At 46.7% G+C, this 72,089-nt stretch overlaps 2 protein-coding genes across 6 annotated transcripts; one reads left to right on the forward strand and one right to left on the reverse strand.

Moving 5' to 3' along the window:
• Window positions 1-8,374: 8,374 nt before the first annotated feature.
• Window positions 8,375-13,835, reverse strand: NAIF1 (nuclear apoptosis inducing factor 1). Its single transcript, XM_075322889.1, has 2 exons — window positions 13,304-13,835; window positions 8,375-9,333 (listed from the first exon to the last, which is right to left on the reverse strand). Exons 1-2 carry the CDS (start codon window positions 13,743-13,745, stop codon window positions 8,867-8,869), a joined length of 909 nt encoding a protein of 302 aa, XP_075179004.1. The 5' UTR covers window positions 13,746-13,835; the 3' UTR covers window positions 8,375-8,866.
• Window positions 13,836-14,373: 538 nt separating this feature from the next.
• On the forward strand, window positions 14,374-39,065 carry SLC25A25 (solute carrier family 25 member 25). 5 transcript variants are annotated; one of them, XM_075324288.1, is made up of 11 exons: window positions 14,375-14,757; window positions 31,329-31,455; window positions 32,350-32,437; window positions 32,714-32,749; window positions 32,863-32,974; window positions 33,275-33,433; window positions 34,198-34,350; window positions 34,697-34,804; window positions 34,919-35,086; window positions 35,175-35,325; window positions 35,688-39,065. In XM_075324288.1, exons 1-11 carry the CDS (start codon window positions 14,404-14,406, stop codon window positions 35,870-35,872), a joined length of 1,641 nt encoding a protein of 546 aa, XP_075180403.1. In that variant the 5' UTR covers window positions 14,375-14,403; the 3' UTR covers window positions 35,873-39,065. The 5 variants fall into 5 exon arrangements, with proteins under 5 accessions (XP_075180404.1, XP_075180403.1, XP_075180405.1 ...); XM_075324290.1 differs by lacking the exon at window positions 14,375-14,757 and adding an exon at window positions 28,432-28,829; XM_075324292.1 differs by lacking the exon at window positions 14,375-14,757 and adding an exon at window positions 30,222-30,557.
• Window positions 39,066-72,089: the final 33,024 nt, after the last annotated feature.

Here is a 72,089-nt window from a genome sequence, read left to right on the forward strand (position 1 = left end):
TCTGATCCTTCTCCATCACTGTGACATTCCCTTAAAAACCTACAGGCATTCGATATTAAGACATCTAATCACGACTGCAAGAGTGTGCATTCCCCTACTTTAGAAGAAGAAAGATACTGTTCCGACAATCTCCCTCTGGTTTACTAGAGTAAAAGAGGTGATGTAAATGGAAGAATTCACTTCTACGATTAATAACTCTTATGATTGTTTCCGCAAAACCTGGTGTTATTCGGATGGCTATCTGGCCTTTATGGGGGAGAACTAATCTGCGCTCTTTGGGCCTCATCCGAGAACACTTTTTCATATTGTCTTCCCTGCCTTCTCCCACCCTCCCCTTATCCTCCCTTCTTCTTTTCGTGACTCTTCTTTGGCTGTTCCTTTTAGCTTTTCTTTTTTCCTCTTTCTTTACTTTTATGTCTGGTTTCCTACAACTGGCTTAAGCAATTTTGGCTATGTACTTCCATATTAATTGCTACTGCTAGGTGTGACCGGGACACATTTGAGAAGGACGGCAACCAACTAGAAGTTGTAAAAGAGATGAACCTACTCCGATCGATGATCACTCAAAATACAGTGGCAACACTGGAAGGCAATAGGAGAATAGCTATGGGCATATCAACAGTGAAGTCACTGAAAAAGGTCCTCAAATAAAGGAACATTTCACTGGTGATGAAGACACGGCTTGTACATAGTCTAGTCTCGGCTTGTACATAGTCTGGTCTTTTTTGTAGTAACATATGGATGTTAATCCTGGACGATAAAGAAACAAGACAGAAGAAGACTAAACACCCTCAAAATGTGGTGCTGGAGAAGGATATTATCAATATCATGGATGGCAACAAGAATAAACAAATCAATTTTTGACCAAATCAAGCCAAACATGTCACTCGAAGAAAAAATCACCAAGCTACGACTTGTCTACTTTGGACACATCATACGAAGAGAGAAATCACTGGAGAAGAACATCATGGTCGGAAGACTAGAAGGAGAAAAGCGAAGAGGAAGACCAGAAACCTGATGGCTCGATACTATCAGGATAATGGTGAAGAACACCCTGGTGGACCGATTGTCACGCTAGGTACGGGGAAGTGCCAAGTGAATGGCGAAAGGAAAGGGAAACCCAGTGTCTAGGGAAGGGGGAGATGGTGACCCTTGGCCCTGGCTTCCCTCACCACCCTATATAGGTTCCGGACCTATGCACCGAGCCGGATACCTGTACCTGGGTGACCCACAAGTAGGCCCTAGGTAGGGAGAGGATGGGATGAGCGCTTAGTCAACTCCACTAAGCTCTAAGGAAGACACAGGGATAACAATCAGGTGGAAGTAAACAAATAACTTTTCTCCAGATGACTCAGGGAGAGGAACTGCAACAACAACAAAGTTTCTCCAGATGTATACAAGCCGACTTCTTGCACTGAAAACTTGTTAAGGGTATTAGACCTACCACCAGCACATAGTAGAGGGGAATGAGGGTATATAAAGACACCAAGGGAAATGTTGATGAAAAACAGCTGAAAGGGTGAGGAACTCCGCAGGGACCTAAAGGGAAAGGGATGAAAACCGAGCAGAGGAAATACATAGCAAACCAAATATACCAAGCAGGAATAATGGAAGGTCAGAGAGCAGTTTGCACATCGAAATGCTGTGACTTTCTATAGCCAGATACCTTTTGACTGTCTTTCACCCATGACACCTATCTAGGCTGCACAAGATCCATCTTTCTACAGTGTGTTCATCCAACAAGTCACCATGGCCTGAGATCGAGCTCAAAGCCGCTGAAAGAAAACAATTTCAATATCCTGCTCTTTAATGCTCAAATGGTGTTTTTATTTTGTTTAATTGTCAAAGGTTACAGTCATGTGGTGTCTGGCCATAGAAGGTCACAGCACTTGGCTGCGCAGAATGCTCCCTGACTTTCAATGTTCCTGCTTTTAATATTAGCTTTCCTGTTGTATAATCTCTCCCCCTTTTGGACCCACCAGGAGCTCGCCTTCCACCCAGCTGCTGATCATCAGCATTATCTTGGTGTTTAAATACCCCTTCCCTCCTTGGAATGGTGCTGATGATATTTTCAGTTCCTTCAAACCTTGGTTGCAAGCTGGTGGCTTGTACTCCTCTGTGGTATCATTGCTGAAAACTTTGCTGAACTTCTACATCTTGGCCATGTTTTCCATACACGGGAACGCAAGTTTGGCTGAATCCTGTCTTCTTTCAGGAAGGTCAAAGTGATGGCCAGTCCAAAATTGTGCATGTCCAATCGTGATATTCCTTGACAATTAGTTGTCTGGGGTTCTTCCTAGACATTAGATTGTCTGTCAAATCTGTTGATATCCGTGGGTTTGGATGACATTAGTCTAACATGTATGGGGGTCTTTTGGCACGGAGGTTCCAATAGCACCAATGCCTCAATAAGTGCCAGAACTAGAAAAAAAATGTCTTCAGCATGAATGCTTCTACTTGTAAGGTCAACTTACCAGTCCAGAATTTGATGTGGCTATTGGGAATTGTGGAACCATTTGTCGAAATAAGTTTCAGAGGTGTCCGTAAATAAATTTAAAAAAAGCGTTTCATTCTTATGTTGACCACTTTGAAAGAAGCTAGTCTCTAAAAGAAGCTGAGGTGTTGTGACTATTGCAGCCATGGTGTTTTGCTGCACTGAAGAAACTTGAAGAAACTTAAAGTGTTTTTGTCACGCTGTACAAAGGGTTGGTAGGACGTAGTACAGCGTATTCCCCACTAGGTGGCAGCAGAGTAGTGAAGGAGAGACAAAGTAACACAGTAACAGAAAGGCAGCTGAAGTACAGCAGAGTAACTTCAGCAGGCAGTGAACAGGTGAACCACGAGGGGGCAAAAGAGTAGTCAAACAGTCAGAGTCTTAAGCCAGGAAAGTCGAGTCACTGCAAAGGGAGGAGCAAAACCAAGTTAGAAAACAGAACCGATTTGGAAGCCAGGAGATCAGCTATGCAGAGGGAAACACAAACAACAGACAGGAGAGGGAAGTCAGGGACCGGGACAGGCAGACGAATGGGGAAGGGTACAAGTCAGGGCACAGTAACAAGGAGTCAGATCAAACAGGAATTCTCACCAGAGCTAGTCACAGGCTGCAGGGCAAAACTATAACCAGCACCAGGATGCAATTGCAGAGGCCAGATATAGTGTCTTCTGAAACCAGAACAAGGCTGATTGAAGTTAACCCCTGACATGACCAGACCAGGTCTGGGAAACTCTGAAGCGGAGAATCCCGGCCCTGGATCATGACAGTTTTCTTTTTTGTGTCTTTTTCAATCTGTCTGTCTTCTTTACCTTGTGATGTATTACTGTAGTGGTGAGACTAGTGACCTTGCCAGCCTTCCCACTAGCCAAGATGAGTTCAGGGCAAGCGAGGGCCTAGGCACATGACGGCGATGGAGCAAGGACCCATTTAGGGACATTCGGGAGCTTAGGGTACAGACTCAGATGAGTTGCAGGAGGTGCCTCCTCTCCCTATCGGCAGGGTCTTTCTTTTATACCATTTCCATTGTCACCCTTGCATTGCACTGCATGGTGAGCGTCTGTATGCTCTGGCATGACATAAGCTTCTGCTCTTTCAGAATCGATGAAAGCTTGTCCTGAATGTGTGATGCCCTGGCCTATCAGGTCATCACAGGGTATTGTGCAACCTGCCCTTCTGTGCAATACCCATCTCCTCCTTGGTTATGGGTTCCCAACTGCATGGTGTTGCCAACATCAGCCAATTAAAGTCCTAGGTATACTCTGCACCACACCCACCAGACACACCAGTGGATGGCCTGAGTGGAATAGGGTCGCCCACTTGGGGGGTTGGTTAAGGGGAGGTCAGGAGTGTCAGGAGCATGTCAGTAGAGAGTAGGAGGTGAAGGAGAAAGGAGGTCAGGAGTCCGGCTCCATGGAAGTAACTAGGTAGCAGACGGTGGTCTGGGCCTAGTAGGAGTGGACCCCCGGTCGCAGGGGATCGTGGCAAGGGGCACGATACTGTTGAGGACAGCCAGCAGCCTTGTTCCATCACCGGGTCGAGACCAAGGCACGACGGGGTACATGGACCCTAGGTCAGGGAGTAGCTTCAGGCAACCTGACAATTAGCTCGACAAGAATGGAGCCTTCAAGATCCGCTGTCCACCCGCTCCAAAATCGGGGTACTAGCGCAACGAGAGGGATAGGACTTTCCACAAAACGGTCCAGAAGATCCCAAGCGTGAACCCTGAGAGCAAGCTCCCACAGTTAGCCAAACTGGGGAGCGGGACCCGGCTAGTTCCATTCTACCGGGACCAACAGAAAAGTGAACTAGGTGCCGGATCACCAGGCAACACCATTGGAAACGGGACCCAAACTAGCTCCCCTCAGCGGCAGTGGTGTACAGAACTTTGGTTTATCCAGTTGTCGGTGTCAGCTTTATGGACTGAGTGAGTACTCAAGGGACCTCCTTCACTCCCCACAGAACTCCCCGAATACCATCACCGAGTCTCAGGGCATCTCCCCTAACCATGGAGGGTACTAACACCTGCCTGCCCCCCTCCATCACCCCCGGGTACTCCCAACGGCAGCGGTGATATTTCAAGATACCACATACCACGGGTGGCGTCACAAACTATTTCATCCTCACCTGTAAATACCCCCCTTTATTTGAATGGGTCCGGATGCCCCTCGAGCCACCATGGGTCAGGATCCGAGCAGCCCGGCTGAATACAGAGAATAACGTTAACCTCAAGAAGATCCTTCCTATTTCACCAATCTGGGGTTTCCATGTTTGGACCTTCAGTAAGGTGACCAAATCTGTTGGTCAAAGGTAATTTTTGGAACGGAAAGATCTTGATCTTTCTCCCTTGACCTTTCCTTAAACCGTACATCCAGATACTTTATCCGAGGAGACAAATCAGTGAAGAAAATAGCCAGGAGTGGTTTGTTGTTCAAGGTCAAGGGTTTGGAACGTAATATAATATCCCACGGAATTAGTCGGAATATGTAGAACAAGTGGTAGAGTTACCTCAACCCAGTTTATCAAACACTACAGAAACGAAGGATTGAGGGAGTGCATCATAGGATCTTCTAGTTCCCATAAAGGTGCGGCCAAGGTCAAGACAAGGAATAAATATAGGCCACTTTTGAATAATGAGGCAAAGTTGAAAATATGACCTCCAACAGGAATCTCTCACCTAAGAATGTAATTGAGGGAGATGTTATATAACCAGAGGTGAAACAAAAGGTGCCTATGGCAATGTGTACATTTAGGCTGAGTTGTCACGCACTGCCTGTATGACTCAGCAAGTTGCAAAACCAGTACAGGTAAATCCTCGGTATCCAGCGACAATGGTGTTAATGCTATTGCACTTTTGGAATCTATGACCTGAGCATTCTGATATGGCTCATTTGGGGAAATGGATTTGCTAAAGCAATGGTCAGGATGAGCAGCACGGACCAGAGGCATTGATGCAGCGGAGTTGCATAGGCCAATGGGAGGGAGAGCAGCATAGCTTTACATGCTGGTTGGCATGTGGACAGGTACCTTGTTGTTTGCAGACAGCTTCTTGGAACAGCAAAGTTGAGGCACCAGGTGCCTTGAAATAGCAGAGAAATATTCCTCCAGAAGGAGCAAAGCTCAGCAGGGCTGGGTTAGCAGTCTGGCACAGCTCAATACCCTTCAGTAGTGGTCTGCGCTGCAACTAGAATACTCAGGTGGCATGCAGCAGCCTGAATGGGTCTTAGGACACCCGAGCAGATGACCAAGTGTGCACGCTGGGTTACCATAATAACCAACGCACACGAGAGCAAAAATGGGCAATAGGGAAGATGCCTGGACCAGCCTGGAAGCCAAGACAGTGTGACGAATGTGTCACGTCTGCAGGTTACATCTTGTATTGGAGTAGATTTACTTTCTTTTTGATGCTGAAAGGGTTAAGGACCTTTTTCCTGCTGGCAGAGATTACTCAGCCTTAATCACAGCTGTAGCATTTGTCATCATGTCCTTCCTCTGTGTATACCCTCTCCTGGCTTTTCTCCATGCCAGTGATAAGATATTCGCTATACTAACCACGTTGAAGGAGCTAATCTCTGCATAGCTGTGGTTTTGTTTCAGTTGCAGCCGCAAAGTTTCCTGATGAAGAAAACAAGGAGTACTTTTTCTTGTGTCTTTCCTCACCTGTTTGTCTTACCTTCCTTGTGTTGTTTTATTGTAGTAGTGGTACTAGTGTCCCACTGGCCAACAGCCTAGTTAGGGTAAGGTCAGGGTCAGTGAGGGCCTAGACACGTTACGGCGCATGGGGGAAGGACCCATCTAGGAACGTTAGGGAGTGCAGCCACAGTTGAGTGTGTGAATGTGACCCCTCTATCTCTAGAGCCTTTCTTTACATCTTCCCTTGTTTCCCTCTGTGTTTTGCCTCAGGCCTGGAGTTCATTCGCCACAGCGTGACAGTCAGGTAATTGTAGATACCTTTCTCGTGCTTTTGTATCAGGCATGGAGACCTTCAGCAATTTAGCATGCACGTTATTGTCACGGGTGTCAGACTGTCATGTGATTTCTGGCCATAGAAGGTCACAGCGTTTGGCTGTGCAAAATGTTCCCTGACTTTCATTGTTCCTGCAGTCAGTATTCATTGGTATAGGTAGCTTTCCTTATGGATTCATCTCTTCCCCTTTTGGACCCAGCAGGAGCTCGCCTTCCACCCAGTTGCTGATCATCAGCATTCTCTTGGTACGTATATACCCCTTCCTTTCTGGGACTGGTGCAGGTGATATTTTTCAGTTCTTTCAAGCCTTGGTTGCAAGCAGGTGGCTTGTACTCCTCTGTGGTATTGTAGCTGTAAATTTTGCTGAACTTCTACCAGTGTCATCTGTGGATAACTAGTGCATGCATTTTCCCCCTTGCGTGTCCTCCTTGTGTCGTCTATAGTGTTTGGTGGGGTTGACAAAGAGCTCATTCCATCCGTTCCCTATTTAGGGCCCAGCAGTAGGGATACCTAGGGTCAGGTATCCGGCTCAGCACATAGGTGCGGAACCTATCGTGGGTGGTGAGGGACACCAGGTCCCAGCACTAGGGATATCTTGGGTCAAGTATCTGGCTCAGCGCATGGGTGCGGAACCTATCTAAGGTGGTGAGGGATACCCAGGGACCAGCAGTAGGGATACCTAGGGTCAGTATCCGGCTCGGCGTATAGGTGCAGAACCTATCTAGGGTGGTGAGTGACCCCAGGGCCCAGCACTAGGGATATCTTGGGTCAGGTACTCAGCGCATGGGTGTGGAACCTATCTAAGGTGGTGAGGGACCCCAGGGCCCAGCAGTAAGGATACCTAGGGTCAGGTATCCAGCTCTGCGTTTAGGTGCACAACCTATCTAGGGTGGTGAGTGACTTCAGGGCCCAGCACTAGGGATATCTTGGGTCAGGTACTCAGCGCATGGGTGTGGAACCTATCTAAGGTGGTGAAGGACCCCAGGGACCAGCAGTAGGGATACCTAGGGTCAGGTATCCGGCTCAGCGCATAAGTGCGGAACCTATCTAGGGTGGTGAGGGACCCCAGGGACCAGCAGTAGGGATACCTAGGGTCAGGTATTCGGCTCCGCGTATAGGTGCAGAACCTATCTAGGGTGGTGAGGGACGCCAGGGACCAGCAGTAGGTTTGGTCAGGGGTCACCATCTTCCCTTTCCTTAGACATGGGGTTTTCCTTCCCTTTCGCTTGGCACTTCCCCATACCTAGCGTGACAGTTATGGTGCAAACTCAAATCTCAGTGCCTGATGTCACCAAAACTTCCTGCAGGTCCGTTGCAGTCATTTGAGGACTTTCACCACCAGCCTTCTCAGAATTTGGTGACCTATTCCTCTTTATGCCTTGTACCAGTAGGGTAGTCGATGTTTCTTTAACTTTAGTGTAAAGTCACCACTAGGGGGAGTTGGAACCAGCGGCGTGTAACAGGACTATGGATCCACAAGGTGTCACAGGAATAATCTGCTTCGAGCTGTATCTTTAGGATTGTTCAATCCTTTACATCTCTTCTAGCTTTTTGGACCATTCTTCTGACAACTCAAGTACGTTGGTGACCTGGAGGCCATTAGCCTTGAGGAATGGGCTAAGAATTCATAGGACTGCTGCCAGACACATCCAAATTGCAGCTGGTTATAACAGCTGGGGGTGCCATACTATGTACTAAAGACACTTATCACGAAGGGGGTGACTAATTCTGAATCCTAAAAAGTGGTATTTGGATAACCCACTTGTTACATTTCTTGTGATCAGCCATCTACATTGTTCTTGCTTCAGAGGTTTATAGCAAACATCAGAAAGTTTGGAAACCCAAATTTGTCCAAACCAGGCCCCCGTACCCCGGTTAGAGATTTCTATGTAAATTAAGATACAAATACTACAATAAAAGATCAAATATTTTATTATAAAAACTGCACAGTGATAAAACAGCAAGAAATAGTCGATGGAAGTCTGAAAAAGCGTCTCTTAAGCTACTCATGTCATGAAAACCCCAAACCAACTGACGTTGTCGCCACGTTCTGGACGTGGACTTCTGTATTTTCCCATAATCAGAGTAGACCCCATTTAGCGTCTTAGATACGTCCGCAGGTTCCATGACCAGAACCAACAGCATCATATATCCCGATGATATCTTTAGTAAGGTTTATGAAATGTGCCGTCAGGTCTCGAATGTTGTGGCTTTAGTGATTAGATCCGCCACGTGATCGTAAAAGCCAAGTTCCTACAATTTTACAACGGATCCCTTCTATTTTCAGAACTTCTTAAAATCCTAACATTTTCCTAAAGTGTCTCTTAGTTTTTCCAATCAAACAATCGAGTAGTCTATATCCAAGCTACCATTTCTTGGCGCAACGTGCCATGTTGGTCATTTCCAAATCACTGGCTGATAGAGTTCGACTGTCCATTCGGAGTTCCTCGCTCACCGGCTTCGTTGGTGGCCGCCGGGTCAACGGTTCGGCTTTGTAGGACCTTCCGAACATCTTTGATCATCGGTCGTAGCACTTGGATGAGGGCGCCCAGCGCTGCTTGAGTCCCTTCCATGGCCTGCGCTTGCCTTTCCTGGGCACTGGCCTGGACTTCCTGCGATCTGCGGATCATCTGCAGGATATCGTTCTGCTGCTCCAGGTGTTGCGCGATCTCCTTCACGTGTAGGTTCGTCACTCTCTGTTCTTGCAAAAGCCGTGCAGAGTTTAGAGCAATTCGATTCTTCAGCTCTTGAGGTTTTCCCGTGACTTCTGCAGAAGGTGAGATGATTTCTACCGGGGTCTCCGTACTCGGAGCTTCAGTGGTGCAATACTCCACTACGTTTTCCTCTAAGGTGTGATAGGTCGTTTCTGTAGGAACTGAAAGTGAAAGGAAAAGAATACATAAATGTTATAACTCTTGCACTTAAAACCAGAAGTTTCCCTCTGCTCTCTATAAAGACACATCTGCAGGTTTTTCCCTCCACTCCCTATAAAGACACATCTGCAGGGTTTTCCCTCCGCTCTCTATATAGACTCATCTGCAGGTTTTTCCCTCTGCTCTCTATACAGAAACATCTGCATATTTTTCCCTCTGCTCTCTATACAGACTTATCTGCAGGTTTATCCCTCTGCTCTCTATATAGACACAACTGCAGGTTTTTTGCTCTGCTTTCTATACAGACACATATGCAGGTTTTTCCCTCTGCTCTCTATATAGATACATCTGCAGGTTTTTCTCTCCGCCCTCTATATAGACACAACTGCAGGTTTTTCCCTCCACTTTCTATACAAACAACATCTGCAGGTTTTTCCCTCCACTCTCTATAGACACATCTGCAGGCTTTTCCCTCCGCTCCATAGGGTCTCTAAGGGGTACTTTGCACGTTGCGACATCGCTACAGCGATATCGTCGGGGTCAAATCGAAAGTGACGCACATCCGGCACCAGTAACGACGTTGCAACGTGTAAAGCCTAGAAGCACCGATAAACGATCGCAACAGCGTCGTAAATCGGTGATCTGTGTAGTGTCCGGCATTTTCATAATTTCGATGCAGCGTCAGATACGGTGTTGTTCCTCGTTCCTGCGGCAGCACACATCGCTGTGTATGAAGCCGCAGGAGCGAGGAACATCTCCTTACCTGCGTCCCGCCTGCAATGAGGAAGGAAAGAGGTGGGCGGGATGTTTACGTCCCGCTCATCTCCGCCCCTCCGCTTCTATTGGCCGCCTGTCGTGTGACATCGCACGACCCGCCCCCTTAGGAAGAAGGCGGGTCGCCGGCCAGAGCGACGTCGCAGGGCAGGTGAGTGCGTGTGAAGCTGCCGTAGCGATAATGTTCGCTACGGCAGCTATCACAAGATATCGCATGTGCGACGGGGGCGGGGACTATCGCGCTCGGCATCGCTAGCATCGGCTAGCGATGTCGCAGCGTGCAAAGTGCCCCTTAGGGTGAGTGTTCGGTGAGCGAGGGCGCCATTTATCGTTTTATTTAGGGCGCTGACCTCCGCAGCAAGGCAGGGTGTAAGTTTAGGGGTAACATCAGGGCCTCTTAGGTATATTATACATCTTTACCTTTTTCCCCTGCAGTTACCCTCTAATTCACCCTCTTTTCTGGAGTGTGTTTTTCGTACATGCACTTATAGTGTTTTAATGATCATGATTACAAATTAAAATTTTAAAGGGATTTTTTGATTGTGAATTGGTTTTTGGATCTCTTCTTTATCTGATATTGGTTAGTTGTTTCGAAGAAGAATACCAGCATTTCCTAAAATTAATCTCTACTTTTAGGAAAACTAACAGGTGCTTCTAGAATAAACTACAAGTCCCAGTGCGTTGGAAGAGGTCTCAGGTACCTGTTCATGCAGTGGTTTTTTTGCGCAAATTCAACGAGGTTGAATTTGGAGCTGTTTTTTGGGGGGCTGGATTTGGTAGCTGTTTTCTTGGGGTGGATTTTAGAGCTTTTTTGGGGGGGTGGATTTTGGAGCTGGTTTTTAGGGGGTGGATTTTGAAGCTGTTTTCTTGGGGTGGATTTTAGAGCTTTTTTTGGGGTGGATTTTGGAGCTGGTTTTTAGGGGGTGGATTTTGTAGCTGTTTTCTTGGGGTGGATTTTAGAGCTGTTTTTTGGGGTGGATTTTGGAGCTGGTTTTTAGGGGACGGATTTTAGAGCTGTTATTTTGGGGAGGATTTTGGAGCAGTTTTTTGGGGGTGAATTTTTGAGCTTTTTTGGGGCGGAGGATTTTGGAGCAGTTGCGTTAGGAGGATTTTGAAGCTGTTTTTTGTGTGGATTTTGTAGCTGTTTTTTGACGTGTATTTTGAAGCTGTTTTTTGAGGGGTGGACTTTTGAGATGTCTTGTGTAATTTGGAGCTGTTTTTTGTGGTGGATTTTGAAGCTGTTTATTTTAGGTGGATTTTGGAGCTGTTTTTTTGGGGTGGATTTGGGAGCAGTACAAGATGGCAGGCTATGCTGTGAGTTCTAGTTTTGCAACAGCTGGAGTGCCAATGCCTTGAAAAGATGAACGTCATGGAAGGATCTCAAGCATCACCGAGAGCCCTCATCCGTGATCAATGTTGATCGGAAGCTTCTATAAAGTTTCACTCTGCAGCTACCAATGCGGACAGTTGGGGCATACTGAGACTTTTAGTTCAGCAGCAGCTCTGCTTTTCTATAAGATACTAAACATGGAATTAATTTCCAACAATTGGCTGAAGAAAGCGAAGCTCCTAGGCCTCAATACTGTCTCCAATTGGGCCCCCAATAACCACATGGACCCCTCATGCACCAGAAGCCAAGTACAACTGTTTCCTGTTCATCCCCCATAACTATGCCCCAAGAGGGTGGTCTAATCACCAATGGAAAGATGGGGGTTAAAAAAATAGATCAAGCCCTTGATGACCTGTGAGATCACAAATCGGATAAATAAGGCTAAACAGCTGAGCTTGCACCATACACGGGTGCCAGCAGTGTTATACTGCCATCATCTGCCTCTTTATGCATCGCCTGTCACTAGCTCCCATCAACACTGTCATCCTCTGATATTGGCATTTAAATGTTAAGTACCGAGTGCTGATGTGTTACCATTACAACTGGGGGGGTCCTGAAGACCCCGTTTCACCCATCTTGGTACACCTATAGAGCTCAGCCACAAGACAGAAGCGTTATTTTTCACTATATAGTTTGTGAGAGAATATAATCCATTTTGTTCTTAAAGAAACCATATTGTCTTATATCTGAATGATGACTAACACTGATAGGCTGGAAAGTTTCACATTTCCATTCACGCCCCTAATGCTCTTATTGGAGCATAGTTTGGAGGAGTTATTTCTTTGTTTGAGGTACTATATAGACTGGTCACATGATGTAATAAAGCAGAAACTTTCAGTACACCACAAAGCTTGTGTGCTGTATTGATTTCCAGAGCGCTCATAAAACAAATCTTATTAATTTGGAGGTCAAAAGGCATAGAAGTGTATTTTGCTTACAACTTCAATATCATGGCGTTGCAGTAGAAGTACATGTGATTAAAAAAAATAATACAAAAATAAGTCAATTGCTATAGAAAAAAAGTTTGTAAACATATTAATAAAAATAAAAAAATAAGAAAATAATTAAAAAGAGAAATATATTTGCAGTCCGAGCTAAGAAAATATAAAATTAACCCATAAGGTGAATGGTTGAAGGTAAAAGGAAATCGAAACGGAATTGAGGTTTTTCAGCCCCGCACCCGAAAAAAAATTTGAATAAAAGGGGATAAAATTAACGCATAATGTGAATGGTGTAAGGAAAAAGGAAATCGAAACGGAATTGAGGTTTTTCAGCCCCGCACCCCAAAAATAAATGGAATAAAAGGGGATAAGATTAACTCATAATGTGAATGGTGTAAGGAAAAAGGAAATCGAAACGTAAGAATTGAGGTTTTTCACCCCAAGACCCCCCTCCTGCCCCCTAAAAAAAAATTGAATAAAAATTGATCAAAATGTCTTACTTCCCCCCCAAAAAAAACAAGCCCCCAAAACTTGAATCGCCATATAAACAAACCCCCAAAAATCAATGGCGGAATTGTTTTTTTTCTGGGAGGGGTTTGAAGTACAGTATATGAGATGAAGAATTTGGTTCTCTCTGCCTCCTGCTTGTAACAGCTGTCAGGGAGAAACCTATCACAAGCAGGAGGCCGGGTGAATTCGGCTGAAGCCGGCATTACGTATGAATGGCGTCATTCTAAATTACAATTCGTGCCCCCCCCAAAAAATAAATTGTGCCCTCCAAAAAGGAAAAAGGCAAAAAAAAAAGTGACACCCCCAAAAACGGAAAAGAAGGGGGTCTTTGCAATGTAAGGAATGTTACGCACTCACTTTGCGACAGGTTTACGGTGCCCGGTGAGCTGATGGACACTTGGGTGGGCATTTCGGCCGGGCAGTCTTGGGTGGGTAAGCTGAGGATGACGCTTTCGCCCAATAAGTTGCATATCCGTTGTTGCAGAGGGGTGAGCATCACCGGCGGGGTGCCCACGTCGCCTTCGCCCTCGACCGTGGCGCGCGCCTGCGACATCTTTCTTCGCACCTCGGTCTTCAGGTCCGACCACTTCTTCTTCACCTCCGCCAGCTCGCGGTGGCACGTGCTGATGGCGTTCACCCGCTTCAAGATGTCATACCAGGCGTTGGATTTGGTCAGTAGTGGCACTCCAGCATTGTAATGGTTAATCAAGATGTGCTTCTGCTTCTCCATTTCCTCCAGGATGATTTCCACCTCTTGCTCTGAGAAATTCGTCTTCCTTTTCTTGGCTGGCGTAGCCATTTCCCTCCCCTACTAGCGATGTGGAATAGGCCGCAATACGTAAATTGCGTAAGTGGGGGCGGCAAGAAACCTACGCAGCGTAACGGCTTCGAGAATCTGCCTCTTTATCGCGTCAATTGCGGAGAGAAGTATACGCCCACTTTAGCGATCTGAGCGTTCATTGGTGGCCTTCGCTGTCAATCTAAACCACTGACCAATAAGCGAGACGTTTCATTATCGTTGCTAATTGGTTTAGATTCCTGTCAGTCACCATATCTACATTCCCATTGGTCTTTGCCATTATTAAAAAATGAACGAAACGGTTGATTTATGGGAAGCGGAATAACGTCATTTCTGTATAAAAGAATACAGAGATTAAAAGAAAGCAGAAATAGAAGTTACTGACAAGGCGGACGGTGTTATAAATTTAAAATACGTCATGTACAAGTTCCCTCCTAATCTGCGGAATCTGATTGGTTGATCAGCCTGTCAAACACTTAGTAACATCCAATAGGAGCGCAGTTTTGCTGTTAGGGGTGCACCCTGTAAGCATAGGGATTCTGATTGGTGGTTGGAGTAGGAGGAGTTTTCTGACTGGTTGTGGGCGGGAAGCAGGCGTGTAGCCGACGTCAGGGAGGTGTGAGGTGATGCGCTTCCTGCCGCCATATACCGGCACTGAATGAACGCGGCGGGTTGCGTGGCTGACGTCTCCCTTCCCGGCAGCGGTCCTGCGCCTCCGTCTATGGCCCGTCCTCGCTCGCTGGTGTCGCCGCTGCTGAGCGGAGTGTTCTGTCAGTGTGACACGTTGGGTGGAGCCCCTCACACGCACGAGACCCCGGCCTCCGCTTCCCTGGCGGCGGCTCTGTCTGCGGACCCGTGCGGGGGAGCCTTGTGCGGAGGCCCCGAGCATGAGCGGCGCCTGCAGATCCTCTTCCAGGAGCTGGACGTCAATCAGGACGGCGCCATCTGCATCAATGACCTGGCGGTGGGACTCCGGCGGCTGGGAGTGCACCGGACCGAGCTGGAGCTGCGGGTGAGTGAGCGCCGTGCTGGCACCTATGCTTCATCTCCATCATTACCCTGTACAGACCATATGGCATCGTCTAATCTGGAGACTGACATACTGTAGCGAACCCTCAGCTGTGACATTAAAGGGCCTTTCCCTATTCACAGGTAGATACCCCCCCCCTCCTCCCGTATCACATGGACCCCCACACATCACACGTCTGGGGTCCTTCACACTGTGATCTGGGAAACCCGCCCCCCCCCACACTATTGCTTATCTGCCCCCCCCCCTGTGATCGGGGAGACACTTCCCCCCCCCCCCCCCCTACAATTGCTTATCTGCCCCCCCCTGTGATTGGGGAGAGACCCCCCCCTTCTGCAATTTCTTATCTGCCCCCCCTGTGTTGGGGAGAGACCCCCCCCCTCTGCTACAATTGCTTATCTGCCCCTTGTGATCAGGGAGAACACCCCTCCTCCGCTACAGTTGCTTATCTGCCCCCCTGTTGGGGAGAGACCCCCCTCCTCTGCTACAATTGCTTATCTGCCCCCCTGTTGGGGAGAGCCCCCCCCTCCTGCTACAATTGCTTATCTGCCTCTTGTGATCATGGCGAACCCCCCCCCCCCCCTACAATTGTTTATCTCCTACCTGTGATCGAAAGACCCCCCCCCCTTACAACTGCTGATCTGCCTCCTGTGATGGCAGATACCCCCCACCCCTGCAATTGCTTATCTGACCCACCCTCTACAATTGCTTATTTGCCCCTGTGATTGGAGACCCCCCCTCCCTGACAACTACGCTCATCTGGCCCCTATAATTGGGGAGACCCCCTACAATTACTCCTCTGCCCCCTGTCTTTAGGGTGACTCCCACCAGCTTTCAGGTGCTTATCTACACCCTGCCCCCCACCTCCCTATTGTGATTGCTGAGACCTGACAGTTTATTATCTAACCCCTGCTGTCCCTTATCTGCCTCATCCAGCCCTCCCCCATTATGATCAGTGATGCACCCTGCAGTCAGATACTTATCTACCTCCTCCATTGTGATCTGAGGCAACCTGTGAGACCCCCACAACCCTGCAAGTGATTGGTGAGACCCCCTGCAATCAGGCTTCTCAACCCTCCCTCTTGATTTCCATCTCCATAATGTAATGAGACCCCTGCATTTAGCCATATCTACCCCCTCCTTACTAGTGATCAGTGAGACCTGCGTTATCAGGCACTTACCCCCTGCCCCCTATTGTCATGTGACAATCTGATGCTTATCTACCCCTCTTATGGTACTGACCCCTCTGACTTCCCCCACCTGTATTGAGTCCACTGACAAAAAGCCTCTTCTTATCACCCATCCTGGGATTACTCTTAAGCCACTAATCTCCAGCCTCAGGCTGCCTGGCTGTAGAAAAACTACAACTCCCATCTCGTCCACCACTGCTTGGTGGTTGTAATTTTGTACCATGTTTAGATCTGCCCCTCTCCATGGAGGACTTTGCTCAGGCCCACGCATGGTTTATGGTCTTGTAGAATAATGTATAGGGGGACTGATCAGCTTTCTCTCCTTGGGTCCTTTGAGTGGAGATATTTGGGGCTCTGCTCTGGTGACACATTCACATTAAGTCATAAATTGCCCCAATTTGGGGAATGATAAAATCTAGAAAACAGAATGTAACCCATAAGAGACAATGAACCTTTATCTATATTTTGCCAATGTGTGATGGTACTGGCTATTTACCAGCGGTATAAAATCATGTTTTCTTAACTTCAACCACAGAGACCAGTTAGTCCTGCAGACTTCCTTGGATTGTTCTGTAGACTAATCTTCTGTTGATAAGACGTTCAGTAGCCGAGTGTCTTGACGTATTTTGAGGCACTCTGTCCTTGAAAATGAATTTATATTTTGTTTCTGGATTGTTTCATTATTACTGAGCCACATTCTTTGATTTGGGCATGTGCAGAAACGCCACGGCTGTGCGTCTGAATATTTGCTTCATATAAACGTTTTTTTTGCTGCAATTCAGATCCTCTGATACATAGACATCCGATATTTCTTTTAACGTTTAATTGTAACTCCTAAATAAATTTTCCTTTTATTCAACTCATCTGTGAAGACCGGATCTTTCTGAGAAAATACTGATTTTTCTATATATTTCTATCATTGGTGATGAGTAGGCACTGCCATGCTGGGGTGCTCGCTACTAGAAACAAGCAGTTTGGATGCTAATACGGGCTCAACTAGTGTACCAAGTATAATGAATTTCGTTGGGAAATTTCGCAGAGGGTTCGGGCCGCAGAGGGTTCGGGCCGCAGAGGGTTCGGGCCGCAGAGGGTTCGGGCCGCAGAGGGTTCGGGCCGCAGAGGGTTCGGGCCGCAGAGGGTTCGGGCCGCAGAGGGTTCGGGCCGCAGAGGGTTCGGGCCGCAGAGGGTTCGGGCCGCAGAGGGTTCGGGCCGCAGAGGGTTCGGGCCGCAGAGGGTTCGGGCCGCAGAGGGTTCGGGCCGCAGAGGGTTCGGGTCGCAGAGGGTTCGGGCCGCAGAGGGTTCGGGCCGCAGAGGGTTCGGGCCGCAGAGGGTTCGGGCCGCAGAGGGTTCGGGCCGCAGAGGGTTCGGGCCGCAGAGGGTTCGGGCCGCAGAGGGTTCGGGCCGCAGAGGGTTCGGGCCGCAGAGGGTTCGGGCCGCAGAGGGTTCGGGCCGCAGAGGGTTCGGGCCGCAGAGGGTTCGGGCCGCAGAGGGTTCGGGCCGCAGAGGGTTCGGGCCGCAGAGGGTTCGGGCCGCAGAGGGTTCGGGCCGCAGAGGGTTCGGGCCGCAGAGGGTTCGGGCCGCAGAGGGTTCGGGCCGCAGAGGGTTCGGGCCGCAGAGGGTTCGGGCCGCAGAGGGTTCGGGCCGCAGAGGGTTCGGGCCGCAGAGGGTTCGGGCCGCAGAGGGTTCGGGCCGCAGAGGGTTCGGGCCGCAGAGGGTTCGGGCCGCAGAGGGTTCGGGCCGCAGAGGGTTCGGGCCGCAGAGGGTTCGGGCCGCAGAGGGTTCGGGCCGCGGTAATGTGATTCTTCAGGATTGATAAACATGTGAGCAGCTAACTGCTCTATAGAAATCAATTATCTGGAGAAAGCTGACTGGTATGTTAGGCGTTAATTCCTCTCCTGGAGTGTAACTACTTTGTACATGCTGGGTCTGGTGGCCAAGCTCCATGGAAACCTCCTGTACATCATGAAGGATAAAAGCTCTCATTGCAAGAGAATGACAGCAGTTAGAAAAAGCAAGTCAATTACAAACTTGCTTAATATACTGTCTAATTAAAGCAATTTAACGACTTGAGAACACCCTTTTAAGTCTGGTTGCCCTTTCAGACTATGGTAATCAATGCAGCATGGCACATCCAGTCAATAGTTAAGTGGCTGCAGGAAGGTTTCCAAGGCAAAGTGACTTGACTCCTAATCTATATTATCTAATGACTCAGGGAAGCAGTAAGGTGAATGTTTGCTGAGTAACCATTGTTTTCTATGGTCAGATGTGCATGTAATGTATATGATCTCTGTTTGCACATCACCACCTGGATTTTTTACACAGGCACAGACTTGAGTCTCCTTTATGGATTGTACTATGTAGCAGAAGCCTGTGAACAGTTGACAGGAGGCGGCTCCTCTTACACAAATGCCTGGAATAACTTCAGGATGACTCTTCATTAACACGGAGAATGCTAATGAGGTTCCCATCCCCCGTGTAACACAGGAACAGATCGTCATTCAGGCTTTCTAAGAGCTCTGGCCGGATGTTTAGGATAATGCATGTTTGTATGGAGCCGGGCTCTATGGATACATTCATGCCGCAATGTTTCTGTTCCGTATAGTACGTGCCTGTGATGGGAAATGTCACATTAGAGGAAAGTTAGAAAACGTCTCCCTGTTATCTTACTGTCAAGCAACTATTCCAATTCCCTCCCCCGACTTCCCACCATTTGTCTCGTCAGTGACGCCTGTAGTGTTGTAACATAAATAAATAAATCTAAGTGCACCATTAATTATAGGTGTCTGCAAGGTTGCAGATCATGTAAGGAAATGTTTTCAGAAATAAATCTGCCTGGATTTGGTCACATCTAAAGATTTGACTTTACGCATTGCAAAGTGTGAAATCCGTACAAAAAAAATTACCTGCACAGGATTTTTTTTTTTAATCCACAGAACAATTTTACAAATAAACAATGAGTGAACAAGTCCTTGGAGTTAAGATCTACCAAACAAGTTCCGCCATGAGTCCAAGGTATCCCGTGTTGCTTAAAGGGTGAATACAGAGGTGCTGTGGATTTCACTTAATCCAAAGCGTAATTTCTGCTTAATTGATTTAAAGGGAACCTGTCAGGTGCAATATACACCAAGAAACACGAGCAGTTCTGGGTGCATATTTCTAATCCTTGCCTAACTGTCCCTGTATCTAGTAGCACAGACAAAGGAATCTTTACAAAAATTATATCTAAAGATCCTTTGATATGCTAATGAGCGCAGGGACTAGTGGCAAGAGTGTTATATCCCGAAACTAGTCCAGCCTCTTAGCATGTTAGTATGCCCATGCTACAGGGGCGTGATAACATGCTATTCAATGCCCAGTGTCATCGGCAGACGCGGGTCCCTGTCTTGTGACCGCCTCAGACGCTGGGATTGCACAGTTATATAGGGTGAAAAGACGTTCCATCTAGCGCAACCTTCCTCCTCCAATTATACATCGTCATTTATAACCCACAATGTTGTGTACTGAGGAAATCAGGCCCTTTTTTAAAAGCTGTTATAGTATCTTCCATTACTACCTCTTGTGGTCGGCATTCCACAGTCTGAGTGCTCTAACTGTAAAGAACCTTTTCCTATTTAGCTGTTGGAATCGCTTTTCTTCCACTCGCAGTGAGTGCCCCCTGCTCCTTAGTATTGTCTTCGGAAGGAATAAATCATGTGGCAGTCCTTTATATTGACCACACATGTAGGTAGATATATCTATCTATCTATCTATCTATCTATCTATCTATCTATCTATCATCTCATCTGAGATGTCTTTAAGCTAAACGAATCTAACTCTTCCAACCTGTCATCATACGGGCGGCCTCCATTCTTTGTAGTAGTCTAGTTGCCGGCTTTGAACGGACTTGACTCGAACTTCTGAATGTCCTTTTTAAAATATGGAGCCCAAAACTGGATCCCATATTCCAGATGTGGCCTTACAAGTGATTTATAGAGGGGTAACAATACATTGGGATCAATGGATCTATTCTTTATATACACCCTAAAATCTTGTTTGCTTTAGCAACTGCTGCCTGACATTGAGTGCTGCTGCTCAGCTTATTTGTAATGAGAATACCCAAGTCCTCCTGTTGTGTAGTCCTGAGTTTACTTCCATTTAATGTATACGCAGTTATAGGATTACTCCATCCTAGGTGCATTACTTTACATTTATCAACATTAAATCTCATTTGCCAAGTATCTGCCCATTCTGACATCTTATCCAGATCGTTTTGTAATATTGTACTATCAAGGGACTGTTATATATGCTATGTGTTTGTCTTTGATTAAAAATGGACCCGATTTTAAAAAAATAAATTAATTGTACTATCAAGGTCTGTTTTTAATATCCTACATAGTTTGGTGTCATCAGCAAAGACTGACACTTTACTATCAATCTCATCCACAAGGTCATTAATAGAAATTAAAGACTCAGAAGTCCTAGCATTTCCGGTCATGCATGCTATGAAGCTGGGTATATGTGTCCTGGCTTCAGAGGTCTAGTGCGCATGAGCGGTAGTGCGGTGATAGTGTGCACTGAGCCTGAACCCGGCATCTGAGAGGCTGTGACACAGGTACGCGTGTCACAGCCAATGGCGCTGGGCAAGGGGCATTGAATAGCATGTTAGCACACCCCTATGGGCGTGCTAATGTGCCGCCCCGGCGCAGACCGGGGTGCTCGGATCCGGTGTGGTCGTGGCTCGAGGGGTTCGGACCCGGGCTCAGCACTCACTCCGATCCTTGAAAGGGGATGATTTGCAGGGGAGTAGTTTGTGACGCCACCTGCGGGTTGCGGTAATGGAAGTACCGCCTCTGCTGCAAGGAGTATCGGGGCAGATGGTTCGGAGCAGCAAGGTGTCAGTCCCTCCGCAGGTAGGGAAGGCCCCGACCTCTGGGGTTTTGGTGGATATTTGGGAGTGCAGGGGAACCAGGGTACTCGCTGTGGGTAGTCATGGTGCTGGATGAGGATTATAAAGCAGACACACTGAAGATAAACCAAATACTCTGAATCAGTCGCTACAGGGGAGCCCGTCCAGGTGTCCGCTCCCACCGGTGTCACTGGGTAATCCGGAGCCACCTCCGTGCACAATTTAGTTCTCAGCGGCCCCTTGCCTTGAAGCTGTTGGGGCCCCGCTCACTATTTTAGTGTAGCTGTGCTCTTAATAACTGGCACTTGGGATTTTAGTGGGCCGCTTTACTGGAAAGCCCTATCCCCCGCGGTGTGCTGTCGCCTTAAATCTCTGAGCTCTTAGGGAAGTTCATAAAGATACTCTCCCTCCCAGGTTAATTATCAGGACTTTGAATCGGCTCCTGACCTAGGGTCCTGTACCCGGTCGTGCTCGGTACTGGTCAGTTCTTCTGGGTTTCTGATGCAGACAGTCCTCCTAGACTGTCACACCCTTCCAATGTCACTGCCACCTATCCCCGACTCCTTTGGTCCCGGACCACCGCCTGCGACCCAAACTCGGTCTAGCTCCCTGGGAGCTACAACTCCAGCTCCTCACTCTTTGAGGGCTCTCACTCAACTACTCACTTGTTCCCTCCCACCAGTCTGCCTTACCCCCCTAGGTGGGTGGCCTTATTCCGCTTAACCAACCCACTGGTGTGTCTGACAGGTCATGGTGTGATTCGGATTTGGGCTGATGGTAGTGACACCGGTTTCTTAGGAACCTGGAACCATGGGGGGGTAGGCCCTGCACCCTGGGTAAGGATTGCAATACCCTGTGGCACCCTGATATATTCAGGGGCGCCACACTAACGCCCTTGTAACTAGTCTCTGCGCTTATTAGCATATCATAAAGACTCTTTAGAAAACTCTTTTTCTAAAGATCTCTTTATCTTTGCTACTAGATGCTGGGATTAGAAATATGCACCCAGAGCTGCTCGTGGTTCTGGGCTCATATTGCACATAATAAAAATAAATAAAAATAATTAAAAAATAAAATAAAAAATAATTTTTAATTTTATTCATTTATATAGCGCTATTAATTCCACAGCACTTTACATACATTGGCAACACTGTCCCCATTGGGGCTCACAATCTACAGTCCCTATCTGTATATCTTTGGAGTGTGGGAGGAAACCGGAGAACCCGGAGGAAACCCACGCAAACACGGGGAGAACATACAAACTCCTTGCAGATGGTGTCCTTGGTGGGATTTGAACCCAGGACCCCAGCGCTGCAAGACTGCAGTGCTAACCACTGAGCCACCGTGCCGCCCATGACAGGTTCCCTTTAAATTTCCAGTGCATATTTTTCCTTTTAAAGGTTCTGATGTATCTTTTACACCTGGTTTCCTCTGAGACTAAGGCTCAGTTCTGTAGGAGAGACTTTCCGAAGAGTATTAGTCTGCACCCTTTGTTACAGCTCTAAATTCTGTTGACCTGTATCCTGAACTGTCAGGATTAAAATCGCCAAATGCATTGATATCCATGTAGTGCCTAGCGGTAATTAATCCATAGGTGCAGATATTGGCGGTTTGGAGCCTTGTAGGTTACCGCTACTGCCCTATTGTCTGGTGCATTTCTGCGGTGACTCAGCTCTGGAATTAGTCATTTCTATTACTCACACCAATTGTAGTGGTTATTGCAACATATAGGGTCATGTGAATGTGTCATGTAATTAGTCCACGCTGGGACAGCAGTGCCACCAGGCGGCCCGACCCTTATATACTTGCCACATTTCCTCAATCCGAGCATTTTTATTTATTTTTTTTTAAAGGAAGTAGTCTTCCTAATTCCGACAACGCAGTATAAATGCCTAAAGATTAAAGGTCCTGTAGGTTTTGGTTTTCTTGCTGTAGACTCTTCAACTGTGTAGAAAATGAACGTCATTCGTGCACCAACCTGTGACATGTCCCATATAGATGTAAATTGTGGAAACTTAACTTCTTAAGTTCCTTTCTGAGGTGAAGTGACACATTCACCTTCTAGGAGCAGTATCCTGTATTGCCCAATATTGAGCTCTGTAAATTGCACTGGAGACCTATGGGATATTGAGAGATTTGCATCACCCATTGAACAGGAAACTTGACGGATTGGTGCAAAATGCAACCTGAAATCTGGCTACACTTGGTTGACTCTTTTTTTTTTTTTTTTTTTTTTTTTTTTTTCTTCCTCATCCCTTGGGGAAGAAAAGAATCAAAAAGTTTGATTGGCGGCTATTAAGTTGTATGGAGGCCTCTCTCCCCATAGGCGATGTTGGTGACATGAAGAATTAAGCATCTTTTACAGTGAATTATCCTTTTGTGACCAGATTACCTAAATCAAATCTCTGGATCGGTAGTCTTTTCTGCTGTTCTCTTCCATCTCACGGGGTCATTCTTCACATCCGTTTTACCTCTATATAGAACGCTGCTGTATTTAAGCAGAAGATCACCATGTCTTGTTGACTGAAGATAAGCCCCTGCTTAATGTGCTTTTGTACGTCCATCACCGATTTAATCCAGTTAAGATATTAACACAAAATGATCTATTTCCTGACCAAGTAAAAGCCCTGGTCTCCTTGCACAACTTTCCATTGACTGATAATCTTATTTAGGATGCTCCTATGGTGGCCCCAACTGATGTCATAGCAGAGCGGATGGAAATCTAGGAAATTGGGGTCAGGGAGAGCAGCAGTTAATGGATCACAATCAAAATCCCTCCTCCCTTACATATCTAAAAGTGGGCCGAACCTGCAGTTCTATTGGTATTGTTTGACCACCGTGAATTGTGTATGGGGGGGCTCCTGACTCTTAGCTGACGTTATTTTGGGGCCTCCGTGAGAGCTGACATTATTTTGGGGCCTCCATGAGGCTTGGGAGGTGTGAATTGAATTGCCTAACCCTTTTACTTCTGTAGGCAGATAAGCTGCAGACAGAGGAGTTTGGCATCAGCTTACTCTGCTCTCCCCATATAGAACACATGTTTGTGTATTTGCCTCTTGTGTGTGGAGTAGGTGTTATAGTCCCTTTTTTGGGTAGTAATAATTTTACTGGGAAATGTGTATTGATATGCAACTAAGGGTACCTTCACACTTAGCGATGCAGCAGCGATCCGACCAGCGATCTGACCTGGTCAGGATCGCTGCTGCATCGCTACATGGTCGCTGGTGAGCTGTCAAACAGGCAGATCTCACCAGCGACCAGTGAACAGCCCCCAGCCAGCAGCGACGTGCAAGCGACGCTGCGCTTGCACGGAGCTGCCGTCTGGAAGCTGCGGAGACTGGTAACTAAGGTAAACATCGGGTATGGTTACCCGATGTTTACATTAGTTACCAGCGCACAGCTGTGTGTGCAGGGAGCAGGGAGCCGCGCACACTGAGCGCTGGCTCCTTGCTCTCCTACCATAGCTACAGTACACATCGGGTTAATTAACCCGATGTGTAATGCAGCTACATGTGCAGAGAGCAGGGAGCCGCGCACACTGCTTAGCGCTGGCTCCTTGCTCTCCTAGCTGCTGTACACATCGGGTTAATTAACCCGATGTGTACAGCAGCTACATGTGCAGAGAGCCGGAGCCGGCAGCACAGGCAGCGTGAGAGCTGCAGATGCTGGTAACTAAGGTAAATATCGGGTAACCACCTTGGTTACCCGATGTTTATCTTGGATACAGCTTACCTCAGCTGTCAGATGCCGGCTCCTGCTCGCTTCATTTGTCGCTCTCTTGCTGTCACACACAGCGATCTGTGTGTCACAGCAGGAGAGCGGCTTTGAAGAAAACGAACCAGGGCTGTGTGTAACGAGCAGCGATCTCGCAGCAGGGGCCAGATCGCTGCTCAGTGTCACACACAGCGAGATCGCTAATGAGGTCACTGCTGCGTCACAAAAACCGTGACTCAGCAGCGATCTCGGCAGCGAGCTCGCTGTGTGTGAAGCACCCCTAAGGCAAAGAGCTATTTGTAGATCTGAACCCTCCGTCACTCCAGCTCTATTCCCTTCCCAGCTCAGTCTTCCTGACTGACATCCTTTGCTCTGACATCTGTGTTGAAGCTGTCCGTCAAGCAGGAGGAGGTGGACAATAGAGCTGGAGTGACTAAGGCTTCAGACCTACTAATAGCTCTTCAGCCTCATTTACATATAAATTCCAATGCTGAATTAGGGGGATCGGACTGGTCATGTAAAGGTATTGCAGGACTTGGTATTAAAAGAGCTACATGTGCAAATAGTTTTAGGGTGAAATCTTACTGTCAGAATCTCGTAGTATGGTTGACCTTAGGCTTTGGGCAAATAACTGTTAATCTCTAAAACCTCCAAGTTGCGTAGAAGTGTATGAGGCCGTAGTGTACCAGGTGTGCCTCTCATTTCCCTCTGGTGTTTGCACACGTCTGTACACTAAATGGTTGTGAAGAGTTGACTCAATAATGCTTTGTTCGGTTGCAGGGCTACAGAACCTTTTTTTTGGGCCAAGAGCCACATTGTTTCAGTAGGACAATCCGAAGTGCAGTCAAAGTTTAAAGGGGTACTTAAATTAACTCAAAACTTTGTTCTGTAGATGTATCTGAGAAGGACTTGGAGAGTTTTTGTAACTAAATCTTCCTCAAGTTTTGTGAATTTCAGTTATAGCATTAAGCACATTGATTGCTACATGATCAGAACCGCTGTCGGTACAGGGGTACAGCGCCAGAACCGCTGTCGGTACAGGGGTACAGCGCCAGAACCGCTGTCGGTACAGGGGTACAGCGCCAGAACCGCTGTCGGTACAGGGGTACAGCGCCAGAACCGCTGTCGGTACAGGGGTACAGCGCCAGAACCGCTGTCGGTACAGGGGTACAGCGCCAGAACCGCTGTCGGTACAGGGGTACAGCGCCAGAACCGCTGTCGGTACAGGGGTACAGCGCCAGAACCGCTGTCGGTACAGGGGTACAGCGCCAGAACCGCTGTCGGTACAGGGGTACAGCGCCAGAACCGCTGTCGGTACAGGGGTACAGCGCCAGAACCGCTGTCGGTACAGGGGTACAGCGCCAGAACCGCTGTCGGTACAGGGGTACAGCGCCAGAACCGCTGTCGGTACAGGGGTACAGCGCCAGAACCGCTGTCGGTACAGGGGTACAGCGCCAGAACCGCTGTCGGTACAGGGGTACAGCGCCAGAACCGCTGTCGGTACAGGGGTACAGCGCCAGAACCGCTGTCGGTACAGGGGTACAGCGCCAGAACCGCTGTCGGTACAGGGGTACAGCGCCAGAACCGCTGTCGGTACAGGGGTACAGCGCCAGAACCGCTGTCGGTACAGGGGTACAGCGCCAGAACCGCTGTCGGTACAGGGGTACAGCGCCAGAACCGCTGTCGGTACAGGGGTACAGCGCCAGAACCGCTGTCGGTACAGGGGTACAGCGCCAGAACCGCTGTCGGTACAGGGGTACAGCGCCAGAACCGCTGTCGGTACAGGGGTACAGCGCCAGAACCGCTGTCGGTACAGGGGTACAGCGCCAGAACCGCTGTCGGTACAGGGGTACAGCGCCAGAACCGCTGTCGGTACAGGGGTACAGCGCCAGAACCGCTGTCGGTACAGGGGTACAGCGCCAGAACCGCTGTCGGTACAGGGGTACAGCGCCAGAACCGCTGTCGGTACAGGGGTACAGCGCCAGAACCGCTGTCGGTACAGGGGTACAGCGCCAGAACCGCTGTCGGTACAGGGGTACAGCGCCAGAACCGCTGTCGGTACAGGGGTACAGCGCCAGAACCGCTGTCGGTACAGGGGTACAGCGCCAGAACCGCTGTCGGTACAGGGGTACAGCGCCAGAACCGCTGTCGGTACAGGGGTACAGCGCCAGAACCGCTGTCGGTACAGGGGTACAGCGCCAGAACCGCTGTCGGTACAGGGGTACAGCGCCAGAACCGCTGTCGGTACAGGGGTACAGCGCCAGAACCGCTGTCGGTACAGGGGTACAGCGCCAGAACCGCTGTCGGTACAGGGGTACAGCGCCAGAACCGCTGTCGGTACAGGGGTACAGCGCCAGAACCGCTGTCGGTACAGGGGTACAGCGCCAGAACCGCTGTCGGTACAGGGGTACAGCGCCAGAACCGCTGTCGGTACAGGGGTACAGCGCCAGAACCGCTGTCGGTACAGGGGTACAGCGCCAGAACCGCTGTCGGTACAGGGGTACAGCGCCAGAACCGCTGTCGGTACAGGGGTACAGCGCCAGAACCGCTGTCGGTACAGGGGTACAGCGCCAGAACCGCTGTCGGTACAGGGGTACAGCGCCAGAACCGCTGTCGGTACAGGGGTACAGCGCCAGAACCGCTGTCGGTACAGGGGTACAGCGCCAGAACCGCTGTCGGTACAGGGGTACAGCGCCAGAACCGCTGTCGGTACAGGGGTACAGCGCCAGAACCGCTGTCGGTACAGGGGTACAGCGCCAGAACCGCTGTCGGTACAGGGGTACAGCGCCAGAACCGCTGTCGGTACAGGGGTACAGCGCCAGAACCGCTGTCGGTACAGGGGTACAGCGCCAGAACCGCTGTCGGTACAGGGGTACAGCGCCAGAACCGCTGTCGGTACAGGGGTACAGCGCCAGAACCGCTGTCGGTACAGGGGTACAGCGCCAGAACCGCTGTCGGTACAGGGGTACAGCGCCAGAACCGCTGTCGGTACAGGGGTACAGCGCCAGAACCGCTGTCGGTACAGGGGTACAGCGCCAGAACCGCTGTCGGTACAGGGGTACAGCGCCAGAACCGCTGTCGGTACAGGGGTACAGCGCCAGAACCGCTGTCGGTACAGGGGTACAGCGCCAGAACCGCTGTCGGTACAGGGGTATGTAGCAACACTTTATACAGTGATCAATTGCAGTTACAGGTTAGCACAATACTTGTATCACATGAACCTGCAACTCCCAGTATGTCCATCACAATGCTAAGGAGATACTGGGAGTTCAGTCACCAGACTAACCGGACAGGAACCTCAATAGTGCTGAAAATGTCAGTATCACAAACGTTTACATCCAGGTACCTTTTATAGGTGCCTGGATGTAAACCCCCTCCCCCCATCAAATGCCATATAGAGACCCATTGATGAGTAACCTTCCCACCCCTTCACTCTCCTCCCTGGTTTCACTCACCACCAACCCTCCCCCCCCCCCCCCCTTGTGAAAAGAAATTAAACTAGTAACTGACCCTGATGAAAATCATTCATTGTTTCGCATACTAGGAAAATCAAGTATCCCCACTCATTAATATAACACATGGCAGGCAATGATCTAAACATGGATATCAAGATATCAAGAACAAGATATCTTTTATATTGATGTGACTCTGCAGTAAAGAAACTTTTTCTAAAGATGTGTATATACTGTAAATGTTAGCATTATCCAGTTTTCTGACCCCAGTTGCCATTGCTATATGAGGCACAGATGTGGCAGCCGGCGCTCTGTGGATGTGACGGAGCAGAGGCTTCTGTGGCTGCAGTCTGTGCTGATGCCGGCTCTGATGCAGGAGTTTCCTCCCGGATTGCCTGATGCTCAGGACTTTGGAGAACGTGTTAATGTCGGAGGCTGTGATTGGCTGGACCCTGCTGCAGTGTGAATGCAGAGTCATAGCAGCCGGCTTCTGCTCCTGATGGGGGCGGGTGAGACACCGGGTCCAGGGGATTCTCCAGAAGATGCCAGCCTCATAGCGCCAACCCTGCACAAGCCTTACCTGTTAATAGGCAGCTGCGGAGGATCACCAGGGAGTTCAGGGTGTGATCCAGGTGACACAGCATGATGATTCAGTATATAAAGAAGGCCTTAGGTTTGTATTTTCCCTGGGCCACATGTCAGGGCTCTAGTGGCCACAATAAACATGAGCCTCCGAAATCAGAGGGGTCGGAGGAAAGCGAATCCGAGGGCCAGGTCATCCTGATGGTGGTGGCACCCATGAAGCACCTGCAGCAGGTAATGATGACTGCCTCCACGAGTTACCGAAGTAGTAACGACCCTCAGGCTTCCGCTGATTATGTAAATGACTATATTTTATGCATGTGTTCAGCCATTCTCTGCTTTATCAATGCCACTGTCAGTAATTGGCAGCGTGCCGGTCAGCGGCATCTCGTCTGTGTCCGCATTGAGGTCACTTACTAGGCACGGGCTCACGTGCAGCTCCCTGCCGGCTCCAGTTTTTAGGATTCACTCTCTCGTGAATTTCCACTAATAACTTATTGTGATTATTTATATATCTATATCTATACCTTGGAGGTGCATTCAAGGGAAAGCTATGTGCAATAACGTGCCTATAAGCTTATTAGGAAATGTCATTTTGTTGGCATGATCTGCATCTAACCAGATTGGGGGGTCCCCTGATGCTTCTGCCCCCCCACCCCTCCCCCATTTAACTTTGGGAGACTACAGGAGCACTAACAATCCCATTTACCGTCTGCTTGGTTGCAGTGGCCGGTCCCCTTTTTTTTTGAGATGAGTGTGGAATCTGCGCCGTTTATGACATTGCCTGCCGGGAAGGGTTAAATTGGAAATGCCGCCTTTAACTTCACTGATGAGCCATAATCAGCATTTCTATGGGGGGACTTAAAGGGAACCCCCCCTCCATTCTTACAGGGAATCTGTCACCAGGTTTTTGCCGTAGATAATGTAGGGCCAGAAATCCTGATTCCAGCTGTCACTTACTGGGCTGCTTAGTGTAGCTTTAAAATCGTTGTTTAATCAACAGTAACTATCATTACAGGACTACTTGACATACTGCAGGTAGTCCAGCATATTCCTGAAGTCTGTGCTAGATTTGTAGCAGAGAAAATATTGATTTGATCAAAATGACATCAAACAGCTCAGTAAGTGACACATTGCTGGAATTGGGGTCTCTGTCTCAACATCATGCTGCTTTCAAATGGAGGGGGGGGCAAAAACCTGGTGGCAAATCCCCTTTAAAATGGGCCTTTGAAGTGCCCCGTCTGATTTGCTAAGTTAGGACAATTCCTTTTAATTGTTTGACCTGTTTATAGGATTTTATCTACTTTCATAAAGGGGTTAATTTTACCAAGCACAGACTTATACCAAACCTGACATATTGAGGCGAGGACTAACATGTATACCTCAGTCGTGGGGTTGCCCAACCTTCTGCAGCGTACTGCATGTACTAATATTTTGGTGCTGGGTATGTGAAGCATGTGGGGTCCTGCACCTTGTGATGAGCGCCTATAATTAGTGTCACCGGGGAGTCTGCTTCCCTCCACCGTCACGTAGCTCCTTTCCTCGGATTGTTGCACTACTTGGCTGGAGAATCCCTCGTCACGCCGGGGGACTTGCCTCCGCTGCCATTGGCTGTCTCCAGAAGGCCGGTTACACCAGCTGGAATGACTACAATGGGAGGGGGCATGTATGAGCCATCCAATCCCCGCCTGCTCAGACACCTAGGACTTGGGACCTGCCGGCTTGTACAGTTTCACTAGTGTTAGCGTGCGGCTGCACAGGGACAAGGCTCTTACCTGTGCAGGTGTAGGCAGCACCGTCGCCATGCTTTGTCTCAGCTTGTACGTGCCGGTGCTGGATCAGTCCCCCGCAGAGTTTCAGTACTTTGAATCGGACGGGCTCCCTTCAGAGCTGAAATCTATCTTTAGCCTCAGTGTGCTGATCCCCTCTCAGGAATTCTCTACCTATCGTACATGGAGGCAGGTGAGTCCTTTGCTGACTTCTCGCTCTCTGGCCATTTTTGGGTTTTGCCTTTTCTGACTTTATATAGTGTGCATTGTTCTGCTGTCATTAAAATCGATCTAATAACAATAATATACTATACAGATGGCTTATATTGTGACGTATCAGCGGCGCCGCTGTGCCATGAGGGTCTTGTTTGCAGTCATCTGATGTTAGCACTTGTCAGTATGATTGTCACCTCTGTGCCCGCAGGTCGTAGCCTTCGTCACACCCAACTATCTTTAGATGTCGGCACTCGGTGTCCCCTGGAGAGAGTCGTGTGACTGCAGCTCAGACAGTTTACAAAGGTCACTGTAAATCTCCCTGCTGACCCCGCTCATCTCATCTTGGTGGCACAGCGATGGGCGCCATCTTAACCCTTAGCTTGCTAGTTTACCATAGTGGAGGGGCTGCACTCAATTAGGCGATGTACAATATACATTTTGCATGTGACAACTGTGAAAACTTTTTTTTTTTTTCTTCATGCTGTTGGTTTTAAGTTGTGTGTTTTTTTTTTTTTTTGTTTTTTTTTTTATTTATTCTTTTTTTTTCCCTTATTACTAAAGTCCTTTTCTGTCCCGGGTGTGAGTCAGGTGTTACATAAGCGATAGGTTTGTTAGCTGCATCCAGTTACGTCCTAAGCAGAGCAGATGTAACCTGACGGCGTCTAATCCTGACTTAATGATCCAATGCAGAATGAAGACAGCTTTTATTATGCCATTTAACCCTTACTTTTCTCCTCCGTTCTAACAGAAAATCGTGAAGGCTGGCGACAAGGATCAGGATGGACAGCTGGACTTTGAGGAGTTTGTGCACTACCTGCGTGATCACGAGAAGAAGCTGAGATTAGTCTTCCGTAGTCTGGACAAGAAGAATGATGGTTAGTATTTGCCATATACATCCACTTCTTGTTTTTTTTTTTTTTTTTTTTTTGTTAGAGGTTTATATTTAATTATTTAAATATAATATTATATAATCTCTAAATATATTTTATATAATGTATATAAATATATTTGTCTACTATATAAATAAGTTTTTAAATATATATAAAATATTTTTATATTCTATAAGTAAATATATAATAAATATTATAAAAAAAATTATATCTATACATTATAAAGTAAATCATATATAATTTTTTTTATCATTATATAATATGATTATATAATATCATATATATGATTTACTTTTTATAATGTATATGTGTTAAATTTTTATTTTTAAAAAATATATATATATTTTTTTTTTTATTAAAAAAATTGGCATGTTGCAAGGATATGTGTGGGTCTGATTTACCATTGCATCCACTCTTGAATTTCCATGCCAGGAATTGCAGCATGGACCTTTTCACCTGAATGGGTCTGGCTGTAGTTCTCTGCACAGCGCTCTATGTAAGGAGCAAAGGGAGACAGTGCTAAGGTGCTGTAGCACCTTTATTTTAAGGGTTGGAGGGGGGGTCTCAGGAAAAAGGCCTTGCTTGGGGGTGTACTTCCAGAATAAATGTCTTAAAGAGGTTTTTCATTGCCTTTCACTACCGTATCGGGATGACTGAGTGGCTGCACATACTTGCCATAGTATGTATGATCAGGTATCCTGCGCTGGTGAGCAGGATCATACACTCATCCCGGCAGGTTTGTGTAGGCACAGCGTCATCTCCACTGCGGAAGTGAGCGGCGCTGGACGACCTCTTTAAGTTACATAGTAAGAATACTGCAAATAGGGACCAACTGTATGATCTCTGTTGTTTAAAGCACCCTCCATTTTTGTCCCATAGGAAGAATTGATGCCCAAGAAATAATGCAATCTCTCCGAGACCTGGGAGTGAACATCTCTGAGCAGCAGGCCGAGAAAATCCTGAAGAGGTAAGCAGTCAGTAAATGTCACTGTCAGCCGCCTGTGTCTTGTGGTCCGTGTCTTGTAGCGCGCTGGCTCCATCTTTAGCCGTTTCTCGGGTTTCCCTCCTGATGTGCTCCAGTCATCTAATATCCCATTAATCTTGATAGTTCCCGTACGCCTCCTAATGGCAGGCATGACTTGGCCGCCCTATAAGAAATAATGTTGGGTTTTCAGTGGATTAGGGAGTAACTGTTTTGATTTGTGCTATCTCTTCCCTTTGCTTCTGTCTGTGTGGCTGTCAGAATTAGGACGGGCCACCGCTGGGGTCCGGTCACCCAGTAAGTATGTCGTCTTGTCTCCCTCCTGCCGTGTCTCGTGGTTTGTGCATGTTTGCCGGTATGCAATCTTTGTGACTATACATCGATCTGTAACTTTTAACGTTTTCTTCCAGCATGGACAAGAACGGCACAATGACCATAGACTGGAACGAGTGGCGAGATTATCACCTGCTGCACCCTGCGGAGAACATTCCTGAAATCATCCTATATTGGAAGCATTCGACGGTAAGCAAAGATTCTTCTTAAGATATTCAGGTTTCTAAGATCTGGCACCAAATCGCACCTTGTCAGTGACTGATCCCAGTCAGCCTGTGCTGGTTTTTTCCGCCCGCAGCAGCAACCAGCGTCAGCTTTATTATTATTCTAGCAGCCGGAAGTTCTCGCCTTTTACATATGTACTGGAATGAGAAACTTGCGTTAGCAGTGTGGCAATAGTCCTTCGTGACTGCGTATCTCCAAGCCATGGCTTGCACCTACTGGCTGGACACCACCGATCCTTATGCCGAGTCTCTTCTCCCCCTGCAGATCTTCGACGTTGGAGAAAATCTGATTGTCCCGGATGAATTTACGGTTGAAGAGAAGCAAACCGGGATGTGGTGGAGACATCTGGTCGCCGGAGGTGGCGCAGGCGCAGTGTCCCGAACATGCACCGCTCCCCTTGACCGCTTGAAAGTCCTCATGCAGGTGTGTGGTCTGATGGATCGACGCTTCAATACTCCAACTTTAGCCTCACAAGGTTAAAGCGATTATGCAATTTTTTTTTTCCCCCTTTTTTACAACTCCCTTTTGAAATCCATTGTGTAATTTTTATTTTTTTTAATGACAGAGATAAATGGTAGGAATGTTGTCCTTTGACTTTACCAAGTCAGGTATTACATCAGCGTGTGACCTAGAACAAATAGCTTTTTGGCAAGTGGCCACTTTAGTAGAGAACACTGCGTAACATTCAGCATGTCCAGGCATCACTGCCATTCATTCTGCAACGGGCAACGTAAAATATTCGTACAGAGGTTTTACAACTTGGCACTACACATAGTAAAAAGCCAACACCCACTTCATTTAGGATTAGTTGTTTTGCCCAGCAGGCATACATTGTTGTTTTTTGTTGTTTGTTTTTTGCATAAAGGCAACAAAATAAGGCATAAATAAATGGGTCCTGATTAGCGTTCCTCCTTGCAAAATTGTCCTTTGGTGTTTGATGTAATGACCCTTATCTCAGGTTATAATGAAATACTATTTGGAGCGCTCACAGGTTGTCCAGTCTTGCACTTTTTGGGGGGGTACAAGTATTATAGCAATGACGCACTGGCAGCTCAGTGACACCGGTCTTTAGCTAAAGCCGGTGCTGAACATTCCCGTCGGGATTATAACACCCTCTCACAATCAAGCAGCAGCCATTGTTTTTGGATTAGCATCAGTCTCTCTAAACCTCGTGTTCACTCTTCCAGGTTCACGCTTCCCGTAACAACAACATGTCCATCCTGGGGGGGTTCACACAGATGATCCGCGAGGGAGGCTTTCGCTCACTGTGGCGGGGGAACGGCATCAACGTCATCAAAATTGCCCCAGAATCGGCCATTAAGTTCATGGCTTACGAACAGGTGAGACTTTATTTATTTTTTATTTTATTTTTATTATGTCTATCATTTATATTAACAATATTTATATTAATATTTAAACTATATTTTATTATTAATTATTTATTATTATTATTATTATTATCATTATTTATATTATAATAAATATCATTATTTTATAATATCATTTATATTATAATTATCATATTTATAATTAGCATTATTTATAATAATTATCATTTATATTTACTATCTTTTTTTTTACTTTTATATTTTTATATATTTATACTTTATTATGATATATCAGAATCAAATTTTTATTGTTTTAGTTTTGTGTTGAACTGTCCTATAACATTGTCTCTTTGTGCAGATTAAACGCCTCATCGGCAGCGACCAAGAGATTTTGGGAATCCGTGAACGACTTGTTGCCGGCTCTCTGGCTGGTGTCATTGCTCAAAGCAGTATATATCCAATGGAGGTGCGTCTAGTTTCAGCCTCTTTTCATATACACACACATAGTATTTATTTTTATTATTTTTTTACATATTTTATTTTTATGCTTGTCAGATTAACCCTTTGACTCCCCTTGCAGGTCCTTAAAACTCGAATGGCCCTGCGCAAGACTGGACAATACAATGGCATGGTGGACTGTGGGAAGAAGATCTTGATGAAGGAAGGGATGTCTGCTTTTTACAAAGGCTACGTCCCGAACATGCTGGGGATTATCCCGTACGCCGGCATCGATTTGGCTGTATATGAGGTAAATACATAACTCCTGGCCACTGTCATTATAAAAGTTTCTTGTAACTCTTTAAGTCCTAATTATCCTTTTTTTTCTTGTTTTAAAGACCTTAAAGAACGCCTGGCTGAACAGATATGCTACAAGTAGCGCTGATCCGGGCGTATTTGTGTTGCTGGCTTGTGGCACCATATCTAGCACATGTGGGCAGCTCGCCAGCTACCCCTTAGCGTTGGTCAGGACCCGCATGCAAGCGCAAGGTAAGTCTTAGAGACCTTTTTTGAAGCTTTTTATACCATGGATTGGCAATCGGCGACGCTCCAGCTATTGCGAAACTAAAACTCCTAGCATGCCCTGACAGCTGCAGGTGAATAATGGGAGCTGTAGTATCACAATTTCTTGCGGATTCCTGATCTACACATTTTAGATATTTTGAGATGGGAATGATATCTTTAAGCTGCTTTCATGCAGCTGTGTACAATACAGTATGAATCTGGATTAATTGACTAGCCCGACCAGAACAGTGAATGCCAATGTGGCTTTTGAGTTAGTCTGTATCGGTAAGTGTGAAATCCGCTCTAAAATCTTAACTATTTAGTAATTTGTTTATTTTTCATTTCAGCTTCCGTTGAAGGAGCGCCACAAATGACCATGAGCAAGCTCTTCAAGCAGATCATTCAGACAGAAGGAGCGTTCGGACTGTATCGGGGTCTGGCCCCCAACTTCATGAAGGTGATCCCTGCCGTCAGCATCAGTTACGTGGTGTACGAGAACCTAAAACTCACACTCGGGGTGACCTCTCGGTGATGGGCGATTAGATCCTACACGGTTATTGGACTGTGGTCTTGGGCCCTAACTCCCTGGATGGGTCCCGTCTTCATTCTGTGAATGTGCTTAACACTAAGGCAAAAGCTGTGATGACCCCAGGAACAGAAGGATGTGGAACTTTTTTTGGTCCGTGACCTGATTTGCCGGCTGCTCGCATTCCAACCCCCTTTCCCGTTGGGGCCACTAGTATCTTCCAAGCCGGAGCTGTGTTTACATTGTATTTTTGTTTGACATTTTCCCATTTAATGTCCTTACATAGGACTGCTTGTTTCACTTGAATGTATATAATATGGTCTGACGTGATGATCCTGCAGCACGATGCAATGGATAGTTGCACCTTCACATCAAGCAATAGAATTTTTCCTTTTTTGGGGGGGAAATTAGTGAAACTCCTTTTTTACCCAGTTTTGGAGTTTTACCGTTGGCACTGCCTTTTAACCCCCCCCCCCTTCATAGTACATCTGATATAGGACTCTATATGGCACGTAAACCCAGATGTTAATCATTCCAGTCACCTCGGTCACGTGCCATATAGAATCCCCTTTATCCACAAGCATCGGTCACTTCCATTTTAACACAAGGAACGGATCTAACCCTCCCAGGGCATAACTTGTGACAAAAATGCCTTTAGGGGTTGCCGCTCCTTAGTGAACTGACGACCTCCCACGGAGTCTGGGTGACGTGTACACAAACAATGCAGCCCCCCCAAACTGTGGCACGGGCGCGCCACGGCTGATATGTACCTAGCAGATGTCTTAATTTATGGAAACGCCCCCGATCCGGGACGGCGTATGTCGCACATTCCTCTTTAATTTCATCCCAATTTTACTGCCTCGCTTGTATATTTATTGTACTATTTATTTAAAAGTAACACTTGAGTTATTTTTTAATTCTATTTAGAGTATTATGGCTTTTTTTTTTATTTTTTATTTTATCACTAACTTGATAAGGGTTGTTTTTTTTCCTTCTTGCTGATTATACAAGTGTCAGAGCAGATTGTAGGCAGTAGGTACTTTGGTCAGTTTCGTACGGTAACCTCTGCCCTAATTTAATGGGTTTTTTTGCTTTAAAAAAAAAAAAAAAAAAAGCCTCTCCCTGCTGAAAAGTGGACTCTAATCTGTGGATTGCATTTCACGTCAGCGGCTGTTAACGAGTTTAGGTCATTGGGAGCAAAGAACGTTTCTGGGATTCGCATTGTTCAGACCTCAATAAGAAAACTTTGCACTTTAAATAGGATGTTTGGAGATTTTAGTGTGAATGGTTTGCTGCTTTATATGTTTGTTTTTTTTTTTTCTTCCTATCCAGTTTTGGACTATAAGGAGCAGTTCTGTTCGCTCCATTTAGAAGTATAACTCCCAGCATGGCGTGGGGGATGTAGCAGAAGAGGTGCCGGGCGCTCTAAGACCACTTTACTAGGACATTCAGAGACAAGATCTTAAATCTGCTCATAGGGATGAGCGAGCACTCGGATGCTCGAGTATTTACTAGGACATTCAGAGACTGGAGCTAATCTATGCTAACTAGGGAGGAGAGAGCACTTGGATGCTTGAGTACTAGTCTGACCTTTGGAGACAATCTCATCTATGCTCACTAGTGATGAGCGGAGACTTGGATGCTCGAGTACTAGTCTGACCTTTGGAGACCAAATCTCATCTATGCTCACTAGTGATGAGCGAGTACTCAGATGCTCGAGTATTTACTAGGACATTCGGACACTCAAAGACCAGGTCTAATCTATGTTCACTAGTGATAAGCGAGCACTCGGATGTTTGAGTACTAGTCCTGACACTCGGAGACCAGATCTAATCTACGTTTGCCAGTGATGAGCGAGCACTTAGATGCTCGAGTACTGGTCTGACCCTTGGAGTGGTTTGAATGATTACACAGCATATAATGGAAGTCAATGGCAAACTCGCATTTTTTCCAGAAGACTTTTGGTAAAGGGCTCGTTTCACATTGACTTTCATTATACTTAATTGATCGTAGTCCATGTTGGCATCTGACCCGTTTCGAACACTTTGGTGCTCACTGATTACTATACACTTCCAGTGTGCGGATGACCTCTTGTAAGATCTCATCCACTGTAACACACAGCAAATTTATTTTTTTGGAGGGGAGGGGCTTCACACCTTGCAAAACGGAGAAATGCCTGGTAGATCCACTGCAAAATTCAGTTAAATATATAATATATATTTTTATATTTTTTTTTAACTGTCTTGCAAGAGATCTGCCAAGGCATTTCTCCCATTTGCAAGGTGTGCAGCCCCCACAAAACAAAAAAAATAAAAATATATTAATTTTTTTTTTTTGGAGGGTGGGCTTTACACCTTGCAAAACTGATAAATGCCTGGCAAATCCAGTGCAAAATTCAGTTAAAATATAAAAATATATTTTTTTTTAACTTAATTTTGCAGTGGATCTGCCAGGCATTACCCCTTTTGCAAGGTGTGAAGCCCCACAAAAATAAAATATAAAAACATTTTTTAATAAATATTTTATATTTTTTATACTTTTTTTTTTTTTTTTTTTTGTGTGGGGCTTCACACCTTGCAAAAGGGGTAATGCCTGGCGATCCACTGCAAAATGGAGTTAAATATAATTTTTTCCTTTTGTGAATTTGCACAATTTTTTGCTGTAAAATAAGATACACTTTGCAGCACACAGACCTTTCAGATGGATCCTCCTTGTGTTGCAGATTCTATGAAAAAAGGGAAGTCTTATTTTACATGTTGGGAAACATACGTGCACGTTGGATCGACGGGTCTTGCTTCGCACCACTCGCCCTTTATAAAGTGTCCCTTTAAATGACCACATGGCTCTCATCGCCAATCTGAATGTTCTAGTATTGTCGGTTTTTGGCACCCTGCCGCTTCGCCGGTGGTTGTAGGACAGTACATCCCAGTATGATGTACAGGGTTTGCAGTTCTACACCAGTCCGTGCACCTGATAATGTTTTTAAGCTTAAAGGATTCATTTCCAGCTCCACAGATTCCCTTTTTTGACATCTTAAAAGGAAAATATTGAATGAGTCCACCTAAAAAATGCTAAGCAAGAATCAATGCAAATGAATAAAGTTGTATGTTCATGTTGACCCTGCCTGTTGTAAGCGGAAAGCAGTTCATGCCGAGAGCGCTTGTGCTAGAGTCCGTTAATAAAGATCTTTATATTGTGATACGTTGTTTTTTGTTTATTTACATCAATCGCGCTCTTCCATATCGGTGAATTCCAAGGAGTCCTTTTTTCGCAAGAACAAAACAAGCCTCAAGACTTTTCCTGTCCAGTCCACCCTGCATAAAACCGGATCGTCCAAACCAGAACCAAGAGTCTTCGAGTCACTGATAGACGTAGCTGGAAGGAGCCGTCTGTTAATCGGTAACTTGTAGGGAGCGGCGATTTCATAAGAATAAGCCTTTGGCTGAAGAGGCAAAATGTAATCACTCAGACATTGGGACCTTGTACGTTGCAGAAGCTGAAACATATCATTCTGTTCCTCCATAAAACATACAATGGCTGGTCCTTACATCCACTACACAATGATGATCAGGAGCCTCATCTCTGGCCAAACTGAATATCAAACATATACAGCTGCACTCTAAAATGCGAACAATGAATAATTGAACTCTGGTAGTATTGCATTACTTCTATAGAAATATTTGAAAAAGCTATTTGGCCAATACATAAGCTAATGTGAATTGTCCCATGGTGGTGGGGTCATGATATGGGCAGGACAATGAGCACCTGTGCGATAATCCTGTTGGCTGGCCTAAGGCACACCTGTGCGATAATCCTGTTGGCTGGCCTAAGGCACACCTGTGCGATAATCCTGTTGGCTGGCCTAAGGCACACCTGTGCGATAATCCCGTTGGCTGGCCTAAGGCACACCTGTGCGATAATCCCGTTGGCCGGCCTAAGGCACACCTGTGCGATAATCCCGTTGGCCGGCCTAAGGCACACCTGTGCGATAATCCTGGTGGCTGGCCTAAGGCACACCTGTGCGATAATCCTGGTGGCTGGCCTAAGGCACACCTGTGCGATAATCCTGGTGGCTGGCCTAAGGCACACCTGTGCGATAATCCTGTTGGCTGGCCTAAGGCACACCTGTGCGATAATTCCGTTGGCCAGTGTAAGGCACACCAGTGCAATCATGTTGGCACACCTGTGCAATAATCATGTTGGCCAGCTTAAGGCACCCCTGTGCAATAGTCATGCTGTCTAATCAGCATCTTGATGTCCCACACCTGTGAGGTGAATGGATTATCTCTGCACAGGAGCAGTGCTCACTAACAGATTTACAGAAAAGATACGAGGTAGTCTTCAAGAATATAGATGACATGCAACAGAAGCTGAAACTGGTCACGAAAACAGTCAAATAGTCATTAAAGAACCAAACAAATATTGTTTAATACCCAATAGTAATCATAAGCTAAGGAGGCAGAATAAGGGGTAAGTGGGCTAACAGGTGGCACTGATGGCATGCGTGAAATCGATATGCCCCATCATAGTAGAGCATGTCCGCCTGAGGTTGGGTCGTATAGATCTGCCTCTTCTGGAGAAAAGCAATTCGGTAAACATTTATTGCGCTACATTGCTCATCTTGGTTACAATCGTTTGCTTTTACATTACTGTATTTACAGTGATCAGTTTATCTGTTACATTTCTCTTAGTAGGAGGAAACTAAAGAAAACCGGATATGTTGCTTGTTTTACACGGAGATGACTCACTTTCTGGGAATCGCATGTAAAAGTGGCTGTGATCTCCTGTATTATATAATTTTATAAACCCACGACCAACATTCACTATCTACTTGTATTGTTTGCTTCTTGGTTACATTGTCTAATAGAAATCTGAAATCTTCCTATCTGATCCAGGGGCTTTTTCCCCTTGTACCATGCTTTACACTGCATCTCTGATCATTTAGGTTGGCTGATCTTTCTAAGCATCCCTCCTGTTATATCTCCATGTACAACTTATTACTGTAAGGACAAAAAAGATTAGAAACCACAAGCAACTAATTACCAGTGAGAAGATTATCCTGGTGATTGTGACATCTGAGGTGTAATCCCTTTCTGGCAGGGATATAGCTTGTCAGGGTAGAGAAAAGGTCTAAGGCTCATGCACTCGCAAGCATAACTGCACGTATTCTGGTGTAGCCCACCATAAAGGTGCCCACTTAGAGAGTCGGTAGCTATCCCGGTAGTGAGCCGGTAGGTTTCGATTTTACTTCTTTGTCGCTCCATTGGGAGACCCAGACAATTGGGGTGTATAGCTTCTGCCTCCGGAGGCCACACAAAGTATTACACTTAAGTGTAAAGCCCCTCCCCTTCTGCCTATACACCCCCCCGTGCATCACGGGCTCCTCAGTTTTTATGCTTTGTGCGAAGGAGGCACACATGCACGCATAGCTCCACAATTTAGTCAGCAGCAGCTGCTGACTATTTCGGATGGAAGAAAAGTGGGCCCATATAGGGCCCCCAGCATGCTCCCTTCTCACCCCACTCTGGTCGGCGGTGCGGTTAAGGTTGAGGTACCCATTGCGGGTACATAGGCAGGAGCCAACATGCTGTTTTCCTTCCCCATCCCTGCAGGGCTCTGGGTGAAGTGGGATCCTAATCGGTCTCCAGACACTGGGACAGTGCTCCCTCCGCAGCCCCTGGGGAATCTGCTGGACAGGAGCTGGGTATCGTCAGGGACAAGGCCTTGCTACTGTGAGGTACTCTGTGTCCCCTCGGGGACAGCGCATGGAGCGCTTGTGTCATACACGCTGCAGCACTGCTGGGTGTGTTAGTGCGCCGGGACTACCGCGCTGACCGCGCTTGTTTGCCGGCCGCGCTTATAACTTTAGTCCCCGGCTTTTGCGGCCTAGTACTGCATATTCCCGCCCCCGGGCCTGTCAGTCAGGGGAAGGGAGGGACGCTGCACTGGACGTCAGCGCTGAGGGCTGGAGCATACTTTGTATCCTCCTCCCCCCTCACTGAGCACAGTGGGACACCAGATTCCCGCACTTTCTTGGGCACGCCCACGGCCCCCTCCTCCTCACAGAACGCTGGCAGCCATTCCTGTCAGCACTTCTGAAGCTAGAGAGGAGAGACAAACGGCTCTGGGAGATCCAGGCAGGGAATCTGGTGGTCACACAACCGCTTTGGGCGGTCGGTAAGCCGCACCTGTTTCTAGGTGCTGGCCCCCCTGGGTGCCGAAGTGTATATATATATAGGTGTATATGCTATACATTTACTCTGTACGGTCGCACTGGTTTTTGGCTATATACCCTCCCAGATTGTACTCAGAGGAGACAACAGCATGTCGTCTGCAAATAGCAAGGGTGCCAAAGCACAGGCTTACTTTGCAACCTGTACCTCATGTGCGGCTATGCTACCGGCAGGTTCCACCTACCCTCATTGTGTGCAATGCTCGGCACCTATGGTACTTTCTCAGCCGGAGCCTCAGCCACTAGTGGGACCCTCGGCCCAGGTAGAAACACCGGCTGCCACTGTCCAGGTGACAGGGACGGAGTTTGCAGTATTCGCTGACAAACTTTCTGAGACTATGGATAAATGGTCTGCTAAGATACTAGAAGCTTTGCAGTCCAGACCTGTAACACAGGCCCCGGGCACTGTTGAATCATTGACCCCAGGCCCCCCTCGGTTGGAGCAGCAAAGTGCTACTGGGGTGACTCATAGGTCTCAAGGTGAGGTCTCTGACACGGACCGCAGTCCCAGACCACCTAAGCGGGGTCGCTGGGAGCTTCCCTCGACTTCATCACACTGCTCAGGGTCTCAGCAGGAGGACTCTCTAGAGGATGAAGCGGAGGGGGCAGATCAGGACTCTGATCCTGAAGCCGCTCTCAACCTAGATACACCAGAAGGGGACGCCATAGTGAACGACCTTATAGCGTCCATCAATCAGGTGTTGGATCTTTCTCCCCCAACTCCTCCAATTGAGGAGTCAGCTTCTCAGCAGGAGAAATTCCGTTTTAGGTTTCCCAAACGTACAATGAGTATGTTCCTGGATCACTCCGATTTCAGAGAGGCAGTCCAGAAACACCGAGCTTGTCCAGATAAGCGCTTTTCTAAGCGCCTTAAGGACACACGTTATCCCTTCCCCCCCTGACGTTGTCAAGGGTTGGGCTCAGTGTCCCAAGGCGGATCCTCCAGTCTCCAGACTGGCGGCTAGATCCATAGTTGCAGTGGAAGATGGGGCTTCACTCAAAGATGCCACTGACAGACAGATGGAGCTCTGGTTGAAATCCATCTATGAGGCTATCGGCGCGTCCTTTGCTCCGGCATTTGCAGCCGTATGGGCGCTCCAAGCTATCTCAGCTTGTCACTCGCAGATTAATGCAGTCACACGTGCCTCTGCTCCGCAGGTGGTGTCATTAACCTCTCAGGCGTCGGCGTTTGCGTCCTACGCCATTAATGCTGTCCTGGACTCTACGAGCCGTACGGCGGTAGCATCCGCCAATTCGGTGGCAGTCCGCAGGGCCATGTGGCTACGTGAATGGAAGGCAGACTCTGCTTCCAAAAAGTTCTTAACCGGGTTGCCATTTTCTGGCGACCGCCTGTTTGGTGAGCGATTGGATGAAATCATTAAACAATCCAAGGGAAAGGACTCATCCTTACCCCAGTCCAAACCAAAAAGACCTCAACAACGGAAGGTACAATCGAGGTTTCGGCCCGCGGGCAGGTCTCAATTCTCCTCGTCCAACAGGCCACAGAAGGGTCAGACGAACTCCGATTCATGGCGGTCTAAGTCACGTCCTAAAAAGACCGCCGGAGGAACCGCTCCCAAAGCGGCCTCCTCATGACTTTCGGTCTCTTCACGCCGCATCCTCGGTCGGTGGCAGGCTCTCCCGCTTTTGCGACGCCTGGTTGCCACAGGTACAAGACCGTTGGGTGAGAGACATTCTGTCTCACGGTTACAGGATAGAGTTCAGCTCTCGTCCTCCGACTCGTTTCTTCAGAACATCTCCGCCCCCCGAGCGAGCCGATGCTCTTCTTCAGGCGGTGTGCACTCTGAAGGCAGAAGGAGTGGTGATCCCTGTTCCTCTTCAGCAACAGGGTCACGGTTTTTACTCCAACTTGTTTGTGGTGCCAAAAAAGGACGGATCTTTCCGTCCTGTTCTGGACCTAAAACTGCTCAACAAACACGTGAAAACCAGGCGGTTCCGGATGGAATCGCTCCGCTCCGTCATCGCCTCAATGTCCCAAGGAGATTTCCTAGCATCAATCGACATCAAAGATGCTTATCTCCACGTACCGATTGCACCAGAGCATCAGCGCTTCCTGCGTTTCGCCATAGGGGACGAACACCTTCAGTTCGTGGCACTGCCTTTCGGCCTGGCGACAGCACCACGGGTCTTCATGGCAGCAGTTGTAGCAGTCCTACACTCTCAGGGACACTCGGTGATCCCTTACTTAGACGATCTGCTTGTCAAGGCACCCTCCCGAGTGGCATGCCAACACAGCCTGGACATTGCTCTGGAGACTCTTCAGAGATTCGGGTGGATCATCAATTTCACAAAGTCAAATCTGACACCGGCCCAATCACTGACATATCTTGGCATGGAGTTTCATACTCTTCCAGCGATAGTGAAGCTTCCGCTGGACAAACAGCGTTCACTACAGACAGGGGTGCAATCTCTCCTTCAAGGCCAGTCACACCCCTTGAGGCGCCTCATGCACTTCCTAGGGAAGATGGTGGCAGCAATGGAGGCAGTTCCTTTTGCGCAGTTTCATCTGCGTCCACTTCAATGGGACATTCTCCGCAAGTGGGACAGGAAGTCGACGTCCCTCGACAGGAACGTCTCCCTTTCTCAGGCAGCCAAAGCCTCCCTTCGGTGGTGGCTTCTTCCCACTTCATTGTCGAAGGGGAAATCCTTCCTACCACCATCCTGGGCGGTGGTCACGACGGACGCAAGCCTGTCAGGGTGGGGAGCGGTCTTTCTCCACCACAGGGCCCAGGGTACCTGGACTCAGCCAGAGTCCTCCCTGCAGATCAATGTTCTGGAGATAAGGGCAGTGTATCTTGCCCTAAAAGCGTTCCAGCCGTGGCTGGAAGGCAAACAGATCCGAATTCAGTCGGACAACTCCACAGCGGTGGCATACATCAACCACCAAGGCGGCACACGCAGTCGGCAAGCCTTCCAGGAAGTCCGGCGGATTCTGCTGTGGGCGGAAGCCACAGCATCCGCCATATCCGCAGTTCACATCCCGGGCGTAGAAAACTGGGAAGCAGACTTTCTCAATCGCCAGGGCATGGACGCAGGGGAATGGTCCCTTCACCCGGACGTATTTCAAGAGATCTGTTGCCGCTGGGGGATGCCGGACGTCGACCTAATGGCGTCGCGGCACAACAACAAGGTCCCGGCATTCATGGCACGGTCTCAAGATCACAGAGCTCTGGCGGCAACGCATTAGTTCAGGATTGGTCGCAGTTTCAACTGCCTTATGTGTTTCCCCCTCTGGCACTGTTGCCCAGAGTGTTACGCAAGATCAGGTCAGACTGCCGCCGCGCCATCCTCGTCGCTCCAGACTGGCCGAGGAGGTCGTGGTACCCGGATCTGTGGCATCTCACGGTGGGTCAACCGTGGGCACTACCAGACCGACCAGACTTGCTGTCTCAAGGGCCGTTTTTCCATCTGAATTCTGCGGCCCTCAACCTGACTGTGTGGCCATTGAGTCCTCGATCCTAGCATCTTCAGGGTTATCTCAAGAGGTCATTGCCACTATGAGACAGGCCAGGAAACCAACGTCCGCCAAGATCTACCACAGGACGTGGAGAATATTCTTATCCTGGTGCGCTGATCAGGGTTTTACTCCCTGGCCATTTGCCTTGCCCACTTTTCTTTCCTTCCTTCAATCTGGATTGGAAAAGGGTTTGTCGCTCGGTTCTCTTAAGGGACAAGTCTCAGCGCTCTGTGTTTTTCCAGAAGCGCCTAGCCAGACTTCCAAAGGTGCGCACGTTCCTGCAGGGGGTTTGTCACATAGTTCCTCCTTACAAGCGTCCGTTAGAACCCTGGGATCTGAACACGGTGGTGATGGCTCTTCAGAAACCACCTTTTGAGCCAATGAAGGATATTTCTCTTTCACGCCTTTCGCAGAAAGTGGTCTTCCTGGTAGCAGTCACATCACTTCGGAGAGTGTCTGAACTAGCAGCGCTGTCATGCAAGGCTCCTTTCCTGGTGTTTCACCAGGACAAGGTGGTTCTGCGTCCGGTTCCGGAATTTCTCCCTAAGGTGGTATCCCCTTTTCATCTCAATCAGGATATCTCCTTACCTTCTCTTTGTCCACATCCAGTTCACCAATGTGAAAAGGATTTGCACTTGTTGGATCTGGTGAGAGCACTCAGACTCTACATTTCTCGTACGGCGCCCCTGCGCCGCTCGGATGCACTCTTTGTCCTTGTCGCTGGCCAGCGTAAAGGGTCACAGGCTTCCAAATCAACCCTGGCTCGGTGGATCAAGGAACCAATTCTCGAAGCCTACCGTTCCTCTGGGCTTCCGGTTCCCTCAGGGCTGAAGGCCCATTCTACCAGAGCCGTGGGTGCGTCCTGGGCTTTGCGGCACCAGGCTACGGCTCAGCAGGTGTGTCAGGCGGCTACCTGGTCGAGCCTGCACACTTTCACGAAACACTATCAGGTGCATACCTATGCTTCGGCAGATGCCAGCCTAGGTAGGCGAGTCCTTCAGGCGGCGGTTGCCCACCTGTAGGAAGGGGCCGTTTTACGGCTCTATTACGAGGTATTATTTTACCCACCCAGGGACTGCTTTTGGACGTCCCAATTGTCTGGGTCTCCCAATGGAGCGACAAAGAAGAAGGGAATTTTGTTTACTTACCGTAAATTCCTTTTCTTCTAGCTCCAATTGGGAGACCCAGCACCCGCCCCTGTTCCCTTCGGGCTGTTGTTCTTTGTGTACACATGTTGTTCATGTTGAATGGTTTTCAGTTTTCCGAACTTCCTTCGGATTGAATTACTTTAGACCAAATTATAAGTTTCCTCCTTCCTGCTTTTGCACCAAAACTGAGGAGCCCGTGATACACGGGGGGGTGTATAGGCAGATGGGGAGGGGCTTTACACTTTTAAGTGTAATACTTTGTGTGGCCTCCGGAGGCAGAAGCTATACACCCCAATTGTCTGGGTCTCCCAATTGGAGCTAGAAGAAAAGGAATTTACGGTAAGTAAACAAAATTCCCTTCTTTCCTCCTATGATTTACAACTCCAATGGTGCGTTATCATGGAGGAACCAAGTCGACCTGCCAGTTGATCCTCATTACTGATCCTTCTTTGTGCTTTAGTGAGCCGGTAGCTTCCCCTTTTGCTTTCCCCATACATGATTTACACTGCCAGTGGTGGGTTATCAAGGCAGTGAGCCGTTGGCTATCCCTTTTGGTTTCCTCATATATGATTTCCTCCTCCGATGGTGGGTTATCATTGAGTAAAAAAGTTGACCTAGAGTTGATCCTCAATATGCCTGATTCTTCTTTGTGCTTTAGAGCATGTCGCTATCCTAGTAGTGAGCCAGTAGCTATCCCTTTTGCGGTTCCCATGTAGGAATTATATTGCTGGTGGTTGGTAATCATGGAGGGACCAAGGTGATCCTCAATATGGCTGAACCTTCTTTGTGCTTGAGAGCCTGTTGCTATCCCCTTTTGGCTTTCTTCATATATGATTTACATCTCCAACAGTAGGTTGTCATGGAGAGACCAAGCTGATCCTCCTTTTGTGCTTTAGAGAGGCTGGAGCTATCCCGTTTGCGTTCTTCATATATGATTTAACTACCCATGGTGCGTTGTGGAGGGACCAAGCTAACCTGGCGTTGATCTCTTCCCCCCCCCTTCCCCCAATATGGTTACTCCTTTGTGCTGTAGAGAGCCGGTAGGTTTCTCTTTTGCGTTACCCATATGATTTAAACCACAGATGGTGGGTGATCATGGAGGTACCAAGTTGACTTGGCGCTGATCCTCAATATGACTTATCCTTCTTTGTGGTTTAGTGAGCCAGTAGCTATCCTGCTAGTAATCCACTAGTTGTCCCTTTTGCATTCACCATATATCATTTACACCTCCGATGGCGGATTATCGTGAAGGGACAAGTTGATCTTCAATAGGGATGTTCCTTCTTGGTGCTTTAGAGAGCCAGTAGCTATCCTGCCAGTGAGTCGGTAGCTATCCAGATAGAAAGCCAGTATCTTTCCTGCCAGTGAGCCGGTAGCTATCCAGGTAGAAAGCCAGTAGCTATCCTGCCAGTGAGCTGGTAGCTATCCTGGTAGAGAACCAGTAGCTATCCTGCCAGTGAGCTGGTAGCTATCCTGGTAGAGAACCAGTAGCTATCCTGCCAGTGAGCCGGTAGCTATCCTGCCAGTGAACTGGTAGCTATCCTGGTAGAGAGCCATGAGCTATCCTGCCAGTGAGCCAGTAGCTATCCCGGTAGTGAGCTAGTAGCTATCCCGGTAGAGAGCCAGTAGCTATCCTGCCAGTGGGCCGGTAGCTATCCCGGTAGAGAGCCAGTAGCTATCCTGCCAGTGAGCCGGTAGCTATCCCGGTAGAGAGCCAGTAGCTATACTGCTAGTGAGCCGGTAGCTATCCCGGTAGAGAGCCAGTAGCTATCCTACTAGTGAGCTGGTAGCTATCCCGGTAGAGAGCCAGTAGCTATCCTACTAGTGAGCTGGTAGCTATCCCGGTAGAGAGCCAGTAGCTATCCTACTAGTGAGCCGGTAGGTATCCTACTAGTGAGCTGGTAGCTATCCCGGTAGAGAGCCAGTAGCTATACTGCTAGTGAGCCGGTAGCTATCCCGGTAGAGAGCCAGTAGCTATACTGCTAGTGAGCCGGTAGCTATCCCGGTAGAGAGCCAGTAGCTATACTGCTAGTGAGCCGGTAGCTATCCCGGTAGAGAGCCAGTAGCTATCCTACTAGTGAGCTGGTAGCTATCCCGGTAGAGAGCCAGTAGCTATCCTACTAGTGAGCTGGTAGCTATCCCGGTAGAGAGCCAGTAGCTATCCTGCCAGTGGTCGCTATCCCGGTAGAGAGCCAGAAGCTATCCTGCCAGTGGTAGCTATCCCGGTAGAGAGACGGTAGCTTTCCTGCCAGTGACCCGGTAGCTATGAGCTTTGCGGGCCCCATAAATGATCTACACCAGCAATAGCGGGTTATCGTGGAGGGACTAAGTTGATACTCAATATTCCTGATCCTTCTTTGCCCCGATCTGTCGGAGGACAGGCATCCTACACCAGAGATTTGGATAACGTTTGTTCAATGTGTATGATGGTCTTAAAGGGGTTATCCGAAACCTTCCAGAGCCACTTCCACATTAAAAGTGCAGCTTTCCATTGACCTCACACGTACCCAATCGGAAGGTAGCGCACACATGTTCAGTTCTTTAGAATAGGAATATGCCGGCGTTTCGGCAGGTGTCATCGGTTCTGCTCACTTCTGATGCAGAGGTGTGTGGCTCCCCAAAAACCCCTTTAAACAGACATAAGGGTGCACACAGCTCTATTAAAGGGTCATTCCTAGAATTAAGTCATCACCAGCCCCAATGGTCCAAACATTAATTTATTCAACCAAACAAATGGGTATAAAAACCTGGATCCCGATGTAGCCTCAGCCTTAAACCAATCCTCTCTGCGGATATTTTGTGTGACTACTAGTGCGAGCTATGGACACATGACCCTGGGCCGGGTATACCCATGATAAATGACAGTCAGTGAAGTGAGCACTGTCTTGTGAGCGATGTCAGGCACGCGTGTGGCCAGAACCTTGGGTATTAACTCCCTTTCAATTACGTCAGCAGCTCAGCAATCTGGTTATAGAAATAATCCAGACGTCAGGGAGTGAACCTAGCGGTGGTAGAGCGTCCGAAAGGATCATTGACTCTCACGAAGTGACTCCATCTGCTTCATTAAAGTCAGCGGATCTACCTAAATCCCCCTTTTTTTTTTTTTTTTTTTTTATACACGTTGCTTGGGAATAAGGAGTCTACTGTCTCCGAAGCGCGTCAAGCGTAAATATATTCTGCACTTGGTTGGAATTACTTTTTTTATGAATTTTGAATAAAGAATTTTTTTTATTACGTCGGTGCTGGATCTTCTCTCCTCCTCTCTTGATGTGACTGATTATTTAGGGGTCGATAGCCTCACAATATGACGTGCATAACGCACAGGGGCAAGGTATGGACCGTTTGCCGGCTATGGGGTTATTGACCCGTGCAACGACGCCTATGCCAAAGGTGGTGCCGATCTTGCAGTTCTTGGCACAGCTGAAGTTTTGTCTCGCACCTCTTTCGGTTTCATATTTTGCCGGCAAATCTGAATCCATAAAAATAATCTAATTAGTTTTGATTGAGGTGACACTGGATGGCAGACGCTCTTTGTATGTTGATATTGTACAAGCCTTTGGTACAAAGGCTTAGAGGTTGGCCAATACTTTTACATTGATTGCCTACCCTTAGGATAGGTCATCAATGGTCTGATCAGCCGGGGACCAACATCCAGCACCCCGGCAATGAGCGATATTTGGTGCTGGAAATGCTCCGTTCCGGAGCTACTTCGTCTTCTGATACCGGCGGCGGCTGGGGACAGCATATCTGCCTCCTATTGATTTGGATGGGAGGCCGATGTGCAGTACTCGTCTATCAGAGGACAGGGCAGCTCCAGAATTGAGCATTTCCAGCCGCCACCAGCACCGAGAACAACTGATTGGTGGGGTTATGGGGTGTTGGACCCCAGCTGATCCGGGACAGGCCATCCTTAAAGTAGTGGCCAATTTCATGAATTAAATTGTGTTCTGGCCAACTGGCATAAAAACGTTCCTATATCTACCCCAATAAGGAAAGTGTAGGAATCCCACCCACATGTAAACATAATTTCACAATTACTGCAGGTATGAAAGTCGCATCTGTACTGTTCTTTCTCTCCTCTCTGTGCAGCAGCGGATAATAGAAGGAACATGATGTTACTTGGATTAATTAAAAACACCTAAGGCAAAAGGGAGGAACCGGACCAAAATCATTCCCATCTTCACAGCACAATGCAAAATACAAAAGTTTCTTCTGCCCCTCCATAGAGAACGAACATGAATCTGTGACAAATTCCAGGGATAGAATTAGGAAAGGTAGGAACAATTTATTATTTGTGATGAGGAAGCACTGCCATGCTCGGGTGCTTGGTACTAGTAACTAGTGATGAGCGGGCACTACCATGCTCGGGTGCTTGGTACTAGTAACTAGTGATGAGCGGGCACTACCATGCTCGGGTGCTTGGTACTAGTAACTAGTGATGAGCGGGCACTACCATGCTCGGGTGCTCTGTACTAGTAACTAGTGATGAGCGGGCACTACCATGCTCGGGTGCTCGGTACTCGTAACTAGTGATGAGCGGGCACTACCATGCTCGGGTGCTCGGTACTAGTAACTAGGGATGAGCGGGCGGGCACTACCATGCTCGGTACTCGTAACTAGTGATGAGCGAGCACTGTCATGCTCGGGTGCTCGGTACTTGTAACTATGATGAGCGGGCACTACCATGCTCTGGTGCTCAGTACTCATAACTAGTGATGAGCGGGCACTACCATGCTCAGGTGCTCGATACTCGTAACTATGATGAACAGGCACTACCATGCTCTGTACTTGTAACTGATTAGCGGGCACTGCCATGCTCGGTACTCATAACTATGGTGAGCGGGCACTACCATGTGCAAGTGTTTGGTACTCGTAACTATGATGAGTGGGCACTACCATGTTCGGGTGCTCGGTACTTGTAACTATAATGAACGGGCACTACCATGCTCTGTACTTGTAACTATGATGAGTGGGCACTACCATGCTCGGGTCATGTAACCAGTGATGAGCGGACACTACCATGCTCGGGTGATCAGTACTGGTAACTAGTGATGAGCGGGCACTAGCATGCTCGGGTCATGTAACCAGTGATGAGCGGACACTACCATGCTCGGGTGTTCAGTTCTCGTAACTAGTGAGTGAGCACTACCATGCTCAGGTGCTCAGTGCTTGTAGCCAGTGATGAGCGGACACTACCATGCTCGGGTCATGTAACCAGTGATGAGCGGGCACTACCATGCTCGGATGATCAGTACTGGTAACTAGTGATGAGCGGGCACTACCATGCTCGGGTCATGTAACCAGTGATGAGCGGACACTACCATGCTCGGGTGTTCAGTTCTCGTAACTAGTGAGTGAGCACTACCATGCTCAGGTGCTCAGTGCTTGTAGCCAGTGATGAGTGGGCACTACCATGCTCGGGTCATGTAACCAGTGATGAGCGGACACTTCCGTGTTCAGGTGCTCAGTGCTTGTTGCCAGTGATGAGTGGGCACTACCATGCTCGGGTGTTCAGTTCTCGTAACTAGTGAGTGAGCACTACCATGCTCAGGTGCTCAGTGCTTGTTGCCAGTGATGAGTGGGCACTACCATGCTTGGGTCATGTAACCAGTGATGAGCGATCCTATGGAATCCTCATAGATCAGACACATAATGCCACATGCACATGATGTAGATCTCCTGTTATGTTCCTCCTGTCGGGCCTCACATGTCCTTTCACCAGTCTGTTTGGTTTCATTGTGAGCTGTTGTACAATATCTTCACGGCATCAGAACTTTAGTGCTGGTTTCAATAACACTCTGTTCCCCATGAATTCTGTGTTTGCTTGTATCGGGATCCATCGGTCCGTGTCGCTCCCTGACGTCAGTCTTTGTTGCTTGTTTGTATCGCTGCCGGACATCAGTAAATTATTGTCCAATGTTCGGATTCTCACTCTCCAGAACACGGGAGTGATATCTTCTCACGTGAAAATAACCAGTTAATTTCTAACTGTTTTCTACTATGCCTTTAGGAGTTCCTGCTTTGTTTGTTTTTGTTTTGTTTGTTTTTTGGCACGCTTTCCTCCCACTTAACATGGAAATAAAATATCACACACAATCCGGTGTCACATGAACCAAGGTTTCAGCAAAAAGACTCCTTCATCAGGTATTTGATTCGTTCACTGCGGATGTGCTGCTGACTACATGGTGCTGTATGGGACAGAACAATCATACCAATGAGCTTTCTGTTCTTATCAGATTTGTCAATCGGTGTATAATGCCCGACATCGGCCTCTCTAAATGGGCCTTTAAAGGGATTGTCCAGTGAAAACAAGTTATCACCTACTAGCAGGCAGAACGGGGACTGTTATCCCTTTAGAATAGGGGTGGCACTGCTGCTCCATTCATTTTCTATGGGGCTGCTGCATGCGATTTCCGCGTGCAGTGATTGTGGCATATTGCAATTTCCGCGTGCTGCAATTCGATATTTTCCTCCTGTCCTAGCCTTGTTCCAGCAATGTTAGCACCGTGTCTCCTGGTGCTCATGTGCCATTGTAAGGCTGCATCGTTCACGTGACATAGCAGCAGCCACTAGGGTGAGACTGGGGTACCAATAGCCCACCAATAACATGGCTTCTGGGGGACCACTGTCTAGCTACATACAGTGCTATGCAGAAGTTTGAGCACCACTGGTCAAAATTACTGTTATTGTGAACAGTTAAGTTGAAAATGATGAAAATGATCTCTAAAAGGCATAAAGTTAAAGATGACACATTTCCTTTATATTTTAGGTAAGAACAAAAAAAAAATATTTTCATCTTTAAAATTTTAAAACTACAAAAATGAAAAGTTGGAACACCCTTGGAGATTTGTGTGTTCAGATAACTTTGACTATTATTTCAGACCTTAATTAGCCTGTTAGGTTTGTGGCTTGTTCATTATCATAGTTAGGAAAGGGCAGGTGATGCAAATTTCACAGCTTTATAAAAAAAACAGCTTCCTCTAACCTTGTGCAAATATAACAGCAGCCATGGGTTTTTCAAAGGAGCTGCCTAGCACTCTGAAAATGAAAATGGTGAAGGCCCACAAAGCAGAAGAAAGCTAGAAGAAAATAGGAAAGCGTTTTCAAGTTTCCCTTTCCTCAGCTCGAAAAGTACTGTATTTTTCGCTTTATAAGACGCACTTTTCCTCCCAAAAATTTGGGAGGAAAATGGGGGGTGCGTCTTATAAAGCAGTACCTGGGGGGTCCTGTCTGAGGTGATCGGGGGGCCGGGTGCCTGTGGCTGCATGCAAGCGGCCGGGTACCTGTCCTTGTGTGCGGTGGCGGCCGGGTACCCGTGGCTATGTGCGAGCGGCAGCCGGGTGCTGTGTGGGGTCGGCAGCCGGGTACCTGTGCTTGCGTGCGGTGGCAGCCGGGTACCCATGGCTGTGTGCGGGCGGCAGTCGGGTGCCCATGCGGGCGGCAGCCGGCTGCCGCCCTCACACAGTCACCCAGCTGCCGCCCGCACACAGCCATGGGTACCCGGCTGCCACCGCACGCAAGCACAGGTACCCTGCGGCTTGTACGCAGGGTGGGCGGGCAGCCTGCTGGCTGCCACTCTGTGCATGCGGGGCGGGCGGCTGTGCATCATGTTACCAGTTGTCCGCGGTCCCACTTTCAAATGATGGCGCCGGTGGAGCCCTTGGATGAGAGCTCCATCTGCGCATGCGTCGCTCCGGGCGCCATTACTTGAATCGGGACCGCGGACACACTGGGAAAACACCGCATCCCACCGCTGCCACCACTGAGCAGTCGCCGCCACTGCCACCACTGAGCAGTCCCCGCCGCTGCCACCACTAAGCAGTCCCCGCCGCTACCACCACTGAGCAGTCGCCGCCGCTACCACCACTGAGCAGTCGCCGCCGCTGCCACCACTGAGCCGTCGCCGCTGCCACCACTGAACCGGGACCGCGGACACTCACTGCACCGGCCTGCTGCACGGCTCACCCGCCACCGCTGCTGCCGCCACCACGGACCCCACGTCTCCTGCCACCGCGGACGCCACCGCGCCTGCAACCACGGACGCCACGGCACCTGCAACCATGGACCCCGCTGTCACTGACCCGCTGCGCCTGCCAGCACAACCTGTGCCTCCTGTGACCCCGCTTCACCACCACTGCTGCCCCCCTCCGGTAAGAGAACACCGGAGTATAAGACTGACCCCATTTTTCTTTTTTTTTACCTTTTTTTTTGTCTAAGTTTGGGGTGCGTCTTATATTCCGGTGCGTCTTATAAAGCGAAAAATACGGTAATTCAGAAATGGCACTTACAGAAACAGCGGAGGTCAGGATAAGGTCTGGAAAACCAAGCACAATTTCTGTGAGAGCTGCTCGTAGGATTGCTAGAGGCAAATCAGATCCTTCACTTCACTGCAAAAGACCTTCAGGAAGATTTAGCCGACTCTGGAGTTGTGGTGCATTGTTCTACTGTTCAGAGACACCTACAGAAAAATGGCCTTCATGGAAGAGTCATCAGAAGAAAACCTCTCCTGCGTCCTAACCATAAAATTTAGCATCAGAAGTCTGCAAAATAACATCTAAACAAGACTGATGTATTTTGGAAACAAGTCGTGTTAACTGATGAGGTTAAAATAGAACTCCTTGGCCACAATGATCAAACCAAATGTTTGGGGAAAAAAGGAGACAGAATGTCATGACAAGAACATCTCGCCAACCATTAAGCATGGGGGTGGATTAATCATGCTTTGGGTTGTGTTCTATCCAATGGCACTGGGAATATTTCACGAGTAGAGGGAAGAATGGATTCAATTAAAGTTTAACACATTCTTCAAGCAAACATAACACCATCTGTAAAAAGCTGAAGTTGAAAAGAGGATGACTTCTACAAATGGATAAGGATTAGAGTTGAGCGGACTGCCAATAATCCGGGTCCGCCGGATCCGTCGCGGGTTGTCAATGAAGTCCGGATCCGAGAGAGAGAGAGGGGAAAAAAAAAAAACGAATCCGGATCGTGCAGCCGGATTCCCGGGTCCAAGTCGGACCCGGATCGGACGCTCAAACCGCACGGATCAGGACTTTTACAGTTCGGGTCCGCTCAACACTAATAAGGATCCTAAACACAATTCAAAATCCACATTAGCCTATGTCAAAAGGTACAAGCTGAAGGTTTTACAATGGCCCTCACAGTCCCCTGATCTGAACATCATTGAAAATCTGTGGCTAGACCGCAAAAGAGCAGTGCATGCAAGACAAGCCAGGAATCTTACAGAACAAGAAGACTTTTCCAAGGAAGAAAGCCTGAAAATCCCTCAAACAAGAATTGAAAGACTCTTGGCTGGCTACAAAAAAACATTTACAAGCTTTGATACTTGCCAAAGGGGGTGCTGCAGGGTACTAACCATGCAGGGTACCCAATATTTTGCATTGGCCAACTTTATTTTTTGTTGTGAATTTAAAAATGTAAAAAATATATATATATTTTTTTTTGTCTAAAATGCAGAGGATATGTGTTATCCTTAACTGTATGGCTTTTACAGATAATTTCATCTTCAACTTGCTTAATTGTTCAGAATATCAGTAAACTTGACCAGGGGGTGCTCAAACTTTTGCATGCCACTGTATGTGAATATTAGATTTCCCTCATTCACAAATTTACCCGTGCTTCTATATAATAAGAATAAACTGGGAAATTTGTTTACTGAAATATTGCCATTGTCTGTACATAATGAATCAAGTGTATTGTACCAACTGCTGCCCATATAAGGAAGTAGAGGCCCACCAGGAGATTTACCGGTCCTGCGGTGGGCCAGTTCCTTCCTGGAATAGCATCGGTGCGGGAGGTGAGTATATAACAAGATAAGATTATAGCTTTTGGAAGAAGGGGAAGAAAAAAAAAAAAAAAGAATTCAGCCAAAAATTTAGATTTTTAAGTTTTAAGGGGTTCCTATTTGCTCCGTGATATCCACTAGATTTTGTTGTTAAGTCCGCAGGAAGAATAAGGGCGGCGTCACACGCGCCGATATATCGTGCGATCGCACCCGCCCCCGTCGTTTGTGCGTCATTGGCAATTTGTTGCCCGTGGTGCACAAAGTCGTTAACCCCCCGTCACACGTACTTACCTCCCTAACGACCTCACTGTGGGCGGCGAACATCCTCTTCCTGAAGGGGGAGGGACGTTCGGCGTCACACAGCGACCGGCCAATAGAAGCGGAGGGGCGGAGATGAGCGGGACGTAACATCCCGCCCACCTCCTTCCTTCCGCATTGCCGGCGGGACACAGGTAAGCTGCAGATCGTCGTTCCCGGGGTGTCGCACGAGCGACGTGTGCTGCCTCGGGAACGATGAACAACCGGCGCGCAGAAGGAGGAACGATTTTATGAAAATGAGCGGCGTGTCAACGAGCAACGATAAGGTGAGTATTTTTGCTCGTTAACAGTCACTCATAGCTGTCACACGCTACGATATGTCAAACGATGCCAGAATCCGTGACCCCAACGACATATCGCCCGATATATCATAGTGTGTGACGCCGGCCTAAGGGCAGCATCGGATCTGCTGTCTTAGCACAAAATACTAATAGGAGTGACTGGGAATACGGCGCTCTCCTATTCTCGCCTCCCTTCTCTGTCACTTTCATCAGTGAGTGATGCCATATGCAGCGTATGTAGGTCGCAATTTCACAATGTGATATAAAACCTCAATTTATGCCAATATTCCCCTCCCCATGTGACAGAACCCCTTGTGATTACAAATTCTATTGGGAAATCCTACATCTTTTCATCCACTGCCACCGTCACATGTATCAATGCCCTAACTAGCAATCACAAGGGAGAACAGGTCACTGAACCTGAGAAAAAAACTCAATAGTCCTCCATCACTTGCAGCCGAGAATAAAATGAGTATATATATATATATATATATATATATATATATATATAATATCATATATATATATATATATATATATATGATATATGATATCATATATATATATATATATATGATATCATTTATATATATATATATATATATATATATATGATATATGATATAATTTATATATATATATATATATATGATATAATATATATATATGATATCATATATATATATATATGATATAATATATATATATGAGATAATATATATTTTAATATTTTTTTTTATTTTTTCATTTTACTAAAATCACCTTGTCATTGCATGTTATGTCGTATCGCATAAGGGATGCTGTAATGACACTTGGTGCCTCCGGGGGCAGAATAGGTAAATTGTGTGTACGTGATCTTATCCGATCAATCACTAATAAGTGAAAAATCATAATTAGTCATGGCTCTAATTAACATAGATGAATACTAACGAGAGCACATAGTAGAAAAAGTTGACAATCTGCTTCATTTCCTAATTGACCCACAACATTTTCAGCTAAATCTAATTGAGTTGTGTGACTGGAACATATCCAATTAGTTTGATTTGTTATGGACACATTTAGATCACGTCTTTCCCCATTAGATTTTTGTATTTTTTGTATTTAAAAAAAAAAAAAAAAAATAAAAAAAATAAATACTGTATATTCCCCCTTCTGTTATAGAGTTCCCCAATCCTGGTCTATGTCTCCCATCCTGGTATATATAACCCGCATCCTGGGCTCCTTCCTGGTATATATGCCCTTCATCCTGGGCCCCTTCCTGGTATATATGTCATCCATCCTGGGCCCTACTCGTATATAGGTCATCCTTCCTGGGCCCCTTCCTGGTATATATGTCATCCATCCTGGGCCCCTTCCTGGTATATATGTCAACCATCCTAGGCTCCTTCCTGGTATATATGTCATCCTTCCTAGGCCCCTTCCTTGTATATATGCCCTTCATCCTAGGCCCTACTGGTATGTATGTCATCCATCATAGGCCCCTTCCTGGTATATAGGTCAGCCATCCTAGGCCCCTTCCTGGTATATAGTTCATCCATCCTAGGCACCTTCCTGGTATATATGCCCTTCATCCTAGGCCTTACTGGTATGTATGTCATTCATCATATGCCCCTTCCTGGTATATATGCCCTTCATCCTGGGCCCCTTCCTGGTATGTATGTCCCCATCCTGGGCTACTTTTTTTTTTTTTAGCTCAAGTAGTTATCTGCAGTCAAATGATGGACACCTTTGACAAAATCGACACAGACCCCGGTATAATTTAATTTGTTCTATTTGTCAGTGACTGTATCCCTCAATGGGATCTGTTAGGGCTTAAATTTAATAGTAAGGCTATATTCACACACAGGTTGTTTTGGGTTTTTTTCGAACAATTCAATTTTTTTTTTTTTTAACCAACAGAAACCCGTTCAGGAAACATTCCTTTTCAGGGTGAGTTTTTCTTGGAAGAGTTGCTTGATCAGGGCTTAGTTTGGAGAGGATTCTATTAGAGAGGTGATATGCACTTATTTTTTTTTTCCCAGATATGAGTTTTTCAAATCCTGAAGAGAAAAAAACAAACCCATAAAATAATTTCACAACAAAGTGGATTTTCCATGGGAACGAATAGAATCCACTCCAAAATACTCAGTGTGAATAAGGCCTGTCTTTGTTGCCCATAGCAACCAGTCTGAGCTCAACTATTCTGGCAAAATGAAACTTGTGCTGTGATTGGTTGCTGCGGTCAATAAAGGCCTCACTTCATTTGTTTTGTACACCAGTCTTTAATGAAGGGCATACTGGAATAAGAGGCGCCAAATTCACTAAAGGGCACATTGTACTTAATAAATAGCAACCAATTGCAGAGCAGCTTTCATTTTGTTACGCAGCTCGTGAATCATGTAAGCTACGCTGTAATTGGTCGTTATGGTCACCTAAGGCAGTTTTTTGTTTTCCTTTTAGACCAGTTTATAAAGCTGCCCCCATTAATCACATATTAAAAGCCTTGTTGCCTATTGCAGGGTATAGGGCAGGGGGTGTATAGCCTGCGATGGCCACAGGTTCGCTTCCCTGCCTCTGCGCTCACTTGTAACTGACAATACAGTAGTACTCATTGTGCACCATATGGCCATATTGTGAAACCCTTGAGCATTGTTTAGCATCCCAGAAAAGGGTCAATAAGGCCGTTTTTGCACCTTCCATATTGCCACGTAAATGTGTAAGAGAGGGTCGTGTTGCCCCCCCACTACTAAGTTTTATACTGTTTATGTGTATTATGTCGTGTTTTATATAGATTATTATTATTAGATCCGTTGGACAACCCGGCGGTATCATCCAAGGTCCGGAGCCTACGGCTAACTTCAGAATCAGCTTTGAGTCCAGGGACTAGATGGACGTGCCCGAGAGAGAGTTCCTCGGGACAAGCCTAGGGAAGTTGAGGGAATAGAAGCCGTCCGACAGTGAGAAGACCACGGGTAACTGTGGAGAGAGGTTCAGGGGGGAAGCAGAGGCATAGGCCCAACAGCTGAAAGACTAGGTCCAGGGCAGCCGGATAGGCCAGACAGAGCACCTCGGGAAACAGTGGCAGCAGAACCGGATAAGTGTGGCCATGCCTGTCATGAAAGCGGTAGAGTTAATCACTGTTTACAGTTATTTTGCCAAGCGTTCTCCAATGTCCTGTTGTCTAACTAAAACATCCAAGATGGCGACCGGCTGTGGGGTGATGGATGTTGCCCTGAAGAGTACAGCAAGTGTCGCAAACCCCGCCCGAAGTCAGCTGAGGAGAAAATTGAGAGGATTGTACTTTTCCACCTCACTGACAATTTACCTCACAAAAATGGCAAATTCCTGTCAGTACCCAGTAAATGTATCTTCTGTCAAAATGAAGCCCTGAATGACAACCACAACACGTAGAATACACCCGTGAGGTCAATACCAGTAAGAAATACAGAAGTGGTAACTATGGAAATCGGACTCCGTATTGTGAAGCGCCTCCATGTCAGTGCTTCACTTCACAAAATGGTTGCCGACCTGAGGGAAGAGTAGAATGAATATGAAGGAAAACTCCTCCTTTTTTTTGTTTGTGCACCTTTTTACCAATATAAATATATATATATATATATATATATATATATATATATGTATAGCATATATAGTGTATATCTAATATATAAAGCTGAATGTGTGTATGTATGTATGTATGTATGTATGTATGTATGTATGTATGTCCGGGATTGGCATCTGCACTGTCACCGCTACAGCCACAAAATTTTGCAGACTCACACTTCTGGACCCCGAGAGCGTCATAGGCTATGTTTTGAGGGGAAATTTTAACCACGCGTTTTACAGTTATTCACCAAAAAAACCTGCCCACATTAAAGTGAATGGAGCTGGGAGCCACAGTGCAGCCAGAACTTCAGCAGAATGCGCAGCAACGCCCTTATATAGAATGTTGGCGTGTCACAATGCAGCCAGGGAAAGAGACAGACACAGACAGGGAAAGAGTAAGAGACAGACATAGACAGGGTAAAAGACAGACACAAAGAGACAGACTGACAGGGAAACAGAGGGAAAGAAAGAGACAGGTTAAGAGGCAGACACAGACAGTGTAAGAAACAGACATAGACAGGGTAAGAGACAGACACAAAGAGACAGACACAGACAAAGAGACAGACAGACAGGGAAAGAGACAGACACAGACAAAGAGACAGAGACATACACAGGGAAACAGACAGAAAGGGTAAGAGACAGACAAAGACAGGTAAAGAGACATACAAAGAGACAGACAGAGAAAGAGACAGAGGGAAAGAGACAGACAGGGAAAGAGAGGGAAAGAGACAGACAGACAAAGAGAGAGAGACAGAGAGATATATACAGAGGGGGAGACAGACAGAGAATGGGAGAGAAACAGAGAGACAGTTACTATCCTGGGCGTTAATACATTCTATTTTGTTAACAACAGATATTAACCCGGGCGAAGCCGGGTAGTACAGCTAGTATATATATACACAGTGTATATATATATAGTGTATATATATATTTATATATATATATAGCATGTGTATATATATATATATATATATATATATATATATATATATATATATATATATATATAGCATGTATAAATGGAGCACCTGATGGGGCCTTGGGGAATACTCGTCACCGGGCCGGTGAAGGGTCAGGGGATGTCACGGGTGGCCCTGCCCGATGTAGTGACCCTGAGGTGTCCACAAAAAGGGATTGGATGATGGGATGAAAGGCAAAAAATAGATGTGGTTCTGCACCACCGCTGTACGACCTGTTTACAATCCTGGGGAGGAGTAGATTAGAAGCAGTATTCCCTTAGTAAGGCTCTGGTCCTGGGTGCTCGCTGGTGAAACAGGATAGCTGTAGGTATGTGGAACCATGTAGAAAAAAGTCCAACGGTACACCGAATCTCCGGTAAAAAACCTTTATTTTTTATTGAACTAAGAGGTGCAAATTAAAAAGACAGTGAAGGATCCGGGTGCAGGATCCCTCACGGACGACGGCCGTTTCGCGTTAAACACACTTCCACGGGTCCACACCATATAGAAAAAAGTCCAGCGGCACACTGAATCTCCGGTAAAAACTTTTATTTTTTTATTGAATTAAGAGGTGCGTATTAAAATGGTAGTGAAGTAAGCGGGTGCAGGACTGCAAAAAAATAGATGTGGTTCTGCACCACCCCTGTACGACCTGTTTACAATTCTGGGGAGGAGTGGATTAGAATCATATAGAAAAAAGTCCAGCGGCACACTGAATCTCCGGTAAAAAAACTTTTTCTTTGATTGAATTAGGTGGTGCATATTAAAAAGGCAGTGAAGGAAGCAGATGCAGGATGGACCAGTGGAAGCGTGTTTAATGCGAAACGACCGTCGTTCATGAGGGCTCCTGCACCCGGTTCCTTCACTGCCTTTTAATATGCACCGCTTTATTCAATAAAAAAAAAAAAAAAATTTAACGGAGATTCGGTGTACCGCTGGGCTTTTTATATATGGTTTCACATGATGGGATGAAAGGGTTGAGGATGTTGGGAGCAGTTGTCTCGTGATGCCACCTGTGGTATGCGGCCAGGAATTAGCTGCCACTGCGGGTGCTGTCCTCTGGGGCAGATGGTGCCACAGCCAGGATGGTTCGGCTCCCCACAGGTAGAGCCTGGACCCAGGGAAGGATGATGTGGGTGGTGGCAACTGTTGGCACCGGAGTGCGGGGCGCCGGCAATGAAGGGCTGAGTCAGTGGTTGCAGTTCAAGGTCTTTTACTCACAGTCTGATTGTCAGCTATGGAGTGCCGGTCTCTGCCGTGATGGGCTCCAGCCGGTCACGGATAATTCGGAGGTCACCGCCGGTTTTGTGGATTGCGGGCCCTTCCTTCCTGCGCTTTCTATGTGGATCCCCGTGACCTGAAGTGCTTGGGGACCCCTGTTCGGTGTTAATGTTCCCATCTGCAGGCAGTGCAAGTCCGTTTTGGGGCCTGACCGCGTTCACGACTTCGGGCTCTATGTTGCTACTGTGCTCCGGGATCTTGTATTGGCCAGAGGGACATAAAATCCCTCTGTCTAGCGGATTCTGGTAGCACAAATTGAAATATACGCCACCCTAGGGCTCCGTACATTGAACTGCGCTGGTCCCGAGGGAGCAACTAAGCTCTCCCTTCGGCGACCATATTTACTCCTCTGTTCCACAGCTCCACCGATAAGCTCTCCTTGCTTCCTTCCCCAACGTCTGTCACGGGACGACTCCCTGTGTTTAAGTGTCCTCCTCCCTCTCCCCCAGTGGCCGCTCCTCTTGACAGAGTCTAACATAAGTTTTTTTATATTGATAAATCGGACTTCTACAGATGTAGGAATACCAAATATGTATTTTTTATTTATTTTTTTAAGGAGAAGATAGGTGATACATTTTTAAGTTTATTTTTAAAAAATCTTTTTTTTATTTTCTTTTAAATTCCCTTAATATTTAATTGGTTACTGCCATACCACTATTTGCAGTACTATATAGTTGAAATTCCCAGTTTGAGCTTCACAACAGTACCAACATGGCGGCGACGGAGGTCTTCAATAGACCCCCAGATTTTATTTTTAACTCATCTGTGCCCCTATGGCTTTTTGGTGCTTTATTTTCCCCAGAGATTTATATTTGGAGCATAAAAAAGACGCAGTTGGGTTCTTAAACTGCAAAATCACAGTGTTTCAGTACTAAAAAATGCATATTCTGAAAAAAAAAAAAAACAAAAACAGCAAAAATACAATAATCAGAGAAGATTGCTATTGTGTATGTTGGTGCAGACAAAACACAGCAGGAAAATAAAAATAATATATATATACACACACAGTATTTTTATATATATTTTATTATTTTATATATATATATATATACACACATATATATATATATATACATACATAAATATGTATAGAATGTATATGTAAACACACACATACTGCTCAGAAAAAGGGAACACTAAAATACAAAATCGTTGTATAAGTGTCCCCTCTATTTTTTGGAGCAGTATATATATATATATATATATATATATATATATATATATAATATATATATAATATATATATATAATATATATATATATATATATATTTTTATTATTTTATATACACTGTGTGCAGAATTATTAGGCAAATGAGTATTTTGATCACATGATGCTTTTTATACATGTCGTCCTACTCCAAGCTGTATAGGCTGACAGCCAACTAACAATGAAGTAAATCAGGTGATGTGCCTCTCTGTAATGAGGAGGGGTGCGGTGTAATGACATCAACACCCTATATAAGGGGTGCTTAATTATTAGGCAACTTCCATTCCTTTGCAAAATGGGTCAGAAGAGAGATTTGACGGGATCTGAAAAGTCCAAAATTGTGAGCTGTCTTGCAGAGGGATGCAGCAGTCTTGAAATTGCCAAACCTTTGAAGCGTGATCACCGAACAATCAAGCGTTTCATGGCAAATAACCAACAGGGTCGCAAGAAGTGTGTTGGGCAAAAAAGGCACAAAATAACGGCCCATGAATTGAGGAAAATCAAGCGTGAAGCTGCCAAGATGCCATTTGCCCCCAGTTTGGCCATATTTCAGAGCTGCAACGTTACTGGAGTATCAAAAAGCACAAGGTGTGCCATACTCAGGGACATGGCCAAGGTAAGGAAGGCTGAAAAACCACCACCTCTGACCAAGAAACATAAGATAAAACGTCAAGACTGGGCCAAGAAATATCTTAAGACTGATTTTTCAAAGGTTTTATGGACTGATGAAATGAGAGTGACTCTTGATGGGCAGATGGATGGCCAGAGGCTGGATCAGTAAAGGGCAGAGAGCTCCACTCCGACTCAGACGCCAGCAAGGTGGAGGTGGGGACTGGTATGGGCTGGTATCAAAGATGAACTTGTGGGACCTTTTCGGGTTGAGGATGGAGTGAAGCTCAACTCCCAGACTTACTGCCAGTTTCTGGAAGATATCTTCTTCAAGCAGTGGTACAGGAAGAAGTCGGTATCGTTCAAGAAAAACATGATTTTCATGCAGGACAATGCTACATCACATGCATCCAACTACTCCACAGCGTGGCTGGCCATTAAAGGCCTAAAAGATGAAAAACTAATGACATGGCCCCCTTGTTCACCTGATCTGAACCCCATAGAGAACCTGTGGTCCCTCATAAAATGTGAGATCTACAGGGAGGGAAAACAGTCCATCTCTCGGAGCAGTGTCTGGAGGCTGTGGTGGCTGCTGCACGCAATGTGGATCGTAAACAGATCAAGCAATGACAGAATCTATGGATGGTCGGCTGCTGAGTGTCATCAGATAGAAAGGTGGCTATATTGGTCACTCATTTTTTGGGGATTTGTTTTTGCATGTCAGAAATGTTTATTTCTAAATGTTGTGCAGTTATATTGGTTTACCTGGTGAAAATAAACAAGTGAGATGGGAATAGATTTGGCTTTTATTAAGTTGCCTAATAATTCTGCGCAGTAATAGTCACCTGCACAGACAGATACCCTCCTAAGATAGCCAAATCTAAAAAACCCCCCCTCCAACTGCCAAAAATATTAAGCTTTGATATTTATGAGTGTTTTGAGTTGATTGAGAACATGGTTGTTGATCAATAATAAAAAAAATCCTCTAAAATACAACTCTCCTAATAATTCTGCACACGGCGTACATGCTTACATTTTTTTTTTTTCAAACCTCATAAGGACTGAGTTTATGTAGTTTAATTTTCTTTTTTTTTTTTTTAATATATATTTCATGGTAAATAAAAAGGCAACACAATATATTTGGGGGTACCATGTAATGCAATGAATATAGTACTGGTTTTTTTTTTGTGTTTTTTTACTTTTTGATGCGGTTGTAAGCCCAGTTCATTTGTTCAGTTGATGGTCAAAAATGCTAAAAATGTCTAGGTTATCGGTGAAGCCTACCCTCCACCTCTTTCCCGCTTTAATATGGGGACTGAAGAAGGGTCCGAGCACGTCCCTAGAATGTGAAGATGTGAATGGGACGTGCTCTTAGGTGTGAAGTCACTTCTCATCCCGCAGCTCTTCATCCTGTGTTGTGACCTGTTTATTTTTGTAACTGTCTGAACTTCAGATTTAGTGATGGATTCGGTAGAATCCCCCGATTTCCTGTTGCGACTCCATTGTTACTGTAAGCGCATGTAGCCCCTTCCTCTGACATCACACGTACATGACTGTGGGAGAGAAAAATGACACGGTCAATAGGTTTATGTGACTTTTATACATTTTATTTCCTTTCCTAAGTTTTATACAGTTTCCCTCCGCTCTCTATACAGACACATCTGCCGGTTTTTCCCTCCACTCTCTATACAGACACATCTGCAGGTTTTTCCCTCCGCCCTCTATACAGACACATCTACAGGTTTTTCCCTCCGCTCTCTATATAGCCACATCTGCAGGTTTTTCCCTCCGCCCTCTATACAGACACAGCTGCAGGTTTTTCCCTCCGCCCTCTATACAGACACATCTGCAGGTTTTTCCCTCCGCCCTCTATACAGACACATCTGCAGGTTTTTCCCTCTGCTCTCTATACAGACACATCTGCAGGTTTTTCCCTCCGCCCTCTATACAGACACATCTGCAGGTTTTTCCCTCCGCCCTCTATACAGACACATCTGCAGGTTTTTTCCTCTGCTCTCTATACAGACACATCTGCAGGTTTTTCCCTCTGCTCTCTATACAGACACATCTGCAGGTTTTTCCCTCTGCTCTCTATACAGACACATCTGCAGGTTTTTCCCTCCGCTCTCTATACAGACACATCTGCAGGTTTTTCTCTCCGCCCTCTATACAGACACATATGCAGGTTTTTCCCTCCACTCTATACAGACACATCTGCAGGTTTTTCCCTCCACACATCTGCATGTTTTTCTCAATATCTGACATGACATCAGAATAAACCTTTCCCGTTTTAGGTTAATTAGGAACCAAAATTATTTCTATTTGCCAAATGCCAGAATAAAGAGAGAGAGAGAGAGAGAATGTTTTCAGGCATTTTTATTACTCTCTGCAAAGTCAAAAGTTTCCCTCCACGTCATTAGTATTTGGTGGCATTGCCCTTACACTGTGTGACTTGGGGGAAACGTTTTGGATATCCTTCCACAAGCTTCTCACAGTAGTTGGTGGAATTTGGGCCTTTTCCTCCTGACAGATCTGGTGTACCTGAGCCATGTTTGTAGGTCGCCTTGCTCACATCGGCCTTTTCAGCTTTACCCATAAATCTTCAATAGGATTTAGATCGGGGCTTTGTGATGGCCACTCCACAACATTGACTTTGTTATCCTTAAGCCACTTTGTAACCAGTTTGGAGGTAGCTTCAGGTCATTGTCCATTTGGAAGACCCATTTCCTCCCAAGCTTTAAGTTCCTGGCTGATGTTTTGAGATGTCCTTCAGTATTGCCACATAATCTTCTTTCCTCATGATGCCATCCATTTTGTGAAGTCACCAGTCCCTCCTGCAGCAAAACAAGTTCCCAATATGATCCTGCCGCCCCCATATTTCACAGTTGGGATGGTGTTCTTAGGCTTCCAACTTCTCCCTTTTTCCTCCAAACATAACGATGGTCATTATGGCCAAACAGTTCAATTTTAGTTTCATCAGACCACAGGACAGATGTCTAAAAATGTAGGTCTTTGTTCCTGTGTACATTTACAAACATTAATCTGTCTTTTTTTTGTTTTGGAGTAATGGCTTCTTCCCAGCAAAGTGGCCTTTCAGGCTGTATTGATACAGTACTCATATCACTGTGGATAATGACACAATCTTTCCAGCTTCCGCCGGCATCTTCACAAGGTCTTTTGCTTTTGTTCTTGGGTTGATATGCACATGTCCTACCAACGCATATTCAGCTATAGTACACAGAACCCATCTCCTTCCTGAGCAGTATGATGGCTGGACATTCCCATCTTGTTTGTACTTGCGTATAATTGTTTGTACAGATGAATGAGGCACCTTCGGGAAACTGCACCCAAGGATGAACCAGACTTCTTCACAAGGCCTTTTGCTTTTGTTCTTGGGTTGATATGCACATGTCCCACCAACGCACATTCATCTATAATACACAGAACCCGTCTCCTTCCTGAGCAGTATGATGGCTGGACATTCCCATCTTGTTTGTACTTGCGTATAATTGTTTGTACAGATTAATGAGGCACCTTCAGGAAACTGCACCCAAGGATGAACCAGACTTCTTCACAAGGCCTTTTGCTTTTGTTCTTGGGTTGATATGCACATGTCCCACCAACGCACATTCATCTATAATATACAGAACCCGTCACCTTCCTGAGCAGTATGATGGCTGGACATTCCCATCTTGTTTGTACTTGCGTATAATTGTTTGTACAGATGAATGAGGCACCTTCAGGAAACTGCACCCAAGGATGAACCAGACTTCTTCACAAGGTCTTTTGCTTTTGTTCTTGGGTTGATATGCACATGTCCTACCAACGCACATTCATCTATAATACACAGAAACCATCTCCTTCCTGAGCAGTATGATGGATGGACATTCCCATCTTGTTTGTACTTGCGTATAATTGTTTGTACAGATGAATGAGGCACCTTCAGGAAACTGCACCCAAGGATGAACCAGACTTGTGCAAGTCCACAATTCTCTTCCTGAGATCTTGGCTGATTTCTTTTCACTTTCCCATGATGCTACACAAAGAAGTAACTACAAAAGCAACACGTTAAAGGAAAAAATTCCGATTACAAGCAAAAAGAATGACTTTGCCTGATCAGTTCTGTTTTGTCGTCTTATTGTAATGCGATTTAACAGACGTATAAATGGACTATAAAAAGGGACACCCCAAACTTTGCTCATAGACTTGTCACTTCTCTTCGCAGGTGGTAGAACGTACGGGCAGCAGTCAGCACATAATCGCTCCTCGCAGGGTAAGATGTCAATTTATTTACTATTCCTTTAAGTGTCAGCTCCATCTATAAAATTGTCAATATTGTTTACTCTAGAAGTGCAAATAAACCAGTGATAGCCCTGAAGTCAGGATTGTAGACAGTCAATAAACCCAATCTTGTGATCGGGGATTAGGAGGCTCCCTGTACCTTTTTTATGTATTTAATCTACTGGTTTCCTCTACTGATATGTCCTTATGTGAGTGAAGGCCACTATGTATAGGATTACATAATGGCGTGGTGTCATCAGCACTTCTGCTATTTGTTATCTTTCCTAAGCCTCCACTTTTATATGGGTTCTCAGGGGTTGAGAGCATTTGTAACCAGCATAAAAAGAGGAAAATTCCCATGACCTGTTATAAGGGTCTGACCATCAAACTGATGACTGTTTTCAAGTCTTCCACAGATTAAAAAACAAAGAAAACTGCAATGGTGCCTGAGCGGTCAATACTTAAGTGACAATAGGGACTGAGTGCAAATCATGTTCAGATCAGACTTTCATGGCATATTCAGGTCCGTATGCCAGACAGTGGTGTAACTAAAGTCCATTGGGACCCTTTGCAAATATGGACCAGCGCCCCCCTCATGTTGGTCAGATGTATGGGCCCTTGTAGCGTTTTAAATCCTATAACAACATGTGTTGACCCCCTCTTCCCCTTCCTGGTAGATATGTCCTCCTTAATGGCTCCTTCTTGATATATATGTCCCCCCCATCCTGGGTCCCTTCCTTGGATATATGTCCCCCATCCTGGGTCCCTTCCTTGTTTATATGTCTCCCATCCTGGGTCTCTTCCTAGTATATATAATCCCCCATCCAGGGCCTCTTCCTGGTATATATGTCCCCCATCTTGGGTCCTTTCCTTGTATGTATGTCTCCCATCCTGGGCCCCTTCCTGGTATATATAATCCCCCATCCAGGGCCTCTTCCTGGTATATATTCCTTCATCCAGGGCCTCTTCCTGGTATATATGTCCCCCATCTTGGGTCCTTTCCTTGTATGTATGTCTCCCATCCTGGGCCCCTTCCTGGTATATATATTCCCTCATCCAGGGCCTCTTCCTGGTATATATTCCTTCATCCAGGGCTTCTTCCTGGTATATATGTCCCCCATCTTGGGTCCTTTCCTTGAATGTATGTCTCCTATCCTGGTATATATATTTCCCCATCCAGAGCCTCTTCCTGGTATATATATCCCCCAACCTGGGTCCCTTCCTTGTATATATGTCTCCCATCCTGAACCCCTTCATGGTATATATATTCCCCCATCCAGGGCCTCTTCCTGGTATATACAGTGGGGAAAAAATGAGTCAGCCCCCAATTGTGCAAGTTCTCCCACTTATAAAGATGAGATTTGCCTGTAATTGACATCATAAGTGACCACAGCTATGAGAGACAAAATGAGAAAACAAATGCAGAAAATCACCGCGTCTGGTTTGGGAAGATTTTTTATTTGCAAATTATGGTGGAAAATAAGTATTTGGTCAATAACAAAAGTTCATCTCTATATTTTGTTATATCCTTTGTTGACAATGACAGAGTTCAAACATGTTCTCTAAATCTTCACAAGGTTGCACACAATTGTCAGTGGTATGTTGGCCCATTCGTCCATGCAGATTTCCTCTAGACCAGTCATGTTTTGGGCCTGTCGCTGGGCAACACGAACTTTCAACTCCCTCCAAAGGTTTTCTATGGGGTTGAGATCTGGAGACTGGCTAGGCCACTCCAGGACCTTCATATGCTTCTTATGAAGCCACTCCTTCTTTGCCCTGGTGGTGTGCTTGGGATCATTATCATGCTGAAAGACCCAGACATGTTTCATCTTCAATTCCCTTACTGATGGAAGGCAGTTTGCCCTCACAATCTCACAACCCATGGTCCCATTCATTCTGTCACGTACACGAATCAGTCGTTCTGGTCCCTTTGCAGAGAAACAGCCCCAAAGAATGATGTTGCCACCACCATGCTTCATAGTAGGTATGGTGTTCTTTGGATGCAACTCAGCATTCTGTCTCCTACAAACACCACAAGTTGTGTTTCTACAAAACAGTTCTACTTTGGTTTCATCAGACCATATGACATTCTCCCATTACTCTTCTGTATAATCCAAATGCTCTCTAGCAAACTTGGAAAGATTAGTGCTTGCTCACTTGAGTCCGAGGGTGAGGGCTTTTATTGACCCCCTACAGTTTGCTTACCGGCATAGATTGGGGGTGGACGATGCTATTCTTTCTCTGTTACATACTGTACATTCATTTTTGGAGAATGACGGAACCACTGTGCAAGCGATGTTCTTCGATTTCTCGAGTGCATTTAACACCCCGCAGCCACTTTTACTACACAAAAAGATGACTGATATGAAGGTGGGGGAGGGGATGAGAAATTGGATAACTGACTACCTATCAGATCGGCCACAGTTTGTACAGATGGGAGCCGTTGTGTCTAGCAGATTATTGAGCAGTGTCGGTGCTCCTCAGGGAGCGGTGCTAGCCCCTTTCTATTCACACTGTATACGTCTGACTTTTAGTATAAATCTGATTTTTCCCACCTTCAAAAATTCTTGGATGACTCCGTGGTTGTTGGATGTATTAGGGGGGACCAGGAGGATGAGGAATATAGAAGGGTGGTGTCAAATTGTGTGGATTGGTGCCATGGTAACTATCTACGACTAAATGTTAAGAAAACTAAGGAGTTGGTGGCCAACTATAGCAGGAGAAAGATGGAATGTTTACCCATCACTATGGCTGGTCAGGAGGTGGAGCAGGGGGAGAGTTACAAATATTTGGGGGTCCACCTGGATAGCAAACTGGACTGGAGATGCCACTCAGAGAGGGTCTACAAGAAGGGGATGAGCAGATTGTATTTCCTAAGGAAACTGAGGTCTTTTAATGTGTGAAGCAAAATGTTAAAAATATTCTACCAGTCTGTAGTGGCAAGTGCCATCTTTTTTGCACTCATATGCTGGGGCAGTAGTGTGCGGGCCTCTGATGCTGGGGTAGTAGTGTGCGGTCTCTGATGCTGGGGCAGTAG

Source organism: Anomaloglossus baeobatrachus, chromosome 9, assembly GCF_048569485.1.
Source record: "Anomaloglossus baeobatrachus isolate aAnoBae1 chromosome 9, aAnoBae1.hap1, whole genome shotgun sequence".
NCBI lineage: Eukaryota > Metazoa > Chordata > Amphibia > Anura > Aromobatidae > Anomaloglossus > Anomaloglossus baeobatrachus.

Bases quoted from the DNA above. Each gene is read 5' to 3' on its own strand.
- SLC25A25 (XM_075324288.1), top strand. From the start codon at position 14,404: ATGAACGCGGCGGGTTGCGTGGCTGACGTCTCCCTTCCCGGCAGCGGT. The intron at 31,456-32,349 runs GTTAGTATTTGC...TTTGTCCCATAG, and splicing joins TCTGGACAAGAAGAATGATG to GAAGAATTGATGCCCAAGAA. The intron at 32,975-33,274 runs GTAAGCAAAGAT...CTCCCCCTGCAG, and splicing joins TATATTGGAAGCATTCGACG to ATCTTCGACGTTGGAGAAAA.
- NAIF1 (XM_075322889.1), bottom strand. From the start codon at position 13,745: ATGGCTACGCCAGCCAAGAAAAGGAAGACGAATTTCTCAGAGCAAGAG. The intron at 9,334-13,303 runs GTGAGTGCGTAA...TTTCACTTTCAG, and splicing joins CACCGTAAACCTGTCGCAAA to TTCCTACAGAAACGACCTAT.